At 42.0% G+C, this 57,089-nt stretch overlaps 2 protein-coding genes and 1 pseudogene across 4 annotated transcripts; all 3 read right to left on the bottom strand.

The window, feature by feature from the left end:
* Positions 1 to 2,070: 2,070 nt before the first annotated feature.
* On the bottom strand, positions 2,071 to 7,871 carry LOC120438565 (C-type mannose receptor 2-like). The gene is made up of 4 exons (XM_039608966.1): positions 7,622 to 7,871; positions 6,780 to 7,130; positions 2,914 to 3,005; positions 2,071 to 2,812 (listed from the first exon to the last, which is right to left on the bottom strand). Exons 1-4 carry the CDS (start codon positions 7,866 to 7,868, stop codon positions 2,648 to 2,650), a joined length of 855 nt encoding a protein of 284 aa, XP_039464900.1. The 5' UTR covers positions 7,869 to 7,871; the 3' UTR covers positions 2,071 to 2,647.
* A 1,772-nt stretch (positions 7,872 to 9,643) lies between these two features.
* Positions 9,644 to 12,142, bottom strand: LOC120438551. Of its 3 annotated transcripts, none has more exons than XM_039608945.1 (4): positions 11,770 to 12,142; positions 11,422 to 11,571; positions 11,119 to 11,193; positions 9,644 to 10,765 (listed from the first exon to the last, which is right to left on the bottom strand). In XM_039608945.1, the coding sequence occupies exons 3-4, from the start codon at positions 11,182 to 11,184 to the stop codon at positions 9,875 to 9,877; spliced, it is 957 nt and encodes a 318-aa protein (XP_039464879.1). In that variant the 5' UTR covers positions 11,185 to 11,193; positions 11,422 to 11,571; positions 11,770 to 12,142; the 3' UTR covers positions 9,644 to 9,874. The 3 variants fall into 3 exon arrangements, with proteins under 3 accessions (XP_039464879.1, XP_039464880.1, XP_039464878.1); XM_039608946.1 differs by having other exon boundaries at positions 11,422 to 11,545; XM_039608944.1 differs by lacking the exons at positions 11,422 to 11,571; positions 11,770 to 12,142 and having other exon boundaries at positions 11,119 to 11,411.
* A 28,533-nt stretch (positions 12,143 to 40,675) lies between these two features.
* LOC120438535 lies at positions 40,676 to 46,877 on the bottom strand (annotated as a pseudogene).
* Between the last annotated feature and the right edge of the window lie 10,212 nt (positions 46,878 to 57,089).

Here is a 57,089-nt window from a genome sequence, read left to right as displayed (position 1 = left end):
TATCAGAACTGTAACATGATATTGAATAGAAGCTGCAGAGTAGAAAATCATAATGAAGCAGTTCATTTTAATTTGTAGATTCAAGCTGCTCTTTGCATTTTGTCCACTGGATGCCACAAAAGAGAATTGTGTTGGAAAGCTTTGAGTAGGGAACCCTTTTTTAAATACGAGCTTCAATGCTTCATAAAGCTTTATTTGGCCGTCGCTGGTTTCTGTCATGTGATTAAAAACAATGACAAAAAAATAAAACTGGAAGGGCGAACCATAAGTACATGACAGTACAAGTACAGCACACCGCAGACCACGGCCTCTCTGTGTGAGGATCTAAACGTATTCTACGCTAGATTCGACACAGCGAACACCATGAGACCGGACAGTGTGCGCACCGCGGATGACGTCAGTGCGCACACTGTGTCTGAGGAGGATGTGCGGAAGTGCTTCAGGAGGGTGAACGCACGCAAAGCTACTGGTCCGGATGGGATTCCCGGCCGCGTCCTCAAGTCATGCGCGGCTCAGCTAGCTGGAGTGTTTACACACATCTTCAACCTTTCCCTCTCTCTGTCTGTAGTCCCAGCCTGCTTCAAAATGGCCACCATCGTCCCTGTACCCAAATCCTCCACCATCTCCTCATTGAACGACTGGCGACCTGTAGCCCTGACCCCCATCGTGAGCAAATGCTTCGAGAAGCTGGTCAGGGACTTCATCTGCTCTGCACTACCCGACTCACTGGACCCTCTACAGTTCGCATACCGCCACAACAGGTCCACTGATGATGCCATAACCCTGACACTCCATACTGCCCTGTCACACCTGGAGAAGAGAGACACGTATGTGAGAATGCTGTTTGTAGATTACAGCTCAGCATTCAACACCATCGTTCCCTCGAAGCTGGACAGGAAACTGCAGGATCTAGGACTGAGCTGCTCCCTCTGCAGCTGGATCCTTAACTTCCTGTCTGACAGACGCCAAGTGGTCAGACTGGGCAGCACCACCTCATCCCCCATCACACTGAACACTGGTGCTCCACAGGGGTGTGTACTGAGCCCTCTACTGTACTCACTCTACACCTACGACTGCACGGCCACTAACAACTCCAACATCATTGTGAAGTTTGCGGATGACACTACAGTGGTGGGTCTTATCACCAACGGTGATGAGACGGCCTACAGGGAGGAGGTCAGCGCCCTGACCCACTGGTGTCAAGACAACCATCTCACCCTCAACGTTGCAAAGACAAAGGAGTTGATAGTGGACTTCCGGAGGTGCAGGGAAGTACACACCCCCATCACCATCAACGGCGCCGCTGTGGAGAGAGTGAGCAGCTTCCGCTTCCTTGGTGTACATCTGGCTGAGGATCTCACATGGTCAGTACACATAAACAAGACAGTGAAGAAGGTGCAGCAGCGCCTCTTCTTTCTCAGGAGACTGAAAAGATTCGGCATGAGCCCCCGCATCCTCAGGACCTTCTATCGCTGTGCAATTGAGAGCATCCTCACTGGATGCATCACCATCTGGTACGGCAACAGCACCGCTTACAACCGCAAAGCTCTCCAGAGAGTAGTGCGGTGTGCTGAACGGATAATTGGAGGTGAGCTTCCCTCCCTCCAAGACATCTACAGGAAGAGGTGCCTGAGGAAAGCGGGGAGGATCATCAAGGACTCCAGTCACCCCAGCCATAAACTGTTCAGACTACTTCCATCAGGAAGGAGGTTCTGCAGCATCCGGTCCCGTACCAGCAGACTGAGAGACAGCTTTTTCCACCAGGCCATCAGACTGCCGAACACGTCATAGACACCTCACCCTCACTACTGGAACTTCAACATTATGCACTCCATACTGTACATTAATGCAACTGTTTTGCACATGTCTGACTACCAACCTCTGTATATTTTATATATCTTATTTTATTGTTTACTCTATTTCATTTGTAAAATATGTATACACACACACACACACACACACACGTAGAAAAACATATTTAGTATACACATCCAATAATGCATATACTCTTATATATTGTACATATATTTATTACTTTCAGATTTAGCCATTCTTATATTTTTGCTTGTTTTACGTTATTGTATTTTTGCACAACTCTGTTGCTTGAGAAGCTCGCACACAAGAATTTCACTCGCATGTACTGTACCAGTGTACCTGCACATGTGACGTGACAATAAAAGTGATTTGACATGAAGGAACTTATCACAGGAGGATGAGACGGGAAAAATAAAAGAATAAAGCAACATCAACAGTAACTGGAAATAAACCCTCCAGACTGAAACACTGAGGAATAACATGAAGATGAAATAGAAACAATCAGCAAACTAATAATCACATAGAAAATATTTAATAATAAACACAAAGTCCAGAAACTCAAAGAGCCAGGACCGTGACAGTTTCAGCCTGCTGTATTTCTGTGCTTGTTTCCACGGTGACTGGGGTGACCAGCATGTTTGTCCCTCTGATTTCCAAAAGTGAACATGTGTCAGCAGAAACCTGTAGCTCACAAACACGTCTGCATTTATCTCTATGAAAGCCAAAGAAGAGGCCACGCCCACAAACACTGTGACAGAAGAGCCTAAAAACAGATGTTAGCCCACATCTGTGCTCAGACACAGCTGGGAGAATGACGTGTGGATAATAAAGTTTAATTGGCTGTCACATGATTCAAGCAGAAAAGCTTTTGAAACATTTTTCTTTTTCTCTCAGTCTTCTTTCTTCTTCCATCTCCAGCCAAGAGCTTCCCATACGGCTGCACTCTCCACCTCACACTGACTCCACCCACTCCTTTCTTCTTCAGCTGCTCCTTCACCTGTCAGACAGCAGCCACAATGTCTTTTCTTTTCATTCAAAATCAGGAAATTGATATACATATAAACGGTGTGAGTGTAAAGGTGGACTGTGGGAACTTGCCCTTGTCAGCAGCTCTGCTTTCACAGCAGAGTCATTCAGATCCACAGGAGGGTCCTCCACATGTACTGTGATCTTCACTACCTGCCTCTTTACTGCAGACACAGAAACAGAAGCTAAATGAAGCCACCATCATATTTATACATTTAAGCACAGAATGACACTCCTAGCTGATTTAAACCATCACTGCTACTGCTGTGATTGCAGGGACCAGTGAATGCTCTGCAGAGCATGTTTAGCCCTCATTCTCCATATCACACAGGTCCAGACAATGTCCCACATTTTCATGTGATCTAGTTTAGAGAAATGAACAAGTTTCTCGCACAAAACGAGGCTGACAAAAAGACGAGCTCCTTTTTAGAATGCATTGTTAAAAACTTTATTAAAATCAATTGCAGTGTGTCTGACTGTTGTGTAGACGTGTTTTTAAGCTTCCTCTCATCCTTAACATTGTCTCACACAAACATGGTCTTTGTCCCACACTAACTTTTGGAGGTGTGTTTGGGGTTGTTATCATTTGGAATACTGCCCTGTGGCCCAGTTTCTGAAGGGAGGGGATCATGATCTGCTTCATCTACTTCAGTTTGTCACACTATTGGCATTGGTGGTTACCTCGATTAACTGTAGCTCCCAGTGCCACCAGCACTCCCACCACCATGCTTGACTGTAGGTAAGACACACTTATCTTTGTACTCCTCACCTGGTTGCTGCCACACATTCTTGACACCATCAGAGCCAAATAAGTTTATTTTGATCTCATCAGACCACAGCTAATCCATGTCCTTAGTCTGCTTGTCTGCAGCAAACTGTTTGTGGGCTTTGTTTTGCATTATCTTCACACGAAGCTTCCTTCTGGGATAACAGCCAAGTGATGCAGTGTGTGGCGTATGGTCTGAGCACCAAGAGGCTGACCCCCCACGCATTCATACATCTATTTTCAAAAGACAAACTCTGGATATGACACTGAGCAACTGCACTCAACTTCTTTGGTCGACCGTGGCAAGGTTTGTTCTGAGTGGAACCTGCCCTGTTAAACTGTTGTATGGTGTTGACCACTGTGCTGCAGCTCAGTTTCAAAGTGTTTGCAAAATTCTTTCAGCCTAGGCCATCTTTATGTAGAGGAACAATTCTTTTTTTCAGACCCTCAGAGAATTTTTTGCCATAATGCGCCATGTTAGACTTCCAGTGACCCGTACCAGGCTTGTGAAATGGGATGGTCTTGCCTTCATGGCGCTGCCCAGGTTGCCTAGCAACCATGACACTAACAGCTGGAAACGTTTCATACAGCATTATTTGACAGAAATGAAGGAGAAAATCTTTTGTTCATTTGTTTGTTTGTTTCTACATGAGCTTTGATTTGATAAATATCTGAGGCTGAGACCACAGGACTGTAAAACATGATTGTTGGGCTTCATTTCTGTACTGAACAGTCATTTAAGATTAGCTGATTGTTATTTACTAGCTAATGTTGTTCATGAGACTAAAGTCATCTTACATTGGTAATGTAAATATAATTGGCCAATATTAAAGTTACTACTTCAATCATTATTAGTTATTACAGCAGTGAATGAACTCTGTGTCAAATACTGAGCTTCAGTAAAGTTTCAAGCTGCATTTATTTATATTTCCTGTCACCTTAAATCTTCACTCAAAGACAGGTTCCTTTGACACTGTATATATAAATGTATTATGTATAAGAGACAAATATTGTTCTTTTAATATGTTGGCATCACTACATTTGTCTCAGTGCTTACTTTAAATATTCATGAAATCATATTGAACGGCGTATATTTTAAAGTAAAGGCTTTAAAACCAAGTTAGTACAAACATCACTAATGTCACACAACTCTGCCGACATGTGGCCAACAGTAATGTTTTAATGTTCTTCATTAATTAACATTTGCACATAAATAAGTGACATAATATTCAGTACTTACTTTTAAAAGTTTACTCTTCGGACGCCCCTCTTCTGCCGTTTTTTTTTCAGGCAAAATTATCTACACCCACCACCGTGCTATGCATTCTGGGAAACGTTGGGCTACAAAGTCTACACCGCCACATCCTTAAAATTCAGGGAAATGAAGGACGCATTTGAGGGACGCATTTCGAGCAGCCTTTGAATTGGGACAGCCTTCGTCGCGTCGCTGTGACGTAATCGGCCTTAAAATGCGGCCTTTAAGGCTGCAGACCCTGAATTGGGATACAGCCTATGAGAGCAATAACACCAAATTCAACACACCTGCTCCCCATTTGCACCTTGGCCCTGTAGCATTAACAGGTCACATGACACCAGGAAAGGAAAATGGCTAATTGGGCACAATTTGGACATTTTCACCTTGGGTTATACTGACTACGGGTGGGTTTTAATTATCGATTTTCTGATAACAATCGATTCTAGTTTTAATAACGCGATATCGATTCATTAAAATCCTGAATTGATTTTTAAATATTAAATTATTTTGCCCAAAATGCTAGAATCTCAGGTTAAACCTCACAAAATTTCGACAACCACCACATTGCTAAAAACGTAAATGAGAGCAGGTACACGGATTCTGCATGAAGACGTAAACACAAAGTGAGGACCCGACGCATCAGAATCAGTGAGTGTCGGCTTTCTTACCCGACAGGACATACACGGACAGCTGCTTCACTTAAAGTTGTGAAGATGTAATTGAGTGGCATCGCCACAAGAGGGGATGCTCCTCATACCTGTATCCATACCCTCAGGGGAAATAGTTGAGTTCAGCCGAGGTCAACTGTGGAACACCTCAGGGGACAGAAGCAACAATATTGGGGGAACAAACTGCAACAAATGCACTGAGGGAAACAGGAATGGAACAAGATGGTGGACACCAAAGCACTGAACAGAACAACAACATTGGAGAGGAGGAATACGAGAGGGTATAGAAATCAGGGGTCAGTAAAGTGCCTTTCAGAGTCGACGAAGGGGAAGTTGGACTGCCACTTTTAGAAAGGGCACAGTATACACCTAACATGACCCCACCGACTAATGAATCAGTTTTAAGGAGGTCTCCTGGAGAACGACGGCCTGCTACACATTTCACATATGACACCCTTGGCCAGCCCTCTCTGTGTGCATCCATCAGTCAGTTGTGCTGAAGTGCACGAGTCACCAAACACAGCATTCTGCACCATGCCACCATAGTCCTTGTTACCTTACTTTCCCCCAGTGCCATATCACATTCCATCATCTCACTGTGCACACCCCGGCACCTTCCCTGTATATTATAACTCCCCAATCTATACATGTTAGTAGGCAAGGAATGTGGGGATGTTCACAATAGTAAATTTTTTTGTAAAACATTTGTTGATGTAAAAGGCCTTATTTCATTGTGGTATTGCACTTTTCACTTAAAGTTGTGAAGATGTAATTTCGTGGCAGAGCCACAAGGGGGAGGGAGCTATGGGTGTGATAAGCCGTGGCAATGCTCCTGTAGCTCAGACAAGGAAAGGCCTGCAGACCGAACGCAGCTCATGTCTCCTGTCTCTGCTTTTCTGTTTAAAACAGGATCCATAGAAGGCCTGTAACATGTGCTTTAAGTGCATTTCATCTACTATTTGTTATCTTAAATATACATCACCATGGAAAAGTCTTTTTTGTTTGTTTGTTAAGCCACCTAATTCTGACCTGCAAATCACTCAAGCATAAAATACCTTGATCTTGAACTCTCTGAGGGTTTACCTTATATATACTATATTTCCATTTTGGGCGATTTATTAAGTCAAGTCTGCAGCTGTTTCCCATTTCTCTCCATAAAACGCAGAAATCACAGGTGGCTCAAGACTTTTGCACAGCACCGTGTGTAAAATTGCTTGTGATCCATAAAGGAAAGACAGTGAAAGCTCACCAGCTGTAGGGAGGCTGTAGCAGACAAATGGTAATCTTGTTTCACAGGACAAAGTCTTCCATTCTCCTGAACGAGTCAGAGCTGCACAGATCTTACTCATACCCCTAAACGGGTTCATCCCACTGGCCCAGTTTGAGAATGAGTACTTTGTGCCATCAGACCAGTAAATGTGTGGCTCTCTGTGCAGGCCAATCCACACCCTTTTACTCTGAGCCTTTTCATGGACTTGTTGGTTCTCTCCTAGGTTCTTGACAGTGGCCAGGTCCAAGAAGTTCTCCCTGCAGTACCTCCGAGCATCGGACCAGCTCATTTTTTTATCCACCAAATCAAACTCAGGGTTCATCTGTGATCCTGAAAGTTAAAACGTAGAAACGTGTTGTCTTGTTGCAAGAAAATCCATTAAGTTGATTGTATTCATCTGGATGTTTTCAGTGAGAGAAACGGTTCATCATCATCCAAAAGTCTTCTTCAGTCTCAGCTGACTGCAGGTTTCCTTAACCTTTTAAAAAGTACTTTTATGCAATGACTGAAACTAGCCCACCGAATGAAATGGTCTTTGATTGCTGGTCAATGGTCATGACAGTTTGCATATTAATGATCATAAACTGACCTCACAGCCCGTTGTTTATGCATTGTATAAGTTTTTCCATTGTGCAAAGATGTTTATAAGGTTTGGGAAACCCGCAGTCAGCTGATGATGATGAAACATTTCTCCCACTGAAAAAGCTACGTTTAGTTGAACATAATCCACTTTTTGGAATGGATGTTTTTCTTTGTAATGGTGCACTGAAATCAAAGTTTAAAGTTTAAAAGTTTAAAATCAAATGTAGGTTTTTTTCTACCTCTGTTGCAAATAAACTGGAGCTTCTCTCTGCACTGATAATCCCACCATTTTCCTTCTAAAGAGGACACACAGAACTGAACCCCAGAGTAAAAATCTGGTTCATATTCAGAAGTGTCCCAGTTCCTGTAGTCAGCTCCACTCCCTGTGAGCCCATCTGACCACCTCCACCTGATCTGACTGTACAGACCGATCCAGAGCTCAGAGCTGTGAGCGGCAGATGAAACTGTGCTGTTCAGCTGCTTCATTTCTTCAGTGATCTCGATGGAGGCCAGGTCTGTGTGAGTCTGTGTGCAGAAGCTCTGAGCTTCAGTCCAAGTCTTTGCATCATCAACATAGTGGTACTGACGGGGACAGCATGTGGAGACAAACCAGCCTGAAAGGAAAAAAGTTTGACTGGGTCAGTTTGTAGAGACACTCTGAGTCTATCTGAGACTCTGAGCCTATCAGGGGCTGAGACTGATCTGAGTAATAAGTGCTGTTGTAGACGATAAAGAGCTGGACTTACCTGAGAAGCAGCAGACACACAGCAGGATCCTCTCCATGATGCTGCTGCTCTGGATTCTGTGTGTCAGCAGATTCACTCACTGATCTCTGTTTGCTGCTTAGACTCATTAACACACATTTAAAGCTGCTTCATCACTTCACTGGAAATGCTGATGTATGCAAAACCTCACTGTGTGCTCTCCCTGCACAGCTGTGAGCTCACATCTTATCTTCCACAATAAAGTCTGCTCACAGCACTGCTCACTGTCTCCATCCAGCACACAGTGAGAGCATGAGGGAGTGAGCAGGTGTGGTCCTGGTACTCCTGTCATGTTGTTGATCAGAGTCCAGTGCAGCACTTTGTTTCACTTTATTTGGACTCGGCTTCAGTTTTTCATCTGGCTCTGAACATCGTGTCATAACTTACATTTGCCTTCAAAAGTGTGGCAGCCGTCTATAACCTGCTCAAAACACACAGCTGCTGTGTGTCCTATCACACACACACATTTACACACAGTGTGTGTCAGCACCAGCTGATGTTCTAAAAATCACATACTCATCCTAAACTCTGTGTGAATGTCCATCAGCACCACTACCATCTGACCGTGGCTCAGAGCCTTCAACACAGGACGTGACATCATCAACAGTGATGACGGGCTCCACAGTAAATATGAGTGAACATGAACAGCTGGGAGCTCAGCTCACTATAAACAGATCAGCTCATGCAGCAGTGACGTGTGCTGAAGGTCAAATCAGTGAATCCTCAGAGGAACAGCAGCTTTCACACATGGACAAAGAGTTTGTGCAACAAGCCAAATATTTGATTTTGTGCTGCTTCATGAATCAAAATCACAGTAAGAATATTTAAACTAGTGACCTGATGCTGTCACATCACAGCCACACAGCACTCTGACTCTCCACTGGGGAACTCTGTGCTACAAACAACATGAAATGGTTGATAAACAGCAGCTCAGCTGGATGGTGGTTTCTCTCTTCTAAGCTTCACATGGAGGAAAATGAATGTGAAGCTTCATCTGTCAGTCTAACCAAATCTCATCATTTCCATTGCTGACCTCAGAGCTTTATCAGCTCTCTGTCCTTGAAGCAACACTTTCATTTGCTTCGTGCATCCTTTTTTGAACTGGTTTTTATAGGAAATTACCCGACACTGCTAATTCTACAACTACTGCTACCAATAATACTCATGTTAATAAAAAGTAAAATATCAGTAAAACATACATTAACAGCTCCAGTAATACAGAGCTCTGTCATGCTCATGAGTATCGGTGATTGGCTGCTCTTCCTTTCAGGGTGGTGGCTGCCTCGGGGCGGTGTTTCTGGGGCTGGTACCTGTGAATCATTCTTTAGCTGTCCTGTTACCCTGACACAGAGAATAATGAGAAGTAAACTCGTGATGTCCACACAGTGAAGTTTCTGCTAAATGAAGTCATGTAGTGATCCTGCTGAGCTGCTCTCTTCTCTCACTTCTTCAGATTCTCTTGACACGCACCGAGCTTTTACACATGATACAAAGATATTTCATATGCTGAACAGACTTTATTGAAACAGAGACAATCATCAGAATGCAGTGAGACAGAGCTAATCAAACAGATTGATTGTAGGATCAATGATCATTGTTGGAGTCAAAGATCTGAGATCACAGTGGGTGAACATCATTTCAGAAAGGAAAGAAAAACAATCAAACTGGTTAAACAGGAACACCATAGACTCTTTGGTTTCTGCCCAGTGAGCATTCCCAGCTCTGTTACTAAAACGAACTGAAGGTCAGGTACAGCGTATTACCTTTGTTCCCACTGTTGAGGTTTCTTTGTCTAATGAAGACCCTGGGATATCTGTACTGCTCCACAGCTGCTGTGTTGACGATCATAGAGACCGCCCGAATGGGAAGACCGGAGTCTTTCTTGTACCACAGGTACACGTAACTTCCTCCTGCCCCCTTGCTTAGATCAGTAGTTACCCTTGTAAAGCCCATATACGGAAACAACATCTCGTCTATATCATCAGTGGAGATCTTCAGATCTGTGATGGCTCTTTGAGAGTTAGTGGTCTGACGGTACCAGATGAAGACAAAGGATCCTCCTGCACCTCTGTTGGTATCTTCATCCACTCTGATGTAGCCGTTCTGGAAGTAGTCAGCATCTCCATCATAGTCAGCATTGGCAGTGATGTCACAGATGTAGGTTGGTCTCTCCCTCTTCACCCACAGGTAGATCCATTTTCCTCTAGCTTTCCGGTTCAGATCACAGGCCAGTCTCTCATATCCAAATGCAAACATCTGGGCTTCCTCTCTTGCTCCTATAGAGACATGAAGGTTCACAATGGGAACATCGTACTCTGAGTTACCTCTGTAGTACCACAGGTAGATGTAGTCTCCGCTTGTTCCGGCATTGAGGTTCTTGTTAATCTTCTGGTAACCTGCAGTGATCAGACCCCTGCTCATGCCATCATTGAATGTAAGCTGAATCCTGGTGATTGGTGAGCTGCTGCCTTTTTTGTACCAAAGGTAGATGTATTTTCCTTCAGCTCCTTTGTTCAGATCAACATCGATTTTGATGAAACCTTGACTGCTAAGATACGTCTCTTCAGCTTCATCCAGAGACACCTGGAGCTCGGTGATGTACTGGCCCACTGATTGTTCCTGCATCAACGTTAAAAGATTAATGAGTAAACAGAAAGATTTAAAAACTGTTTTAAAAGTTTGAAATCAGGAAGGTGCGTGGTAGCTGAAACTGCTGTAGCATTACTACTTTGTCTACATTTACAGTTTTTTCTGAGATATAATAAAATGACATGATTTTGCTACTAAACGGATCGTTAGTGTTTTTTTTAAATGTATAGCTAATTAAACTTGAATTGTTCTGAATGTTTTTGTACTTTATGCTAAAAAGTAAGTTTGACCCCACGTGATGAAATAAATGTGTGAAAAACTGAAAAGCAGCAGAGAGCACATTTTCACACAGACTGGACACAAAAGAGAATATGAAGCATCACCAGAGTGAAGGGAGGTCCGATCAGCAGCAGCAGATAAACCTTCAGCAGAGTCTTCATAGTCTCCATCTCTTCCTCCTTAAACCACAAACACATTAAGGTACCTGTGAATTGAACTACTGAGAAAGATTTTATGCTCTCTGCCTCCCCAAAAAACTTGCCTGGGAACGCACTGTACAACATGCTGGACCGAGAAATGATTTTTAATTGATTACCTCAAGATGGGTAAAAAAGGGTCATTTTTTGCCAAATTTAAAGGAACATAAAGAGCAAACAGAGATGCTGTGTGAGCAGTTGTATACTTACGTGTGTATAGACAGCGTTTGGCTGGCTGAAAGCTGCTGATCGTTCTTTATACACACAACAGCATCAGTACAATTGTGAAATCACCTCTGACGTGCAGTTTCAGCCCTCCTCCTTTCCTGCTTCTCTGCATTCACATGATGATCAACTGAGCTAAACATGAACTTCAAAAAATAATCTGTTGTATATTAATGAATAAAAACACATTTGAGCACTGTGTGGACTGTCAGTAGCTACATGGGGATTAAATATATCCATGAAAAATGAAGGTGAAGTTTGATTTCTCAGAGATATTAATCTGAAATGTTTCTTTTTTTGTTTTGTTTTTTATCTGAATATCTGTAAAAGTACCTGTTTTCACTGCCAATGCTGACTATGATGGAGATGCTCAGTACTTCTACTTCCAGTGTTTATCTCCTTCAGCAGTGGCGCACTTAAGTTTCCTGTTTTCACAGTGCAGCCTCTGTGGTTTAGGATGTCTTGCATGCCCAACCACACCCCCCGTGTGTTGTTGCTGGACAGGTGGGACTCTATGCTACTTTTATGGTCCGTCTTAGCTTCTTTCAGATCGGGTTGAGCAGACCTGTACAGAACTCAGTCGCCCGACCTGAAGGCAGCATCCCGGGCTTTGAGAAGTGTGCGGATCTGGCTGGTCATCCAGGATTTCTGGTTTGAGAACCACATAATTATCAATAATTCAAAATAAATTTCATTATAATCCTTTGCCTTCAGTCCCACTAACTGATACAAATGCCTGTTCAAGCAAGGACACACAAGGTCGTTCAGGATCTAAATGTTTAAGTTGAACAGAAAGCCCAGGACCAGCACAGAGGGACTCTGCTGCAGACCCATGTACAGCTACACGTGTAAAGCGGGTGCTTATCACTGCCTTTGGTTCCTGCTGAAGGCCAAGCTTAACAGACCAAAGGTTTAAACATCTGTGTGTCTGAAATAGACCAGTTTTGGTGGTGCTGAGGTTGATACAGACTGAAGACTCTCCACATTGGAACTCTGTATTATAGCTCTGAACTCTATGAACCAGGCAATATGCAGACTGGGGGCCGGCATCCGCCTAGCTCAAGATCAATCCATGTCTGAATGTGAAAGAAGGCACTCCATCATACCTTAATAAATCATACCATACACATTTTATGGCAGGATATACAATATAAAGTCTGCTGCTTGGTATAGCTATATCCATCACTATGTCCAGCTGGTTACCATCACCAGTTTGTCCTTCTGTATCTGGAAGTCTCACAGGATCCTAGTGCAATCATTCTGCCTGCTAGCATCTTGCACCCTGCTGTTATGTGCTGGATTGTCTCAGGGGCATCTTTACACATCCTGCACCTGCGGTCTTACCTGGTGTGATAGACCCCAGCCTCCATGGATCTTGTGCTCAGAGCTTGTTCCTGTGCTGCCATGATTAGTGCCTCTGTGCTGTCTTTCACAGCTGCCACATTACTACTAAATCCATGAAGCAAGTTTAAACAAAAGGACTGGTTTTAAGATTTGTGTCTGATCAGTTTCTTAAGACTACATTTAGCCTCCATCTAGTTTGAATCCAGCACCTGCCCACCAGTCCAGGTCAATTTGGATTCTTTTTAGGTTCCTGACAAGTTTGGTATGAAGGAGGAAAGTTTGATATTATTTTAATGATTTGATTTGTATTCATGTTCCCCATCTTTAACTGGTATCAAACTGTTGCTTCCTGCAGTGGGAAGAGCCACGGACGATATTATCGGGAGTTGCAATTCCTCCAGGACTGTGTGTCGGGTCATGATGGTGAGCAGACCAAGGTTGCATTACTGCCCAGTAGTGATGTTCAAAACACCTTGAGGTGCACTGTTTAAATAAAACTGAACTAAATTGAAACACTGTAACATTTAAAGGTTTAGAAAAAATCTGACATCATCTTCACAAGTAGAATGGGAGGCAGAGCCTTCAGTTTTCATTTTACTTTACAAATGGACCTTCATGCATTCAGCTTCTACTGGGATCTTCATGATGGACATGATGGAAGCAGGTGAGGAACTCTGAGATGATGACATTTCTTGACCTGTGTCGTTGTCATCTCAGCAGCTGTTTGGTGGAGTCAGGAAGTGAATGATGAGTTTTAACATAACCTCTCAACATTTGAAGAAACGAGTTGTGTTCAGATTAAACTCATTTCTTCAGAGGACACAGCAACATCAGAGTTTAACTCATCCGGATCTTTAATGTTGTAAAGAAAGAGAAACTCCTGGTGGACTTTCAGGTTCCAGCTGTTTACACACTGACTGCTGTGAAATGTGTACAGTGTTCAGAGTTTTAAAGAAATAAATGGCTTCACAGAGAATTAACTTGACATCTGCTGAGAAACTGTAACTGTTGGATGCTGTGAGGAAAACTGCTGAGCATGTGTGAGAGTGTCATGTTTAACGGCCTTTCAGAGAGTCACTGCCTTCACTTTCAGAGTTTCTTCATGTTCTGCTTCATCAGCACTTCTTCACAGCTTCTGACTTCAAAATGATGGGTCATGAACAAGTGTTGAAATGATTCTTACTAATGAAAGATATTTTTAATAGCAGCAGCAGCTCTTTCACTTCCTTTTACTTCTCTTTTGAGAAACTGCCTCATGAAAACCAAACTGTGTTGTAATCTCTTGTAATCTGTATCTCTTTTAAACCACAGAAAAATATAACATCTTTAATTATTTTACGTATAGTTGGTCTTGTTTCTTTCTTTCTTACTGTGTAAGAATATTCAACACTGCTATCAATGCATTTTTTTTCAAAAAGGTCTCTCTGCATAAAATGGGCCTAAAAACATAAACAGCTGTGGGATACTGTTTGTCCGTGATTTGAACCGGGGAACAAACTGTGGCAGGATGAGTGTTGTGTCAAGTTTGGTGTCACTGACAAAAAGTGTGTTCCCGTGCGTCATGAGCATTCGCTGGGCATGGGCGAAAATTCAGTTTACTCCGCCTCCATTACAGGCGATTAGGCGTGGCAGTAGTGATGTTTTAGTTTTGTGAAAAAGTGAAAATGAGTGTCGTTACATTACCATTCAGTTTTAGGGTGACAATAGAAAATTATATATTTATTGTTCTCACGTGGTATCGGACGGGATTATTTTAACAAACGAATGACATTTTGCCTGATAATTATTTTTATCCTCCTGTAACTTACCTGTACAGAGAGCTAAAACCTCCAAAGTTTCAGGATTAGTTGGTCGTTCTAAGAAGTGTTTGTGAACTAAAAATCAAAAATGGGGGATACTGTTTGTCTGTGATTTGGAGAGCCCAGCGTGTGCTCCTGACGCAGGGCAAACCAATTCTTATGGGGACACCTACCTTGGCACGACAGCTGTTGTGCAGGTGAAGCTGAAGACAATATATGAAGGCAAGATTGCGTAAGGCTGCAGGTCCAGATGGCATCAGCTCCAGGCTCCTGAGGTGCTGCGCAGATGAACTGTGTGGCATCCTAGGATATGTGTTCAACCTGAGCCTGTCACTGGGGAAAGTACCACAGCTGTGGAAGACCTCCTGTGTGGTACCGGTACCAAAGACCTCCCATCCCAAGGATCTCAGCAGCTACAGGCCGGTAGCCCTGACATCGCATCTGATGAAGACCCTCGAGAGGTTGGTTCTAAACCATCTGCGCCCCCTGGTGAGGTCTTCATTGGATCCGCTGCAGTTTGCTTACCAGCCTGGCATTGGGGTGGAGGACGCCATCATCTACCTCCTGCACCGAGCTCTGACTCACCTGGAGAAGCCTGGAAGCACTGTGACGATCATGTTCTTTGATTTTTCCAGTGCTTTCAACACCATCCAGCCACGACTTCTGAGAGACAAGCTGGAGCTATCGGGAGTGGACCACCACATGTCCCAGTGGATACTGGACTACCTCACAGAACGCCCACAGTATGTGAGGTCACAGGGCTGTGTCTCTGACACGCTGGTCTTGCAGTACGGGGGCCCCACAGTGAACTGTGCTGGCACCGTTCCTCTTCACCCTCTACACTGCAGACTTCTCCATCAACTCCCCACGCTGCCACCTACAGAAGTTCTCTGACGACTCTGCCATAGTCGGCCTCATCACAGGTGAGGACGACTCAGAGTACAGACAGTGGACTCTGGACTTTGTGGACTGGTGTCAGCAGAACCACCTGCTGATCAACGCCGGGAAAACCAAGGAGTTGGTGGTGGACTTCCGGAGACGCAGACCCACCACACTGACACCGGTGAACATCCAGGGAGTGGACATTGAGATAGTGGACTCTTATAGGTACCTGGGTGTTCACCTGAATAATAAACTGGACTGGAGCCACAACACTGATGCTCTTTACAGGAAGGGTCAGAGCAGACTCTACCTGCTGAGGCGGCTGAGGTCATTTGGAGTACAGGGGCGCTTTTAAAGACCTTCTATGACTCTGTGGTGGCATCTGTCATTTTTACAGTGTGGTATGTTGGAGCAGCAGTTTATCGGCAGCTGAGAGGAAGAGGTTGGATAAACTCATCAGGAAGGCCAGCTCTGTTCTGGGATGCACCCTGGATCCAGTGCAGGTGGTGGGAGACAGAAGGACTCTGGCCAAAATAACATCTCTGATGGACAGAGTCTCCCACCCCATGCATGGAAATGTTGCTGAACTGCAGAGCTCTTTCAGTGACAGACTGCTGCATCCTCGATGCATGAAGGAGCGTTTCCGCAGGTCCTTCCTCCCTGCAGCTGTCAGACTGTACAATCAGAACTGCTCCCAACAAACATAGATGTTTACATCTGCGCTGTAACAACTTCTACTGTTATAACTTGCACATTACTTTTCTCAGCTTATATATACACTATACATGTCTACTTTTTAATGCACAGGTACAATACACAATCTGCACTTTTCTAATTATTTTAAATATTCTTAACTATTTAAACATCTTTCAGTATCCTGCTCTGTTTGCACACGATCTGTACTCTAACTTTAATAACTGTACTGTCATCTGCTTTGGTAACTATTGTCCATGATGTAAATATGTAAAAATTGTGTTTCTGTTCTGTGTCCTGTTCTGTTTGGGGGTTGCAAAGGATTATTCTATTCTATCTAGTCTTTGGCTTGGAAGCATATTTGGCAATAAAAAAAACTGTCCATTATGCTAACAGTGTCCAAGCATTCTTTTCTTTTTTCTTTTTTAATTCTTACTGCCCTCCCACAATGGCTCTGCGTCCCCTCTAGGGGGCATGCACTCCAGTTTGTGAGCCAGTACCTTAGCTCATGTGATGAGACACATGATCAATAGTGTGCTATCAACCATCTCAAAGGACAACCCCACTTTGCTTTAAATATCTGTGACTCTACACCAGGGGTCCCCAATCTCAGTCCACGAGGGCGGTGTCCCTGCAGGTTTTAGATCTCACCCTGTGTCAACACACCTGAATCACATGATTAGTTCATTACCAGGTCTCTGGAGAACTTCAAGACATATTGGGCGTTTATCAATATGCGCATTTGTGCGTACTTGCGTTCTCGTGTACTCGTGATACGTCATCAGTCGGAGACCAAGTACTGTTCCAATTGGCACGCATCAAGCCGAGAACGCGAAAAAGTCCCGGATGTGTTCTCGATCCGCCCGTTTTATCGAGCATGCATCGGTGTGGACTTGGGACAGCTATATATCCCAGAATGCATTTCGTCCAAAACTCAACAGCGGACTCCCGGCACATCGTTTTCAACCCCCGCTGCGGTCTTCTCACTACTCAGGTTAAAGAAACCCCAGCAGCTGTCTATAGTATTGAGTGTCCACTAGAATAAAAATAAAAGCGTTCTAACATCTCACCTGCTTGTTTTTATTAAGGTATGTACACGTATGTACATGTACACTATTTTTATTAATAGAGGTTTCACTACTGAGGTTAAAAATGATATATAAGTCACTTAGATCACTTCTAAATGTTAATGTTTGGTTTATTTCAGTGTTTTATTTGTTCCTGAGTAAACCGGTTTGGCTGTGATTAAAGTTAAGCTTCATAACATGTTACTCACAGTTAAATTAAGAGGGGACGGCAGTAAAAACTCCGGACCTGTGACATCATCACGTACGCAGGTGTTCCAATTGTACATATCGCGAGTCCGTGCTCGTGTTCTCGGCGAGTATGTACTCACCGAGAACGCGAGTACGTACTCGCGTACTTGGGCATTGATAAACGGCCGTTGAGAAGGTAATTTATCCATTTAAATCAGCTGTGATGGCTCAAGGACACATCTAAAACCTGCAGGGACACCGGCCCTGGTGGACTGGGATTGGGGACCCCTGCTCTACACCATATGGGTTTAGAACTGAAGAAGCTTCTCAGATGAGAGGTGATACGTCTTCATAAAGCTTAAAGAAGTCCATTTGCTTTCTTTCCAAGCTCCTTAGACTATAATTGTGGTTATACTTTGTAATATAGATTTCATTGATCCATCACTACATTTACATATCCAGTTGTATGTACCCTATATGCATTATCACAGCAGAGCTCAGTATTTACTCCACATGTCAGTACTTCCAAATGAGCTGTTAATCAGAGCTTTGTGTGATCTGCCTTTTGGTGAAGCAATGGTCTAGAAAGGGCAAAAAAGAGTGAAACATTAAGGCCAATTACCACAATGAGGTAGCTGATGATCTGGCAAGTGAAGGGCTGAGCTGGTCTTAAGTACACCCACATGATTGCTGCTAATGATGTGCAGGTGAGCAGGGATAGACACACAAAAACTGGAACTCTGGTCAGAGGTTGGACTTAGGCCGGATCATGACACAAACAGTGAATTCTTCCTAACTATAACTCATTAAAAAAATACAACTACAAATGTATAGAAGATACAGATTTCCTTCTTAACTGAACATGACATTTTTGGAATCACTTGAATTATGGGTTACTCTGGTTCCACAGAAGAGGGGAATGAAAACTGAAGGCTCTGCCTCCCATTCAACAAGCAAGCCTGCAGTGTGAGAGCGAAGTGCTCTAATAGGGTGATATGGCACTACAAGGTCACTAAGATAAGATGGGGCCTGATTATTTAAGACCCTGTAGGTGAAGAGCAGGATTTTGAATTCAATTCTGGATTTAACAGGAAGCCAATGAAGGGAAGTCAAAACAGGAGAAATCTGCTCTCTCTTTCTAGTCCCTGTCAGGACTCTTGCTGCAGCATTTTGGATTAACTGAAGACTTTTCAGTGAGTTTTTAGGACATCCTGATAATAATGAATTACAGTAGTCCAGCCTGGAAGTAATAAATTTCTTGACCTGTGTCGTTGTCATCTCAGCAGCTGTTTGGTGGAGTCAAGAAGTGAATGATGAGTTTTAACAAAACCTCTCAACATTTAAAGAAACGAGTTGTGTTCAGATTAAACTCATTTCTTCAAAGGACACAGCAACATCAGAGTTTAACTCATACAGATTTTTAATGTTGTAAAGAAAAAGAAACTCCTGGTGGACCTTCAGGTTCCAGCTGTTTACACACTAACTGCTGTGAAATGTGTACAATGTTCAGACTTTTAAAGAAATAAATGGCTTCACGGAGAATTAACTTAACATCTGCTGAGAAACTGTAACTGTTGGATGCTGTGAGGAAAACTACTGAGCATGTGTGTGAGTGTCATGTTTAACGGCCTTTCAGAGAAACAGCAAACCACCTCTGCCCAGCATCCTGCTCGCGAATCTCCATTTTCTTGACAACAAACTTGACGAGCTCGGATTAAACCCCAACAAGACATCAGGGACTGCTGTGTTCTGGCCTTCACAGAGACATGGCTGGAGCCCAACGTCCCCGACTGCGCCATCACGCCGGATGGATTCACTGTTTACCGGAGAGACCGAACGAAGGACTAAGGCAAGAAAAGAGGAGGAGGGGTGTGCTTTATGGTTAACTCTATGGTTAACACTTCTAAACAACAGAGGCTGACCCAAGTGCCTCAGAGCCAGGCACGCTCACATCACAGCTCTCTAAAGAAGTTTCAAAATAAGAGCTGAAAGCTGTGTTTGCTTGTGTTAGCTTATTATTGTGGAGACTAACATTCAGTGATCATGTGTTCAGACTCATAATGATTACTCTCATAAATCCTGATCTTTGTATTTACTGTGTGTTGGATCAATAACTGAGATTCATCGTATCACACAGCTGTGCTGCTGCTGCTGCTGGTGATGTCAGCACATCTGGAACAATCCGAGGTATCTGCTACCAGACTGAGCAGGACGTGAGACCTGTGGACTGTTTAAAGCTGTCCCTCCACAGGTCACTCAGACCTGATCCACACCTCAGTGATATTCTCTGACTTCCTCAGTAGAGACAGAAACCATTCAGATCTGGGACGATCAGCTGACTGATGATGTCACACAGACTGTGTTTTTCAGGAACAGTGATTCTGATGTGAGCCTGCTAGCTGACAGCAGACCTGATGAAACCACATGTTCACATCTGTGAGGACAGACTGGACTCTTTGACTGCACCTTGGTTCTCCTCAGAGGTCTGTACAGGAGCATGTCCACTCCCACTGAAGATCTCAGTCACTGTGAAACATAGAAAGCTGCTTGTGTGGCCTCTGCCTCACATGTAGATGCAGCTACAGGTTTCTCTGTCAGTCAGACTGAAACAGTGTCCTGATGCTGCATCATTCAGCTCTGTGCCCCAGTCAGCATCACTGTGTCTACCAGTGTCAGTGTTTCTTTTCCTGTAACACTCAGCACAGGCTCAGCTGGTATCCAGTGTTGGACTTTCAGCTGCTGTGATAGATCCTCTAACATAGATCAGCTCTGCTACATGTTGTTAGATAAGTGCAGCTGCCTGTCATGTCCTGATGTTTCTCTGGGTCAGCAGCTTCTCCATCAGAGGTTCACATGGAGCTGATCCAGTATCTCCAGTAACTGTGTTCTGTGCCTCACTGGTTCATCCTTCTGTCTGTGTGGCGTCAGTCAGATGTTAAACTCTGTAATCTTCACTGTGTCACAGAGTTCAGTGAGTCCGTTATTCACAGGATCAATTAGATCATCAGAGATGATCAGCAATCAGTGGTGCCAACTGCACCTCCTGTGGTGAGAGGATGCAATAATGCAATGTAGCATTTTTACACTGAACACTTTGTTAGGGTTCAATGTTGAGAGAAGAATCCATAAAAACCACAGATCCAGGCGTGTGCAATTTAGACGGCATTTTAATGAACACATGTGTGAGTTCAACAACCCAATCAGTGTTGAACTGAACTTACAATCATGAGACAAGGTTTTATATGGGTACAATAACAAAGCCCCCTCTTTTTTACAAAAATAGACAATAGTACAGCTTACGTCAATCCAAACCACAAAATGTTCCCTGACCTTTAACATTGCTCTAAAAACATTGTCTTCGGGTCGGTGCTTCCCCTCTTCGCTGTCGCTCGTCTGGTGCACTTCCTCTAAGTACGTCGGCACACTTCTGCATTTCTGTGTGTATGTGTCTGCAGTGTATGCTACGTACGTGTCATGACCTCTCACTATTTGTCTGTGTGTACGTGCAGAGTTTGCATCTGCTTTCTGAACCTTAGTTGACCTCAACTTAAGCAACCAACCAGGCTAAGGCCATCCTGTGTGTAATGATCTTGACTTATATGTGAAATATATAAACAACTGTTTCAATCTACCACAACTGCTTAAGGCTTAATCCGCAATAAATGCATACTAAACACCCTTGCACTTAAACTTCTGGCTTCAGTTTCACTTCTGCAAAACATGCTCTGCAGACGCGTTTTGTTTCCTGTCTCATTTTGGCACAGAGAGTATTGTCCTGTCTCTGCCCTCTACACAGAGATCATAAAAGCATTAATAACATTTAAATTATAGATTCAACAGAACCATTTAAAATGGTTCTTCTTTGGACCTGTAATAAAGGCTATAACCATATATTTGAACATCTGAATGCATCTAACTGCAACCTCACTATTAATACTGAAATGTTAATGATGATTATAAAAATAGCAGCAACTAATAGCAGGACAATATTTCTATTCCTGACACTCCCACTCTTGACCTCTTGACCACAAGAGGTCACCATACTGTGTTAGGTCACTGCTTGGCCCATTCAGCTGCTCCCTGTCCATCCCAGACATCATGGACATTTAGGATCACTGTTCTTAGCTCTGACCCTCTCTTGGCATCCTGTGACTTAACAAATCAGACAACCTCATGTCATCTAGGTGGTCTTAGTTATAAAATGCCCGCTCCCACTTGAGAACACTCATGCTTGAGGTTAATCACACCAAAGTATCAGCGAGCCTAAAGTTGATCAGGGGCATGAGAGAATAAGAGTGCGAGCAGAGCTCAATCAGCACTCCTCCCTCACCCCAGAACCCACTCATACCCGGTGAAAGACCCTTACACTTGTGAATCTCTAGTGGTCTGTCCCTTTCTGGGTCCCACTCTAGTGGAAATCTGGCCACCTGCAAAGGAAACAGAACCCTTCCTCCCTAGTACGGCTTCCCTGCCTTATGTCCCTCAATTGTCTTCTTTATTCAAACCTAATGTTACTCAAAACATGAACCTAATTTTGTATTTGGTTTTGACTTTTATTCCTATATAATCTTAAACATCACTCATCTCAATCTACAGCTTTCTAACAGTCTTACAGCACTGCTGTCATACGTTTCCTGTTTTTCCTTATCTGATCATCAACATCCTGTGCACAAAACTGTCCCTGCTGCTGCAAGTGCCTCTCATCTAAAGTCACCTCTCACCAGCAAAATCATCATAAAATCATTATAACGGCTTATTCTACTAAAAGGATCAAAGAAAAAACAACCACTTTAATCACTAAGTGTAAGCACCTAGTTAATTGCTTCTAGATAAACTTCATCATAGCTAAAAACTGAACTCTAACAGTATTTTGAACTCCCATTTTCTGGGTAATAACCTGTTTGAATATATCATTTTATTTCATTTTGCTGCTTTTAATGTAATGCCTCCTCTAACTTAAACTTTATCAGACTTAACCAACATATATAAGCTTTCTCCCTTTGCTTCTGTTTTCTGTATTTCTGTATTCTGTAACTGCTTTTTATATAAGAGGACTAAGTTAGAGCTGCATCTGTTATCTCAATATTTTATATGTCACTCAGTTTAGTTACAAGCAAAACTCCTATTCAGTTCCTCTTTCTGTCATTTGTTATTGGGCCAACTCAAATTCAGTTAAAAGCTAAAGGAATTTCAGGCCCTAGGCCTCAAATCAATACTGTCCTGTGTGTTGATGAACTCTGTATGTCTGTAAGCGTGTGCAATCCTTCAAAACTCAGGTCATTCTCACAGTAGATTGGCTAATCATAACGTTAACCAAAAGTTTATGACCCTCAAGAGGCGACTCTCTGAGCCACAACTCCGTTAAAGGCCCCAAAATGCAATGTGTATGAAAAATCATTTCTACATATATAATCTCCAATATTATTCATTTGAGTCAGCGAGACTTTTAACATCCTCATAAAAAGCTCTCCACTACCCTAAAAATAACAACATTCTAACATTATGTCACTGTTACCACTTATCCTAAAAATCAAAAAGAAAAATCCCACATTTTCTACTCATAAAATGTTCACTATTTTCCCCAAAGCATATCCTTTATTCCCACAATTTCCCTTTAAATTTGGTGTACAACTTCTTTTAACCCCAGCAATTTATCTTCTAAACAGAATTCAGTTCATTTTACTCCTTTCTTTAGAATTAACAATCTCCGCCTCAGTTTTACCATCTCTAAATTATCAAACAACCCCAATCGTTATAAAATCCTAGTAAAACCCTTTCACATTAAACAAATTAAATCTTAAACCCCTCTCTTTTTGACACATCTCATGTGGCAAAAACTCAACATCTCCACCCAAGCTTAACAAATTAAAAGGAAAAAGGTTAGTCATTTCATTGCCCAGAACCGCTCAGCAATTCTCCTCTCCGGTGTTTTGCTTCAGCCCTGAAAACCTGTGTTTAAGGAACAAAATCAATTTAATCATCATGTCAAATCTCCTCCAACTCGTTGCTCCATGCAAGGTCTGGATCCTTGGAATTTCCTGAAAACAAAACCTGTAGTTTACATTTCATACTCAACTCTCCCCTTATGATCCCGTCTATGTCATAACAAAAAATAAACTTGAACAGAACAGTTATTAATCATGTGTTACCTCAGTTAATGGTAACTTGAGTTACATCAATGTTTCCCTTTTAGCATTTTATAATGTATTAATATGGTCTAACCCAAATCAACAAAGCAGAAATTCACTCAAAGGAACATCAGCATCCCCAGATTTAAGTCTTCCACTTCTCCTGTTTGTCAACCTTTTATTTATTTCCCCCCTTGGTCCAACCACTCACATTCACTCCCATGCATTCACACATGATATTTTTTTGCTGATCTGCAGCCTTCCGCGCACGTCATCAGATGCTCCACATCAGCAAAATCAGTTCAATCATTTGTTTTATTTCGTTTTCCTTTTTAGGAAAATAGTTCTCTATACTTTTGACTGGATTGAATCGATCAATCCATTTTTAGACAGAGACTTGCCGCCAATCAGTCTCTGATTGTAATCAATTATAATTCTGTAAAGCCCACCTGATTTTCGTACTTGGTAATTTTGTCAGCGCCGTCCGTTCACTCTCTTCCAGGCCTGCTTAGAACAAAAATGAAAAAAGAGAGCTGATTATTAGCTCATCAAAGTACCAAACAAAATCACCTGACAGGTTTTTTCCTGAGTGCACTTACTACTACAAAAAATTTTTGGGGCCCCTCTCAGACCTATCCCTGCCTTAATGAAACACCCTCTCTGGAAATAAAACAACAGCCTCAAAATCTGAAACAATCTTAAATTTCACCCGTTCAACACACCGAAAACCTCGTCAAAAGATCAAAGACCGTTTTCATTCAGCACAAGATAAAAACCAATTTCAACCACATATCATCCTTAAATTATAAATTTCCTGTCCAAATCTGCCCCTCTGAACAGACCTGACCACCGTAATCAAATATCCTGATACTTTACCATTATATATTTCTCCCAATACTCTTCAACAGCCACTGCTCTCTCTTGAACTGAACCGAAAGCCTCCGCCACACACGCACACAGGAAGTGTCTTTGTCACTCACTCACTCCAGCTAATTTGCATAAACCCACAGCTCAACAGCCAACTTAACAAGAGGAATACATGTTTTTAAACCTTATCACATCATTGAATTATTTTCATTTTCTTTCTATACTAATCACTTACTTTGATAAATCAGTGCAAGAGCACTCCTGAGTCACTCTTATAGACACTTTTCTTTTGTTTTTCCATCTATTTTAAATCTTTCCATCAATTGTATTAACCATTCACACCATTTTAACCCTCATGAAATTAGCAGGCTGATTTAATTACGTATGTTTGTGTTCTTAGCCAGGTTTTAAGTCATTATCTGTTCATTAATCTTCATGAGCTTGTCTCTGTAAGGTTAGTGCATTTTCTGTTTGTATGTGTGATTCTTATAAATGTTTCTTTATGATCTTTGTGATCTTGTAAATGTTTCTTTTCCAGTGTTCCAAACTCCTTTTGACAGGGTGTGTTTTCTCTCTTTGGCTCATCACTGGTCATTGTGAATGACATTTCCCCTTCGTCTGTGCCCAGTGGCCTTACCTGTTAAATCCGTCTCCTCCAGTGACTCCAAGGTCACTCCGGGACTTAGGTTCGAGCAATCGTGACTGCGCCTTGCCTTAGGTTGTCCCAGGGTTTCGAGGTGGGATCTTACCCGTCATGGGCTGTCCAGCCTTCCATGCCCGCCTACTACAGGAGCCAACTGGGCAAGAGTGTTATCAGGCCTAGGGGACACACTGGTTCTGGAAATTAAAGGAGTGTAAACTGCTTTCTTTATTAAACTTTCAACAATAATTTCACATGTAACAGTTTGTGTACGTGCATTTTCAATTCATTAATGTAATTGTTAGTTCCTGTATTTATTTCTCTCAGTCTGTCTCTTTTCTAAAACCTGTAATTAATATAATTTTATTACTTTATTACTTTTTCTTAAAACATGCATTCGCTTCATCTTCTTAGAGTTTAACTCATCTGTCTATTTCTCTGGGTGCTCCCCTGACATCATCAGTCACACACACACCTTCCTCTCACACACACTTTTAAATAGAGCTCTTCCAAACATCAGGACAACTAACACTTCTCCACGGACAGGACCATTCTTTAGGTCAGTTTTATAGCATCAGTCACCCAATAATCTCTTAACTGGGCTTCCCAAGTACATATACTTATGTATTTTCAATCGGAAAAATACACTCAACCTGTCATAACATCTCTCATGGATTTCTTGAATTAAAAGCACTTTCAAACTTTAAAACATCCTACTTTTCCTCACACAAGAAATATATTTCATACCCCTTTCTTTCATACACACTTTTAAAGGTTCTAACCTCTTTAGTCATTCAGTAATCGTCTCTCACACACTGCCTTTTCTCTCTCAAACTGCCATTTTCCACTCACTCAGACAAATCATGCAGAGTCACTCAAATCAAATACTGACAGCATTCACACAGTTAAAATCACACAAAATACGCTTTCATACGAGTATTTTGGACATGCCTTCCATGATCAGAAAGAGCAAGTCAAAAGAAAAGAAAAAGAAAACTGAAACCTCTCATCATCCTCGCAGCTTCTCCCCACACACACATAACTGAAAAAATAAAACACACCAACATTTATGGCTCACGAAATATACATCTATCAAAATTCAGTCATTTACTATGCATCCACACTAATATATTCACACTGTATTTACACTCTCATAATAAGCTCTTATATACAGGCATTTAGCAAAAAGCTCTCAGTCCTCTCAAAATTGAAACCATCCTCTCTGCGGCGTCACTGCTGCTCATTTGCATTTACACACACAATCAGTGCACTTCCGGCTGTGCATGACTGACACAGAGACTGATCCTACTCATAGATCTCATATTTTATATTACAGGCGTCTTAAATTACAACTGCACAGATTTTTTTTAGGCCTTGTCGCTCCTACAAATTTCGAAAATTTACCATAACCGACTCGAACGGGCAAACCTCAGGTTTTTGCAATCAATTCACCAGACCAGACTCGAACTGCTCTGTCCAGATTTCTAGCCCTAACTTAATTTACGGTAGCCAAAAAGCGCAAGAATAGGGGACTTGAACCCTAGCTTATCTCAGGATGCCCTGTACCCCACGGTCAAGCCAAACCGAGCTAACCCTACTCGCGGTAGGTCAACAATGCGGCGTCCGCATCGAGGAGGGATCATAGCGTCCGGGCTATGCGCTTCTTAACAGGCGCGCTGTCGTCCTAGACAAATTTAGAATAATTTGAAACAACAATCTACACCCAACACAGGATTAAGATTGAGGACAACCCTCAACAGTTTTAGAGATTCCCCAGTCCTCTTCGGATGTTGCCCGAAACTATCCCTAGTCATCGCTAGGTGAAGGATAGATTTCTCTATCCAGCAGGGAGCGTCACCTCCGAGAAAGTTCTTAAGGGTTGCATAACCAATGGGACTTGAACCCACACAATGACCAAATTCCCTATCATTCTAAAGTTCACTTACGCAGTCCAACTGCTTTAATTCTCTTTTCATTCCTTTATTCTCATTACTCAGTACTGTCACTTATACTTCATTATCATTACTTCAACCGGTAAACTTCATCAAAATTTCGCCAAAATTAAAAACAGACATTTACCAGTAATTCCAGTGAGTAGACTTTAATTTGACATGCCCAATGTGACACCTTTTGGAAATATATTTCAACAGGCAGTGTCTTACCTTTAAATGCCCCGGGAATGCCTGCTCACTTTCACCACTGATTACCGTCTGCCCGTCCAATTGCCACGGACCCCGGATCTCACCAAAACCCCAACATTCCTCTCTCTCACGGGCGAGCCCCCAAATGTTAGGGTTCAATGTTGAGAGAAGAATCCATAAAACCACAGATCCAGGCGTGTGCAATTTAGACGGCATTTTAATGAACACATGTGTGAGTTCAACAACCCAATCAGTGTTGAACTGAACTTACAATCATGAGACAAGGTTTTATATGGGTACAATAACAAAGCCCCCCTCTTTTACAAAAATAGACAATAGTACAGCTTACGTCAATCCAAACCACAAAATGTTCCCTGACCTTTAACATTGCTCTAAAAAACATTGTCTTCGGGTCGGTGCTTCCCCTCTTCGCTGTCGCTCGTCTGGTGCACTTCCTCTAAGTACGTCGGCACACTTCTGCATTTCTGTGTGTATGTGTCTGCAGTGTATGCTACGTACGTGTCATGACCTCTCACTATTTGTCTGTGTGTACGTGCAGAGTTTGCATCTGCTTTCTGAACCTTAGTTGACCTCAACTTAAGCAACCAACCAGGCTAAGGCCATCCTGTGTGTAATGATCTTGACTTATATGTGAAATATATAAACAACTGTTTCAATCTACCACAACTGCTTAAGGCTTAATCCGCAATAAATGCATACTAAACACCCTTGCACTTAAACTTCTGGCTTCAGTTTCACTTCTGCAAAACATGCTCTGCAGACGCGTTTTGTTTCCTGTCTCATTTTGGCACAGAGAGTATTGTCCTGTCTCTGCCCTCTACACAGAGATCATAAAAGCATTAATAACATTTAAATTATAGATTCAACAGAACCATTTAAAATGGTTCTTCTTTGGACCTGTAATAAAGGCTATAACCATATATTTGAACATCTGAATGCATCTAACTGCAACCTCACTATTAATACTGAAATGTTAATGATGATTATAAAAATAGCAGCAACTAATAGCAGGACAATATTTCTATTCCTGACAACTTCCAGTCATGGAAACTGTCTGTTGGATCTGTGTGACGTTGCTTTCTTGTGTTGCTTTCTTGGTTAGAGTTCCTCACAAATGTCCAGATTATTCTTCTACTGAGGCGTCGACCATGTTTTCAGTTCTTTGGAAGAAAACATCGCCCTTTGCCATCCTTACTTTTCTTTGACTTCTTCAAATGCAGCTGAACTCCAGCTGGTATTTTATTGGACTTTGCAGCTGTTTCTGGTCATCAGTTCATTCCTGCAAACCTCTGAACCTGAACAACAATGATGCTGCATTGCTGGCTGATCCCAAAAGGTTGATTCTGTTCATCTGGACGTTTTCACGTTTGCTCACTGATCAGGTGACTTCTTCAGTCTCAGCTGACTGCAGCTTTACAACCTTACAAACAGCACATTTGCACAATGACTGAAACCAGCAGCACCTGATATATATGATACTAATATAATACATATACATATATAATCCATACTAATGATGAAGGAACTGAGCTCACAATCCATTGTTCATTCAGTGAACTACTCAGTTTATTTTGGGCCTCAGAAATGCTCACTCTGTTTGTACATCGCTGATTGTCAGCAATAGACTCATTCTGCTGTGTGGACAGGAACACATGTGACATCACTTCCTGTTTGTTTGTGACTGAAGAGGAAGAAGTTTACAAGGAATCATTTAGAAGAGTTTCAAACATCAACTGATTGAATCCATGAATGTGAAACGTGTTTGTGAGTGAAAGAGACAGACATGTACAGACTGAACTATCTGTTCAACAGTCAGAGTGTTTCTCTAACAGGAGACACTCTTTACACTCAGCACAGGGACACTGAGGAACCAGGAATGACTGTAAACCCAGGATAAAGAGTTTGAGTGAATGTGGTGTTGAAGGTGTGGAGGTGGATCAGAGTGTCAGAGGAGACTCTGTAGAAGGACAGAGTGCCAGCAGGACAGTCCACATACACTGCTGCTCTGTTAGAGACAGAGGAGGAGGAGGAGGAGGAGGAGGAGGAGATGGATGTTTTAATCTTATTGTGCCAGACATGATGAGGACCATAATCAGAGCAGTTCAGACTCCAGGACTGATCATTGTATCCAAACACACAGTCTCTGCCTCCTTTCCTTCTGATGCTTCTGTAACTCACTGATATATAAACATTTCCTCTCCACTCGACCTCCCAGTAACAGCGACCAGTCAGACCATTTCTACACAGCAGCTGTTTCCAGTAATCAAATCTGTCTGGATGATCAGGATATGACTGAATCTCCTCCACACGTGTCACCTTCCTGTTGTTGTCAGACAGTTGGAGCTTTGTGTTCACTGTGTTTGTGTCGATTGTGAGTTGACAGGAATCTGATGGAGAGAACAAACACAATCCAGCTGCAGTTATTGATCCATCATCTGTTCATTGATTGACACTTTGATGACTCCTGACATGATGAAGATGGTTGAATGTGTGCTGCTTTGTTTTCATGAATCCCATTAAAAACACACTTACACTTCCTCAGACCTGGTCTCAACCATCGGACTCCAGCAGGCTCCACCCTGAAAGGAGGAGGGGGGTCAGACCAGCACAGTCAGCATGCACACATGGACATTACATGACTCTCATACACACACTGTTACACACTGAGCTCAAAGCTCGGCTCCACTGTTTTATTCAAAGAAATCTACATTTATTTATCAGCACATTTAAAAACAGGTTGAGCCAAAGTGCTGCACAGAGTAGAGATAAAATAGGAAACATACACAGTAATTACTATAAAGACTCGTCAGAATTGAAAGCTACAGAGTACAAATGTGTTTCCAACCGGGTTTTAAAAATGTCGAGTGTTGGTGACGACCTGATGTGAAGGGCGACTGTTCCAGAGTTTGGCTGCAGCGATCGATAAAGCTCACCTCTGTTTTTATGTCTAGTTCTGGTCAGAAGCTGCTTATCTGCAGACCTGAGGGCTCTGCTTGGATTATTTTTGTTAAAGAGAGATAAGATGGAGCCAATCCATTCAGAGATTTAAAGACAAACAACAAGATCTGGAAGTGGATTCTACGACGTACTGGTAACCAGTGGAAAAGCTGGAAAAAGCTGGTGATGGGTCGTCTAGCACAGACCCATTGCTGGAACCAGACAATTCTACTACAACAGCAAAAAGCACCAAGCAGAGCTCTTTGAGCTCATGCACGAGATCAAACTATGATCTCGAGATCATAGTTTGAGAGAGAACTGTGACAGCGCCGTTCCTTCACTTGACCTCAGTCGCTCTCGTCTGCTCCCTCGTAACACTGCTCTTTATGAGGTTACATGAATATGCATAAGTTCATTAAAATATGACATCTTACACAGGTATGAACAAAGAGTACCAGTCTGTGCATAGTGTAGGTATATGTGTGTGTGTGTGTGTGTGTGTGTGTGTGTGTGTGTGTGTGTGTGTGTGTGTGTGTGTGTGTGTGTGTGTGTGTGTGTTCCAGATGTGACCCTGTGACCCCAAAGCTGGTGCTAAGAGTCCAGCGGTCCCCCGAACAAAGGGCTCTTATACTTAAGCAGACACAGAGTAGGTGTCCTCCTACACCAGGGCTCAGCAACCTTTAACACCCAAAGAGCCATTTGGACGCGATTTCCACGCAAAAGAAAACACTGGGAGCTGCAAATACTTTTTGACATCTAAAATGAAGATAACACTGTATATATTGTTTTTTACCTTTGTGTGAACAACTAAGGTGTGTTGCTTATGAAATCCATGAAGTGCTACAGAGAAAATTACATTTTATTTATGTAATTAACACATTTTGAACTCTTAAAGAAATATAACAAAAGCAAAGACACCCAGCTGAACTAAAATGATCCAGCAAACAAAAACTGTTGTCAGCCGCCACCCTTATATCACCTTTGGGCTTTTGGACCCTTGACCTGACTTATAAAAAATAATTGGAAAAAAGCTCTATGCTGCTGAAAGATGAAAAATAGATATTTGCAAAATTCTGCCTAAACATGCATTTTACCTGGTTAATGTGTGTGGCGGGGCGTGGTCTGCAGTGCTGCTGCAGGGGAGGCGGACGCACCTGAGCGACACCCGCAATCACGCCTCACCGCCTTAACATCTGTGCTCTCTCTGCTGTTGTGTTGGTGTATGTTGGGCTGTGAGCTGCAAAGCTACAGCCGGCTGTATGCGTACAGCAACCGTGTGTGAAAAATGTCAATAAAGAGATGCTGAAAAGCGTGTTCATGCAAACATCGTCGGGTCTGCCGTGATATGTTTACAATGGGACTTCTGCTCCTAACCTCTGCGCACAGCGTCTGCAGATGGGGGCTGTACGAAGTCACTTTGATCTTTATGCAGGACTGTAAGCTGTCGTCCGTGAGGCGTGAGCGTTTTTGTTTTTAACATAGTTCACGGTGGAGAACAGCTGCTGACATAATGTGGATCCGAAGATCCATAATTGGCCTACCTGGGATTGAAAGTCTCGATAAATGCATGGTGTTTCGGCGGGTACACCGGCTTCCACGAGTGTGACGCTTATTATGAGCGATCAAAAAATAATAGAATATAATTTTATATTTATATTTCAATATCACAATAATCTTCCAATTTCGAAATGCAAGTTAAAAAAGAACTAACATGAGTAAAACACACTTCAGCTAATTACTTAAAAAACTAATTTATTTTCCCAAACCACGCAGAGCCGCACTAAAAGGACTAAAGAGCCGCATGCGGAGCCGCAGGTTGCCGACCCCTGTCCTATACCATAAATGAGTAAGAGAAGGTACGACCTCTCTCATGACACCAAGCTGTGCGTGCATGCCAGAGCACTCTGGAAGGCACACAGAGTCTTTACAGACTACTAAGGATCAAACCTCTATCCTTATGCAATCGATTATAAAACTCTAACCATATATGAGTAAATATTTCCAAGCATAAATAACAATCAACAATATAAACCTTACAGCTGGTTTTAAAAGCAGAATGTATTTGTTTCTCAAATGAGAAAGAGCTATCGAGAAACACTCCTAAATCTTTAGTTCTGAACTTTTCCAGTGGGCCAAGAGCAACATAATGCTAACTTGACGTGACTTAGCATTATGCACTAATGTTAACACTTACTTTTTAACAATGTGAGTAGCTAAGGCTAACACTATTTCCCTTAACTTTTTAAGGATGTGAACTGCTAATGCTAACACTCTTTTCCCAAGCAAAACCTAATGCTCATATTGTTTTCCTTTGCTTTATAGCAATGTGAGCAGCTACAGCTAAATAGACTGCTGCCATTAGTGGCTAATTCTAATTAGGGGTGAATTATTATTGCCTGCTACTGCTAATATCGTTTTCCCTTCCCTTTTAACAATGTGAGCAGCTAGTGCTAGGTAGGCTGATGCTAGCAGCTAATGCTGGTGAATAGGAATTGGCAGCTAATGCTAATACCATATTTTCTTGCTATATATAACAATGTGACCAGCAAATGTTAAGTAGGTTGCCGTTATCAGCTAATACTAATTTGAGGTGAATTGGCATTATCCACTTATGCTAACAATGTATTTTCTTACTTTTTAACAATACAAGACCTAATGTGAACACTTTTTTAATTCAATCTTAACTTTTCCCCTGCAATGTGAAGAGTTAATGCTAAATAGGCTACCATTAGTGGCTAATTCTAATTTTAGATGAAAAAGCATTAGAAGCTAATGCTAATACCATATTTTCTTGCTTTATATCAATATCAGTAGCTAATGCTAAGTACATAGCCATTATTAGCTAATGCTAATTTAGGTGAATTAGCATTATCCACTAATGCTAACAATGTTTTTGCCAACTCTTTTCCCTTGCATTATAACAATATGAGCAGTTAATGCTAAGAAGGCTACCATTATTAGGTCATGCTAATTTGATGTGTGTTAGCATTATCCGCTACTGATAGCAATAGTTTATCTTACTTTTTATTACTTTTTAACAATATCAGCAGCTAATGCTAACACTACTTTCATTTCAGTTAAGCCTATTTAGCATGAATTAACTTCATTTAGCATTAAGAAGTTTATGCTAAATAGGCTACCATTAGTGACTAATGCTAATTTTAGGTAAATAAGCATTGGCAACTAATGCTAATACCATATTCTCTTGATTTCTAACAATGGGAGCAGCTAATGCTAAGTAGGGTGCCATCATTAGCTCATGCTAATTTATCCACTAATGCTAACAATGTTTTTTCTTACATTTTAACAATATAAGTAGCTAATGCTTATACTATTTTTCCTTTCATTTTATCGTTAATAACTATTACGCCGTTAGTGGCTAATTCTAATTTTAGATTAAAAAAAAAGCATTAACAGCTAATGCTCATACTGTTTGCTTTGTAAGAATGACAGCAGCTAATGATAAGAAGTCTACCGTTATTAACTAATGCTAATTTGATTTGCATTAGCATTATCCGATAATGGTAACTCGTTTCCCCTGCATTATAACGATGTCAGGACTTAATGCTAAGTAGGCTGCCATTAGGGGCTAACTCTAATTAGGGGTGAATAATTATTAGCAGCTAATGCTAATACAGTTTTCTCTTTCCTTATAACAACTTGAGCAGCTAATGCTAATTTGATGTAAATTAGCATTATATTAGTAAGGGGTTAATGCTAAGTAGGCTGCCATTAGCAGCTAAAGGTAATTTGGGGTGAATAAGCACTAGTAGCTAATGCTAATACCCTTTTCTCTTGTGTTATAATGATGTGACGTTAATGCTAAACAGCATTAGCTTAGCAGCATTAGCTTATCAGAGTTTTCATCATGGTCACACAAATCCTTAGCAGAGCAAAGTGGCCTACTTAGCAATAGCTGCTCAAGTTGTAGAAAGCAAGGGAAAACAGTATTAGCATTAGCTGCTAAATGTGCACTTGAGAACAAATTTATTGTGAATTCAGCTGTGAATGTAGAGTTTCCAGTATTTAAGCTTCCATTTCCAAATGTTAGCTGCTCCTGTCTGTCTCTTTGTCACACACACAGACTGAAATGATTCACAGCCTTGTTTCATCCTTCTGACTGCCACTGTGACTGTGGAGATACAGCATGGGAAACATACACATGGCTGACACATTAATAGGTACACAGTGGCCACTATCTCAGGTACACCTGTGACCTAATAAAGTGTATCTAAAGTTACAAAATGTTGTCTCTTTCCAAATATTTATGGACCTAACTGTAGGTCCACTTTTAATGAAACTCTCAACATGACTTATCAGTTATCATTAATGCTCCTGCAAACAGACTCCTTGGAGACCCCGTACATAAATATCCATGTACTATCCAGCTAGACTAGTGTGTCTATCCCTGAAAATATTCCTGCATGTCGTGCTGGGCAATATGGAAAAAATATTTATCACGATATGAATTATTTTATATCACAATAACGATATATATCACGATATACAACCTGACCCGTGGTCATCTAGAAAGTACACAGTCTGTAAACAGCGAGTGCCGAGGGTGCAGTCTTTGTTTTGAGTTACCATAAAGTATGTCGCAAATCCGGGTGCACGGACAGCAGCACCAGCTCGCAAACCACGAGACAGAATTTCTTCACGAAAAATATCTTTTTTTTTTTAAACTTTATTTTTTCTTGCATAAAGTTAAGAGCATGTATAGTTAGAAGACAACACTAATATATTTGCCACAGGCTATTTAACCCTTTAAGACTTACCATAGAACCAAGACCGCCAGAGCTTATCTTTCTGTTTTTACATGCTGTAGTGCCATTTGTGGGAGTATTTCAAGTTTACATATATATTTACAACCGTTATAGCCCAAATTTTAATAATATGTAGGCATTAAGTAAATAGTAACTTCATAAATTGCAAAAACTTCTTTTGTTTTTTACATATATTTCTAGTTAAAAAAATTTAAGAGGTGTATTCCTCAAAACTGTAAATACAAAAGTTTCCAACCACGAGAAATTTATTTTGAGTGTCTTCATAGTTTTATTTTTGAGATACACTAATTTTTATATACTACAGGAAAAATGTACATAAATATTATAATGCATCAAAATAAACTATTTCCAACAGCGTAATTTGAGTTCTAAGCATCCCAGAAATGATAAAGTAAAACATGACTTTTAAAAACACCAACATAGGCTTTTTGCAAAAATGACATCACTTCCGGTTTTGGGCAGGTAATGGCGGACAGTTAGTTCACGCTGACATATATGCCAATGTAGGAAGTCTTATGAACGTCGGCAAAGCGTGTTTCTGGAATATTATCTTTTTGTTGCTGCAAGTTTGGAATATTATGTTTTTGTTGCTGCAAGTGCTTCTTATGCAATTTTTGCAAGTTACATGTGCAGTTATATGTGGAAGGAAACCATGACCTAGGACAAGCTAATGGCATAAGATGTAAGTACAAGTCCTCCGGTTTCACATGCAAATAAAATTATTGCGCTACCTTACGTGGCTACAGTTCTACAGGGATTTAAAAATAGTTAGGTAAAACAGAGTGTGCCTGCTCCGACTGGTTGTAAAGGGTTAATTATATAGTTTATGTAATAATTTATCAAATTTGGGTTAGTACGATATAAATGACAGAAGACAAATGGCACGATAGACACTTTTCTATCGTCCACGATATATATATCGTCATATCGCCCAGCACTACCTGCATGTGTAATTGTTCATGTCTCATCTGCAGGAAACAAACAGGAAGTGAGTGAAGGACACAGGACATGTTTCCAGCTCTTCCTCCTCTATCAGACATTCTCTTCATACCTGAGAGTGTCCAGTTTCCAGCCTGGATCCTTCAGTCCAGCCGACAGCAGCTTCATTCCTGAGTCTCCTGGATGATTGTAACTCAGGTCCAGCTCTCTCAGATGGGAGGGTTGGAGCTCAGAGCTGAGGCCAGAGAAGTACAGCCTTCCTCTGTGATCAGACAGCCTGACAGCCTGCAGACACACAAAACAACAATCCATCTGTCAACAATCGTTTTCTCTTTGTCACAATAACATATATCCATTTACATCCATTCAATGTAACTTTATTTATAAGTGACAATTCCCAACAGACACCAACAGTCATCTCAAGCTGTTTAACAGTGTAAGGTAACAGGCTCCAATATTAGAGAGAAAGCCCCAACCATCAGACAATCCAGTGTGAGCAGCACTTGGTGATGGTGGGAAGGAAGAACTCCCTTTGACACAAAGATCCTCCCAGTGAAAACAGGCTCCAGGAGGAGCATCTACCATGACTGAGGGGAGAGATAAGAGATGAGCTCAGAGAGAAGAACAAAACACAAACTAAGGAGAGAGAAGACAAAAGTTAAAAACATGCATAGCATCATGGGAAGTCCACCACAGCCAGGCTTTCTTTGTGTTCGCTGCTTTGACAAAACCTCAAACCGAACCTTAAGCTCCTTATTCTTCACGCTGGGATCATTTGGCCTTCAGTGGTGTCCTGGCTGACACACTGGAGTGACCAGAGTGCTAAAGAGTGAATCAGACACACCAGTGTCACCCCTGATATCTCTACTACACTTTCAGCTTCTCCACCTGAGCTGTGGCTAAGGTGCTACCAGCATGCAGGCTCGGTGTGTCTCACTCAACAGTTACACTCGTCACCCAGACTAACACCACTCTACAAGTTCACCACTAAGAGGCGCTAAAAGACCACATACAGTGAGATCATCACTAAATGTCTGCTGTGTCTGAAGGTGACTTGGTTTTTTACTAACTGGCTACATGAGCATGATTAGCTGCAGTTCCATCTTTGTAAAAGAGACTCAGCATTAGAGCCAAACAGAAACATTTCTACTTTTTAGTATGTTTTTTAGTAGAAATGTTTCTGTAAAAAATGATTTGATATTTCAATGAAAATACTTTGTATCAATTGTTTATAAGTCAAGAATAATAGTTAAATAAAAAGAAGCGACAAATCAATAAACACTCAATAAAACCTTGTACAGCTAAAACTCATGTAGACAATGCCAGGGGAGGAAGTAAAACTAAACCTTTGACACCAGAGATGATAACTACCAAAATAAAACAGGAAGTTAATAACAACCATGAGGGGAACACCTGAGTGAACCTAGTAAAGGGATGTAGTGGAGCACTGACGGAAGTAAATAAACTCAAAAATACAAACAGTAACTAAAACTAATGAGAGCTGATGGCAATTGTGTCTGTGAGCAAGAGGAGGGAGAAAAAGGAATAGTAAGAGTTGTCACCAAGCAGAAACAGGAGCTGGAAGCATGTAAATATAATAATAACCACTGCAGCCAAAAAGAGTGCCTGACGAGCCCAGTTGTAAGTAAGCTATTAAGACTCGACTTTACACTGTGTTCGTGTTTTCCAATAAGTTCCGTTGGAGCAGCCTTTCAACGCCTCTCTCTGTCTCTCGCAAGCAAAGTTGACCCAGACAACAAAGTAAAGTTAGTTTTTGGCTACGAGCCCGACATATTAGCCAGAGGTCCCTTTACTACGGTTCGGAGCCGCAGACGTCTTTTATATATGCGCAGAATAGTTTTCTATACGAGATCGAGCTCTCGTCCACCCTACTGTTACTCATTTTATATTAAGATTTAAACATCTAGTTGGAATTGGTATGGTGAGTAACCTTCATAATAGTAATAAATCACATAGCAATAGTACATTCATGTAGCTGTAAAAAGCATGATAATATATTAAGTAATCCAAAGTATTCTGTTACTTTACTCAGTGAGAGTAACGTAACAGAATGCATTACAAAATACATTTTGGGGCATGTATTCTCTAATCTGTAGTGGAAACATTTTAAAAGTGACCTTCCCAACACTGTGAAGATGTGAATCCAGTGGGTGGATGGCGGCATCACCATGAAGGATCAGTGTGAGAATACATTATCATCCACGATGAAAGCAAGTCGCAGCTTGTGGCTGCAGTTAGCTGGTTTGATATTTAGCTTGGAGTTAACTCAGTAGAAGATAGAATGCTAAACTGTCTAAAACCAGGGTGTCAAACACATGGCCCGTCTGCCAAATTCGGCCCCTGAGATAATTTGATATGTCAGTTATTATAGTATTTTCAGGCTTGCTGATATTCCATGCCAACAGGGATGGGACTTTATTCTGATGGACACATTATGTCGCCAATCACATTAAGAGACAGACTGGGATCATGCCACTATTTAAAGAAAGGGATGGGGCAAACGTTCAGAAGAAAGCAAGCATAGTGGTACAGGCCAGGTACACACAGACACAGGTTTAAATGCAAGCGTGTCAGGACAAAGTGAAAACACAAAATGAGCAGCATCTGGCTGAATTTCAGTGATACTGGAGACGCCAAAGCTGAGTGCAGAATTTATGAATTAGAAGCTGGATAAAGTGATACCCATGTCCGTTTCTCTTCTTAGTGGTAGTAGATGCATAAAATTAAGACTAATGAAAACACTGAATTAAAATTGCTTCCTTAAAAGCACCAAGTTTACAATTAAATTTCTAATTTTGATCTTCAGCACCCAACACCATGACTATGTACATATTGTCGGGTATGAGAATATTTGTGTTGTGTGCTGTGGATTCAACTCTACAAACTCATCACTATTTTCATCATCAAATTTCTACTTAGACAGCAACAAAACAGAAAGCAGTTCCCAGAAACTACTTCTTGTTTTAGAATCTTTCAACATAAGAGTATGTTGCACATCAGAACACCTCCACATCTCCTCTTATTAAAGGATTACCTTATTATTAATTTGCTATTTCTGCCAGTTGATTAAAAATGTTTGATCTCACCTGAGAGTTTCCAGTTTACAGTGTGGATTCTTCAGTCCTTCAGACAGAAACTTCACGCCTGAATCCTGCAGGTCATTGTTACTCAGGTCTAGCTTGATCAGATTAGAGGACTGAGAGCTGAGACCTGAGGACAGAGCTTCACAACTTCTCTCTGACAGGTTACAGAGACTCAGTCTGAAAAATAACAGCAAAACAATTAAAAAAATACTTTTGATCAAGTGTAATGAGATTATATAACATTTAGGAATATTCCATTCTCTTTTGTCAGGAAAGTAATGAACAACATGTGGAGACAATCAGAGAGACAAGAGAGAAGTGAAGAGAGAACAGAGCAGTAAAAGAACACTGGATAGTTCAAATTTGACACATTTTTGGTATCAACAAAATGTGTCAAATTTCTTTATTTTGTAATCGTTTCAGAAGAGTTCATGATTAAAACTTACATCAATAAACACCCAGAAAATTTTCAGAAATGCTGACATGTATTCAGTGTTGAACAAAGTGAGTACTGATTATCACTTAATAGCTTTATAGACTTTTCAGACACCAGCACTCATGACTGTATTTTGGGGTTATTTTGTTAGTTTTTTTAGTTGATCGTAGGGGTGGGCGATATAAGCGATATACGATAGAAACGATATAGATTTGGCCAACGATAGAGATTTTGACTATATCGTGATATCGCGATAGCGCATGTTGATGATGTCATCAAGCTGCGCCTGTTTTGGTAGAAAGTATCACAGCGGCTACAACCATTATCATCAGTAAATTATGTTCTCCTGACTGAAGTTTGGCCCGTGTATAGCATCCTGCTATGCAATTGCATTTGTCCCTAACCACCAAAATGCCTCACGTTAACTTTTATCGAGTGGAAAAAAAGTTGACGTTCATCCTCCAGCTTCACTGTGCTAATGTTATGATAACATAGCTGTGTCGCTAGCAATCACGTAGCACAACATTATATACCAGGTAGTCCAACTTCAGTAACCGTGCAAACGCCACTGCTGTTTAGTTTTCTGTCTTCACTTATGTTGGAAGTGGTAGCAGAGCTGTAAGTTTTAATTAGTTTCAAAAATCTCTGTCAGAACATGGTATGAAATGTTTAGGTGCAAACTAGCGAGCTAAATTCCTGTTAACTTCTATCTCCGTTAAATTTAATAAATTCTGTTTTCATGGATGCATGGATGTTAAACTTAATTGTTACACCCGATAAAGCAGCAACGCTGATGATTTAATTGAATGATGATAATTGAAGATGAAAGAATTTAGACTGTTTTTAACTCTCAGTGTTCGTTTGACTTTGGGACCTGAAGGGGACGGAGTTTTGAACCCAGATTACTCCTCACTACGGCAGTCGTAATGCTCTGACAATCCATCAAGCAGTCCATCAGCAGGCTTACCAAAGTTGTACTAAAACATTTTTTAACAGATTTCTGCACGCCAAAATCGGTTCAAGGTCAGTGAGCACAACCAGAATTCATACATAAGGCACACTCTCGATTTTTGAGAAAATTAAAGGATTTTAAGTGTGCCTTATAGTGTGGAAAATACTTTATACAGAAGAACAGAATATATCGTGATATATATCGTTATCGCACATGCTTCAAATTATATCGCGATATGAATTTTAGGCCATATCGCCCAGCCCTAGTTGATCGCACCTGCTTTTTACCAACAAGCATATAAGTTAAAATGTACTCACAGAGCTTTGTTGGAGGCTTTGACCACTGGCAGCATTCTTAGAAGAGCCTCCTCAGAAGCAGAGTATTTCTTCAAGTCAAACTCATCCAGATTTTCTTCTGATGACAGTAAGATGAAGGTCAGAGCTGACCACTGAGCAGGAGACAGTTCTTCTGTGGAGAGACTTCCTGATCTCAGGGACTGTTGGATTTGATCCACTAGAGAACGATCATTCAGTTCATTCAGACAGTGGAACAGATTGATGCTTTTCTCTGCAGACAGATTCTCACTGAGCTTCTTCTTGATGTACTGAACTGTTTCCTGATTGGTCTGAGAGCTACTTCCTGTCTGCGTCAGCAGACCTCGTAGGAGACTGTGATTGGTCTGCAGTGAAAGACCCAGGAGGAAGCGGAGGAACAAGTCCAGGTGTCCATTTGGACTCTGTAAGGCCTTGTTCACAGCACTCTGGTAGAAGTGTTTCTCTACAGATTTTACTTCTTTTTCTGGTTCTTGTTTTCGAAACAATATAGACCATATGGACGTTGTTTGTTTCTCTTCAAGCAGATTGAGTCCAGAGTTGATGAAGGCCAGATGGACATGAAGAGCAGCCAGAAACTCCTGAACACTCAGATGGATGAAGCAGAACACCTTGTCCTGGTATAGTCCTCTCCTCTTTAAAGATCTGTGTGAACACTCCTGAGTACACTGAGGCTGCTCTGATATCGATGCCACACTCTGTCAGGTCTGATTCATAGAAGATCAGGTTTCCTTTCTGCAGCTGATCAAAAGCCAGTTTTCCCAGAGACTCCATCATCTTCCTGCTCTCTGGACTCCAGTGTGGATCTGTCTCAGCTCCTCCATCATACTTGACCTTCACTTTGGCCTGAACCACCAGGAAGTGGATGTACATCTCAGTCAGGGTCTTGGGCAGCTGTCCTCCCCCTCTGGTTTCCACCACATCCTCCAGAACTGTAGCAGTGATCCAGCAGAAGACTGGGATGTGGCACATGATGTGGAGGCTTCGTGATGTCTTGATGTGGGAGATGATCCTGCTGGCTTGCTCCTCATCTCTGAACCTCTTCCTGAAGTACTCCTCCTTCTGTGGGTCAGTGAACCCTCTGACCTCTGTCACCATGCCAACACACTGTGGAGGGATCTGATTGGCTGCTGCAGGTCGTGTGGTTATCCAGAGGCGAGCAGAGGGAAGCAGTTTCCCCCTGATGAGGTTTATCAGCAGCACATCCACTGAGGTGGACTTTCTAGGGTCAGTTAGGATTGTAGTTTTGTGGAAGTCCAGAGGAAGTCGACACTCATCCAGACCATCAAAGATGAACACAACCTGGAAGTCTTCAAAGCTGCAGATTCCTGCTTCTTTGGTTTCAGTAAAGAAGTGATGAACAAGTTCCACCAAGCTGAACTTTTCCTCTTTCAGCACATTCAGCTCTCTGAAAGTGAATGGAAATATGAACTGGATGTCCTGGTTGGCTTTGTCTTCAGTCCAGTCCAGGGTGTATTTCTGTGTTAAGACTGTTTTCCCTATGCCAGCCACTCCCTTTGTCAGCACTGTTCTGATTGGTTCATCTCTTCCAGGTGAGGCTTTAAAGATGTCTTCTTGTCTGATGGTTGTTTCTGGTCTGTCTTGTTTCCTGGATGCTGTTTCAATCTGTCTGACCTCATGTTCATCATTGACCTCTGCAGTCCCTCCCTCTGTGATGTAGAGCTCTGTGTAGATCTGATTCAGAAGGGTTGGGTTTCCTGCTTTAGCGATGCCCTCAAACACACACTGGAACTTCTTCTTCAGGGAGGATTTAAGGTTACGATGACAAACAGCAGCTGGAAGTTCTGAACAATACAGGAGTGCAGAATTATTAGGCAAATGAGTATTTTGTCCACATCATCCTCTTCATGCATGTTGTCTTACTCCAAGCTGTATAGGCTCGAAAGCCTACTACCAATTAAGCATATTAGGTGATGTGCATCTCTGTAATGAGAAGGGTGTGGTCTAATGACATCAACACCCTATATCAGGTGTGCATAATTATTAGGCAACTTCCTTTCCTTTGGCAAAATGGGTCAAAAGAAGGACTTGACAGGCTCAGAAAAGTCAAAAATAGTGAGATATCTTGCAGAGGGACGCAGCAGTCTTAAAATTGCAAAGCTTCTGAAGCGTGATCATCGAACAATCAAGCGTTTCATTCAAAATAGTCAACAGGGTCGCAAGAAGCGTGTGGAAAAACCAAGGCGCAAAATAACTGCCCATGAACTGAGAAAAGTCAAGCGTGCAGCTGCCAAGATGCCACTTGCCACCAGTTTGGCCATATTTCAGAGCTGCAACATCACTGGAGTGCCCAAAAGCACAAGGTGTGCAATACTCAGAGACATGGCCAAGGTAAGAAAGGCTGAAAGACGACCACCACTGAACAAGACACACAAGCTGAAACCTCAAGACTGGGCCAAGAAATATCTCAAGACTGATTTTTCTAAGGTTTTATGGACTGATGAAATGAGAGTGAGTCTTGATGGGCCAGATGGATGGGCCCGTGGCTGGATTGGTAAAGGGCAGAGAGCTCCAGTCCGACTCAGACGCCAGCAAGGTGGAGGTGGAGTACTGGTTTGGGCTGGTATCATCAACGATGAGCTTGTGGGGCCTTTTCGGGTTGAGGATGGAGTCAAGCTCAACTCCCAGTCCTACTGCCAGTTTCTGGAAGACACCTTCTTCAAGCAGTGGTACAGGAAGAAGTCTGCATCCTTCAAGAAAAACATGATTTTCATGCAGGACAATGCTCCATCACACACGTCCAAGTACTCCACAGCGTGGCTGGCAAGAAAGGGTCTAAAAGAAGAAAAACTAATGACATGGCCTCCTTGTTCACCTGATCTGAACCCCATTGAGAACCTGTGGTCCATCATCAAATGTGAGATTTACAAGGAGGGGGAAAACAGTACACCTCTCTGAACAGTGTCTGGGAGGCTGTGGTTGCTGCTGCACGCAATGTTGATGGTGAACAGATCAAAACACTGACAGAATCCATGGATGGCAGGCTTTTGAGTGTCCTTGCAAAGAAAGGTGGCTATATTGGTCGCTGATTTGTTTTTGTTTTGTTTTTGAATGTCAGAAATGTATATTTGTGAATGTGGAGATGTTATATTGGTTTCACTGGTAGAATAAATAATTGAAATGGGTATATATTTGTTTTTGTTAAGTTGCCTAATAATTATGCACAGTAATAGTCACCTGCACACACAGATATCCCCCTAAAATAGCTAAAACTAAAAACTACTTCCAAAAACATTCAGCTTTGATATTAATGAGTTTTTTGGGTTCATTGAGAACATGGTTGTTGTTCAATAATAAGATTATTCCTCAAAAATACAACTTGCCTAATAATTCTGCACTCCCTGTAATAATAAAAGTACAACTTCAACAATCCTATTTTACAAAATGCTGATGACATTTTCTGACCCACTGAGAAATGACTGAACACACTGGTGTCATAAGTGTCTCATTTATCTAACAGGTTAAAACCTTAAGTAAGAAATCCTCTTACGTCTCTGCAGACGGTCAGCCAGCTGCTCCTGCTTCATTCTCCTCAGGAAGTCCACTGTGATCTTCACAAATGCCTCTCTGCTGCTCCTCTGCTCATCATCCTCCCTCTGAAACTCCAAGCATTGGGGCTTATTTGGATTCAGAGCCTTCTGGATCTTCTTCAGCTCGGTCTTCACAAAAGTGATGATGTTGTCCTCCAGCAGCTGGGACAGGATACTTTATGAATGAGCCACCACTCTGAACTTCAGTCTACACAACATCCACTTCTTTATGATCAAGGAGCATATAATCCACGATCTCCTCACCAATTGTAAGTCTGACTTTATCTGATTAACTGAGACTTTGTCCACAACTCCATGATCCCAAAACATTGATTCTGTTCATATGAATGCAGCGATTTCAGTGGGAGAAACATTTCACTGGTGTTCAGAGCTGAACTACCAACAGGTTGATGATCGAAGCCAGAAACCTGGAGATGTTTCAGGTGACTGAGTTGAATGTACAGACAACTGGTCTTAAAGGTTCACTCTGTTTACACATATGGATCAGTATTTAAGGTTTGACTCTCATCATCTACTGGAGCACAAACTGGGTGTCATCAGGACGCTACAACACAGAACAAACACCATCCCCACAGACACAGCAGCCAGGGAAGCAGAAGAACATAACATCAAGAAGGTCCTGAGTAAATGTGAACGCTGGTTTGAGGGCGGAGTCAAGGAGGCCATTTATATGAAAAGGGAAAGACCATCTCTGAATGGAGGAGGGGCCTAAGGGTGCATCTCTCACCATCTTACAATGCTGTGATTGCAGCGTACCAATATGTGATATGCGTACCAATGATCAATGAACTGACCTCACAGTCCATTGTTCTTTCAGTGCTGCTGGTTTCAGTCATTATACAAATGTCCTGTTTTTAAGGTTGGAAGCCTGCAGTCAGCTGAGACTGAAGACGTCACCTGATGATGATCAAACGTTTCTCCCACTGAAAACGTCCAGATGAACAGAATCAACCTTTTTGGGATTTACTTACCTGGATGATTGAGCATCAAGACACAACTCTGTGACTTTTCTCAGTTGAATAAATCCTCTCCTCCAGGTTTGTTTACATCTACCAGCCCTGTGGCTCTGCCCAGGGACAATAATCTATGTGAGAGGTGGAAAGTCATACAGGTGTCTGCTCCTGCCTTCAGTTATTTTTATCTACTGTGTGTCAACTGGCTGAACCTACTCCAGCTGTCTACTGTCCCCTAAACTCAACAATGACTTAGTGATCTATCCATTCTCTGACCAAACACATCCTGCTGCAGGATGTTAATATAGCAGTACACTGATGATCCCACTCACTGTGAACAACACATTTGGACCTGATTTGCTGCTCTGGTTTACACGTGAACTTTGACTGCTGTCACCAACTTGAGAGGCTCTACAGAAAAACTGGACTTGTCCAAAATCATAAACTACATTACAAGGACAGCATTGCTCAGTCAACTCTAATTACTATGGCCATGTTATCTCTTCTAATTAAGGCACAGACACTCAAACTTGCTGCTTTCAGTGAGAAGTCAAATGTCTGAATATGAGTTGGAAGCTGCTGAGAGTCCTCCTCCTTCCCATGGGGTTTACTTTCTCTACTACTTTCACTATAAACACGCCCCTTTCATGCACCTGCAGAGGGCCACCAGCAGATGGAGCTGTCTTAAACAAATCCACTTGGATAGTTAGCTGTAGATGATTTTCTCAGTGTGATTGTAGGATTTTGAGTTACTCTTTAGATTTATTTAAACTCTTATATTGTGCAAAAGTGTTGAGCGACCCATAATTTCTCTGTACTTTTCATAAGAGCAGCCAGACTTTCAGCTAGTGTTTCTTTTTGCTCTGCAGGCTTTATGAAGGTGTGTCAAAGTTGTTCTTTGGCTGCTTTTTAAATCATTTTCAGTCCTCGTACAGGAACCTTCTTCAAGCTAAATCCAAGTGTGTTAGACCAGAGTTAACTGATATATGTGTGGGTGTGTAACTCTTAGAAGCTGATTGGCTGCTTTTATGGGGGCTGGGTCTTTGGAAAGTGAGCAAACCACAGTTTTAGTAACACACCCTGAACTGCACACTTTAACAAACAACATGAGATTTTAACAGTAATGTAAAAATCCTGCGATTCATTGTTATTAAGCACAAACACATCTATGGCCCCGTTTCCATTAGTAGCTGCTCAGATGGACTCACCACAGGTCGCCACGACTGGACTGGATCCACTGGTTTCCATTACAGTTGAGGACCACCTAATGTGGTCGTCTCAGTACAGCCCAGTGTCAACTCACATCATTAGTAAGTGCTAATGCTGCTAATTTCCATCATATCTGTCATTGACAAAGTTATCATAGAAACCGTTATTCAGCTTCATTCCCACTGATCTCGACTACAAACTGTTTCACTTTGGTTTTTGTTTAAAGCCTCGATGTTTAAAACGTTTCCCTGTGATCACATTTGCACCGTCTGATTTCAAAGTTTGTTTCTTTTGGTCATTTAGTCCACAGAGTCCTTGGTGTTCTGAAAGGGACCTATAAACAAATGTATTATTATTAATATTAATAATAAAGTAGTTGTTGTACATGTACAGACCATAAATATGGAGTCCAGCTGTGTTTGATGCTGCTGGGCAGACTGACCACTGGGAACCTCTGAGCTCTGCTGGTCCACTCTGTGGAGGAACCATGGACACATGGACACACACACACACACACACACACACACACACACACACACACACACACACACACACACACACACACACACACAAACTGAAGCCACTTTCATTATTAAAATGTGAATTTAGCCTCTAAAATCTGTATTCAATCAGTGTTGCTGCTTCCTGTGTTTGACCTCACGTATGTGCTTCTGAAAGAACCGTTAACATTTCCGTAAACACTTTTAAACCTGTGAAAAATCCTTTTAGAACAGTTTAAGCTGTTATATGTTGAACTCTTGGCTGACATCATATTAAATGCTGTGGATTCAGAATCTGATGTCACTCAAGTTTACATGTGTGAAGGCAGACGAGTCAGTACTTTTGGTAATACAGTGTAAAGTTGCACTGATTGATTTCCATGAACAGCACTGTGGTTCAGTGTTTTCCTGATGGAGTAACAGCAGCCAGTATGATCCAGGCTTTAGCTGCTGGGTCTCTGTGTGACCTCTCAGACTGTTTAACAGATCAGACACAAAGAGAATCAGAGCAGCTCTTTAAAGACAAACATGAACCCACTCAGGTCACACTTTCCCTACAGATATGAGCATCACTGTCCTCAAACAGCAAATGACCAAGTCTAACATTTGGATCTTTTCTCTTTCATTGTTTTCTTTTTAATGAATCTTTGTAACAATCTCAGGACGTTTCAGGTCAGATTTATCCAGGAAACACAAACATGTAAAGGCGTCATCACAGCTCTCTGACCTCGTTGGTCCAGGTTCAGCACTGAAGAATGGAGGTTCAGGTTTGGACCGGTCACTCCTCACAGACGGACAGCTGGACGCTGCAGACTCTGCTCTGTCCTCCTCTTCCTCCATCATCATCTTCTTCTGGACTTCAGTCAGTCTGAGAGGTAAACCACAAACACTCAGTGAGTTCACATTAACAGGAGTAACTGAGTTACAGTCGCTGACCTCTGACCTGTCATGTAACCTAGAAACCAGGTCACATGATCCACATCAGGGACACAGAAACCTGATCTCACCTGCTGACTCTGACATTTGAGACCTTCCAATAACAAAACACAAAAAGCATAAATGGACAGAACATCAGGAACAGCTCTGAGTCTGATGCAGTCAGCTCACTGTAAACTCCGACCTCAGGATGAATTAAAGCTCTTTTATGGTCACTCAGACACTTTAGGATCACATGATGTTTACACATGATATCTGTGACTGTCCTAGTGAACTTCATGTTGATGCAGATCTGAGCTCCACATCAGCTCTGCTGAATTATGTAAAGTTTCTCTGACATCAGGAATCAGACGCTTCCATGAACACACCTCCATGTTTCTGTTTCTCTGACACACTGAATTCAAACAGGAAACAAGGATGAACTTGGAGCTCCTGCAGGCTCTGACTTTATTCCTGGAGATGCATGAATCACATGGTTAATCCACATTTGGACTGTTTTATCTCCTCAGTTTGAATTGAAGATGTTTAATCATGAGTGAAACTAACAAATCAGCTGACAGCTGTAATCAGCACCAATCAGCTGTCAGAGAGACTCATTCACATGCAGCTCAAACTCTTCTTTGCTGAATTGGAGAACTTTGTTTCTCTGACTGTGTGAAACTCTGATCCACAGCAGAAGATTTCACCTGATGTTCACATGAAGTGGATCCACAGGGAAAACTTCTCAGTGTAGAAACACTTTGGAGACCTGATCATCATTCCCATGCTGTCCTGACTCAGATCATTTTCTTGTTGCATAGTTTTAGACATTTGTGGACACAGGATGGTTTTTGAAAGAGAAAATGATCAGCAACTGAAACGGAGTCTTGTCTCCAAAGTTCCACACACATCACTGTGTAAGCAGTTTCTGCTTCACCCTGCTGTAACAGGCCGGCACAAATAACTCCTCCACTCTGTGTTGTTGTATTTTTAAGAAGACAAAGAGTCTGGTTGATCGTTGCAGATTTATTTCCTGAATGGAAACATAATGGTGTCGGGTCAGCACACTGCTCTGCACAGCTGAACACCCCATTACTACAGAGCTTTACACAATATTCATAAACAACAGGACATAAACTGGTGTCAGGCACGTGCCCACTAAGCACTTATGACCCTCTGTGTCCTTCTGCTGATCAAACAAGTTGTATGTATCTCTACTTAACTATATTATGTGCTGAACAACACAACTCACCTCTCGTACAGCTTCAGCAGACTGGCAGTGATTACTGCAGCCAGCCTCACCTAATCGGCCAAGTGGAATAATACCATACAGACACTGGCAACCAGTGCACTCATAGCTCAAATCAAACACCTGTATTAAATATACAACAACATGGAAATAGTAAAAAATGCTGTTTTACTCGGACACACAGCTGGAGCTACTCCGGCTCACTCAGGGGTCTGAAAGGATTCCTCTGCCTCCTCAGATGTGATCCCAACTCTGCTAACAAGAGTCCAAACTAAAGTAAAGTAAAGTAAAGTAAAGTAAACTCCTAACCGACATCCTGAAACAAGAGCCAAAGCTTTAACTCCTGGATCTAACCCTTATTTTCTCACTGCTGCTGCTCTGAGAACCAGAATCACTCTTTCTTTCTTTTGTCCTTCAGGAACATCAGGACCAGCTCATCATCGCTTCATCTCAGTTTTTTTTTTTACAGTCCAATTTCTGAGACTTTTCTGTAAAAACGTGTTTCTGTGTTTCGAGGGTTACAGGGTCAGTTCGGATCCATAAAATTCAGCATTTCGTGTTGTTTTAATGCAACGTGTTGAGTGTGTAATTTTAACTTTTGATCCGAAGCTACCGAACAAACATCTAGGACAGAGCCTCAAACAGAGAGACTAACGGAAAACTTTTTTTCTCCTTTAAAATAAAAGCTACAGCAGAGTGAGCAGATAAAGAAAGTGTCACGGACCCTGCTCTGGAGGACTCGGGGGTCCGTGAGCAGGATGGACCGTTACTATTATTATCATTATTATTTGGTGATGTGTGTGTGTGTTTCTGCACAATGCTGTGTTAGTCTGTGTTCCACTAGGCAGGGTGTGGGTGTGTACGTGTGTGTGTCTGCGGGTGTGCTGGAGGATGGAGCAAAGCCACATGCAGGCCTGATGGGTGTGGCCCTGCAGGAGGACTGGCCACACCTGAAGTTCCTGCCTCACACCTGTTGGTGATCAGGGCTCGTCGGGGGAGCTACTTAGGAGAGTGTTGGAGCTCCCACGCGTGGGATCATTGAGTTGTCTTCCCAAGTTAGTGTGTGTCAGCTTACAACGGTGCAGTTTGTGTATGCCTGCCGGGGTTGGAGCAGGGAGCACGAGCACAGACGTCGGAGGGGAGCACACACACACACGGGAGTCATGGGAGCAACGGGGATTTATTGTGTTTACAGCCTTCACTGTAAATAAAGTGCACTGTTTGCATCGCAGGGTCTGCGTTTTGGGTCCTCATTCCCACATATCCCCACGGTCTGCCAGACCATGACAGAAACGTCCTTATAAACCAAATATTGACAGCATATTTCTGTTTGTGGCAGAAGCATCTGTTTCATGTACAGCAGCCTCACTCAGGGCGCAGTCTGTCTTGGTCCAACTGTGAGTCCTCGTTAGTCCTCATTAGTCCAGCTGTGAGTCCGTTACTGTGAACTATGGAGCGGCAGATTTGTGCTGTTTGTACTGAGAGTAAGAAAGTTAAGAGTAACTCGTTTCTACCACCTGTTTTTGTTCAAAGCTCACTGAACCTTGTGCTAAGTGTTGGGGAGTAATACATGTACTGCCATTACGTATTTAAAATACAAAATATGAGTAACTGTATTCCGTTACAGTTACCGTTTAAAAAGTTGGTATTTAGAATACTATTAAGACTCGACTGTACACCGTGTTCGTGTTTTCCTCCGAAACAATAAGTTCCGTTGCAGCAGCCTTTCAACGCCTCTCTCTGTCTCAAACTTACCCAGACAACAAAGTAAAGCTAGTTTTCGGCTACGAGCCCGACACGGAACCCGACGTATTAGCCAGAGGTCCCTTTACTACGTTTCGCAGCCGCGGACCTTCAGTAATAGTAATAAATCACATTCATGTAGTTCTAAAAAGCATGATAATATATCAAGTAATCCAAAGTATTTCGAATACATTACTCTCATTGAGTAACGTAACGGAATACGTTACAAAATACATTTTGGGGCATGTATTCAGTAATCTGTAGTGGAATACATTTTAAAAGTAACCTTTCCAACACTGCTTGTGCTACATTAATAAAATAATTTAATATCAGTAGATGGGAACACAAACATTTTAATTCTGATTGTACTCAGCTTGAATCAAATCACTGTTAGTCTGCCTCAGTTTTTTGCAGCATGTTTCACAATATGAAAAAAACATAATTTCACATGTACAGACTCGATATCTGATTTAAAAACATGTGTGAGATTTACAGTTTATGCAACACTACTAAGCAGTCTTTACCTTTAAATGTAAGCTCTCTTATTCCTCTCCTTCATTTCTTTCTCCATCTCTGAGGGAGGTTAGCTGTCTTTCTTTTTTCTGTTAGTTTGTCAGCTGATGTTTTTGAGCTGATAAAATAAAAATGCTGCATTTGAAATTACCTGGCAAAATAAATCACTGTTCCACTTTTAACCCACGACTTTGACATACGTCATCTGTTTTTATGCAACACCTCCTGGTGATAAATAGATTCTGTCTTTCATGTGTTTCTATTGAGGCTTAGATGTTTGATGGCTCGTAGTGATGTGAAATAAGAATGCCTCAAAAATGTGTTAAACAGAAAGTAACTGTTATGGTCCTGGTCTCTGACCCAGTGTTTATGTGTTTTCTGGGTTCATTAATATTCTTTGATTTAGTGTTAGTCATGGTTTTGTTTCCTTGCCTCTCCTGTCCTGTGTAAAGTGGTGGTCTTTGATACGGGCTACATGGGCCGCTGCTCAGGGCAGCATCGTGGTGGGGGCAGAGTCAATATTGGCATTGGCAAAAAAAGTTGCTCGCACCCATGCTGCCCCAACATCATGCCAGCCCATTTTTGTTATTACATGGGCACCGGTTGGTTTTCTATTGCCCATTTCTGAGGAGTAAAGGTGCCCTCTGTTTGCAAAGTACGCCCTGCTGCTTTCAGCACAGGGATTCTGGAGTGGCACCTAATAACCTAATAATATGATATCATGATACAGACTATAGATGGCAGTCATTTGCACCAATGTGTTTTCTAAATTCTATACGAGAAAAGTGAGGGAGGGCCCTTGGTGCGCCTGCTGCTGCTGAAGTCTCACACATAACCTGTCAACCTGTCTTTGGGCCTGCTTCCAAATAGAGCACATTCCATTTATAATGTTGTCAGTCTAAGCCCATTATGTATTCATGATTTTTCATGGGTTGTGTGAAATTCCAGGTGTGGGAAACTCCAGGCCTCGAGGGCCGGTGCACTGCAGGTTTTAGATGTGTCCTTGATCCAACACAGCTGATTTAAAGAGTTTTGAATTCTCCAGAGGCCTGGTAATGAACTAATCATTTGATTCAGGCGTGTTGACCTAGGGTGAGATCTAAAACCTGCAGGACAGTGGTGTCGAGGCATGGAGATGTTGTACCCCTGTTGTACCCCTGATGTGGTGATTCTCGGGTTGGGGGATGGGTGTTGATACTGGAGTGCAAATTAACACCAATGGAAGATGGACAAGAAAAGGGCAAAGGTCATCAGGTGCTCAGTTTAGAAAAAAGAGAAAAGAAGAAATGTAAGCAGATGTGTGATTGGATAAAGGCAGCTATTATGTATCCTGAAACAGGATAACATTCTGTGCTGGGGCGTGGCCTGCGGTGCCTTGCAGGGAAGGCCACGCCCCACCACACATTCATTAGTAAGAAAACTTCTGTTTACATTTGTTAGCCCCTTGGCTGTGATAGTAAACAGTAGACTTACAGCAGACACTGATGTTGCTTACTGAACTTATTGTTTTGGACTGTGTTCAGCACAATATTAATTAGCCATTAATTGGAAGAAGAAGAAGAAGAGCTGCATTGTTGACTCTCTCCTATTCAACTTAAAAGGTTAAACTAATAATGATATCAACTCATTACATGTAAAGTAAGATATTTCAAGCCTTTATTTTTTTATAATTTTGATGATTATGTCTTACAGCTTCTAAAAACCCCAGTTTCAAAATCTCTAATGTAGCTAATGTATATATGGGGGATTTGCCCAGGGCACCAAAAAGGCTAGGAATTAATAATGTTCTGTCTCTCTGTTTCCCCTCTTTAGCCTCGTTACAAACACTATCATGGTGATCGTGGCTCAAGAGTTGGAAGTTTGCCTTGTAATCGGAAGGTTGCTGATTCAAGCTCTGGCTTGGACAATCTCGGTCGTTGTGTCCTTGTGCAAGACACTTCACCCGTTGCCTACTGGTGGTGGTCAGAGGGCCCGGTGGCACCAGTGTCCGGCAGCCTCGCCTCTGTCAGTGCGCCCCAGGGTGGCTGTGGCTACAATGTAGCTTGCCATCACCAGTGTGTGAATGGGTGAATGACTCGATGTGTGAAGCGCTTTGGGGTCCTTAGGGGCGAGTAAAGCGCTATACAAATACAGGCCATTTACCATTACCATTTACTACAACTAACAAGTGGATTTTCCTGTTTTAGCTCAGCCAGCAAACAAAGCAGAACCACTTCCTGCTGAAGAGACATAGTGAAAGTTTTTAAATAAACTCATTGCTGCAGCAAAGAGCAGCACAACAGTGAGACAGATTTTTAGCTTCAGTGTTCTTTTTCTCCACTAAGTCATTGCTTCTGTCACTAATTAGCTAACATGAACTAATCTATGTCTGTTAGCAACCAACCAACTCAAAGAGTTCATGTTACTAACAGCTCACCTCTCTGCTGCACAAACAGGCTGGACTTTAAAGTTAACGATGGCACCTTTAGACGCGTCACTGTGTAAGGACACAAAGCTGGGTGGAGGTCCAGCAGGTCTCCCATTGATCCTGTCAGAGAAGTAAAATCTGTTTTTCCATTTGAAGCCACAGAACCTGATGAAAACTTAGACTGTGCGTTCATACCGAACGCGATAGAGGCGGCCAGAGCGTCAGGTTCACATGTAAAGTCAATGTAAAGAGCGCGATGATACGCGATTGCGCATCTGGTGAAAATGCGGAAGCAGATTTGAGTCGCGAAAGCGCCAAAACCCGTGAAACGCGCGTCAGTGTACCGCGTCGGGCGCGTTTGACTCGCAGAAAAAACCACGAGCGTGAGTTTTTGTGTTGCATTTTGTGCAAATGCCTCTACCGCTCGAGTTGGAAAAATTTGAACTCCAGCGTCAAGTCGCACCGCGTCAACCAATCAGGAGCCTGGTGATGTGGCTGTAACTAGGTCAGATCCAGCCAAAGCCCTTCATTCCTCATTCAGTATGGAGGAAAAGCTCATCAGTGCCGTGGCTAATCATCCAGAGCTAAATGATGCTAGTTGCTACTTCTACCGAGACAGGAATAAAACGGACCTAGCTTGGAGGCACATTAGTGAGGAGATTGGGCAACCTGGTAAGTTCATTCATTCTGCTTTTTAATTTCCAGACTGACCCGATGGAACCGTGCAAAAGCTAGCAAGCCCGCCTACTGTCCCGCTATTTTCCCACTGATGTACAAATACCTGTCCGCTAACAAGATAATGTGTTTATTCAGAGGACATCTGCAGCACAACACATCTGGCACCAAGGTTATTATCGTTAACGAAAACTAACGAAATAACGAATAAAAAACAGTTTCGTTAACGGAAATAAAAATAAAAACGAGACTTTGCAATAAAAGGAAAACTAACTAAAACTGAAATGACCGTTCACAAAACTAACTAAAATTAACTGAATTTATAGAGAAAATGTGTTTAGTTTTCGTTTATGTGTATGTGTCATACGTTAGTCTAGGGTGAGAATGAAGTGTATTTTCCAGGTTATGTTCTTGCTGTGCCTTATTATGCCAGCAGGTGGCAAGTACCTCAGTCGGGTCGTCTGTGTTGCCGCTCCGTCCACGCGTAGCATCATATCAACAAAAGTCGGGAGAAAGCGTCAGAGTCCAATTTGGGATTACTTTGAATATGACTGTGTTTTGGATAAAGCAAGTGTCTTGTAGTGGAACGAGACAAATTATGAGGGACATTTCTAAAAGGAAAGAAATCCCACAAACCTTAAAGTGCACTTGAAAAGCTCACACAAGAAGGCTAACCTAGCTTACCTGGAGAAGGTAAGGGAGCACACTCAACCCTCATCCCCAGAAACAGAAGCTAACACCAGGCAAGGCAGCGTGATGCATCCCGAGACAACAGGACTGGGATATCTACATAACTGTGTGAGTCAATTGCCTTAACACTCGGTGCTGCAAGAGTTAATAGTCTCATTGGGGCCAAGATATACATTTTATAGTTGCCTGGTATCAATGGTTGTTCATCTGCCTTTATTTATTTATTTAAAGAACCCATAGGTGGGAATGTGAGTTGTCTGTCTCTGCGTGTTAGCCCTGCGACAGACAGGCGACCTGTCCAGGGTGCAGGGTATGGTAGCTGGAATAGCAACATACCCAAGGATAAGCAGAAGAGCATGACTGATATGGTGAAACTGGGATTTTGTTACACTTAATTATTGCAAACACAACTAAAACTATAACTGAAACTAATCAAAACTAAACTGAAACTAAGGATTTTCAAAAAATAAAAACTAAACTAAACTATCAAACAATTGGTAAAAACTAATTAAAACTAATATAAAATTGAAAATCTGAAGTCAAAACGAAATAAAAATAAAAACTAATGAAAATTGCAAAACTATTAAAACCCTGTCTGGCACAACTTCCTCCCACATTTCCGGTCCACGCGCGTGGAAAGATGCAATTTTGAGGCGCGGTGGATTTTCCCTGGACACGTGTTGAGGTGCGAATGTGCACGCGTCACATTGGGGGCGTTTTCGCTCGCCTCTATCGCGTTCAGTGTGAACGCACCCTTAGAGTACTCATAAAAATCATATCAATCATGTCAATCACTCAGAATAATCATCATCCCAAGAGAAATAGGTTTGCAGGCTAAGCAGAAAGAAACTCTAAACAAGTGTTTTATAGTGTAACAACAGAGCGCCACCCAGAGGTCATTTACACTGTGCAGTATTATTGATGGTCCCGCTGTGAGCAGCAGGAGTTTAAATGTTGGACATGGTTAATAGAATAAAGGAATAAAGGTTCAGGGACTTCCTTTGAGATGCAGTTTAGAGACCAGGAAACATCAAACAGTTCATTTAAATGAGATAAACCGACATCAAAGAGTTCATGTTACTAACAGCTCACCTCTCTGCAGCAGACACAGGCTGGGATTTAAAATTAATGATGGCACCTTTAGACATGTCACTCTTACAGGACACAGAGCTGGGCGGAGGTCCAGGTGGGTTCCTGTGAATATTGATGGAGCAGTGATGTGAGTGCTGAGCTGTGACATGGAGAAGAGTCATGGACAGTTAGAGATGGTCATCTCACCTCTGAGCTTTGGTCTGGCTCTCATGTTTCCCACACAGAGTGCTTTTAGAGGGAGGACTCCTCCTCTCTGTCCTCACACTGATCCATGCTGCTCAATTCACATCAGCTCACACACACTTTCTACCTTCACCTGCAGAGGAAACACAAATCATTCATGTGCACATCAACTGAAATCCTCCTTTCCATCATGTGTGCTGTCCAAATATCAGCTGCTTCTTTCCTGCTTCATCTCAGTGTCAGCTGAATGCAGTCAGACAGCAGTGTGAGGCAGAGGAAGCTGCCATCAGCTGCTCTACTATCAGTCCACTAGTTTTCAAACTTTTCAGAATGAGTACCACCTCATAAAATGTATAGCTCTTGAAGTAGCACCCTTATGACCGATGTCAGGTTTTCTATTGTTAATTCTCATTTATGCTTAGAAATATCTACTCATATATGCTTAGAGTTTTATAATTAGTTGTAGAGTGATTTAGGTTTGATCCTTAATAGTTTGCAAACTTTGTGTGCAGTCCAGAGCACTCTGGGAGCATGGGAGAGGTCGTACCTTGTCTTATTGTTTTATGGTAGGATAAACGTATCTATATCTGTTTTTCGTCTAAGTGCCTTTTGTTTAGATGAACTGCTGGATGGGGTGACACTCTGACCCCACATATACACACACACACACACACACACACACACACACACATGC

Source organism: Oreochromis aureus, linkage group 3 (genome assembly GCF_013358895.1).
Source record: "Oreochromis aureus strain Israel breed Guangdong linkage group 3, ZZ_aureus, whole genome shotgun sequence".
NCBI lineage: Eukaryota > Metazoa > Chordata > Actinopteri > Cichliformes > Cichlidae > Oreochromis > Oreochromis aureus.
This window is presented reverse-complemented; position numbering and strand designations above follow the sequence as displayed.

Excerpts from the sequence above, each read along its gene's own strand:
- LOC120438551 (XM_039608944.1), bottom strand. The coding sequence starts at position 11,298 with ATGTTGTACAGTGCGTTCCCAGGCAAGTTTTTTGGGGAGGCAGAGAGC. Across the intron at positions 10,766-11,118 it reads TCGGACCTCCCTTCACTCTG|GAACAATCAGTGGGCCAGTA; the intron begins GTGATGCTTCAT and ends ACGTTGATGCAG.
- LOC120438565 (XM_039608966.1), bottom strand. The coding sequence starts at position 7,868 with ATGAAGCAGCTGAACAGCACAGTTTCATCTGCCGCTCACAGCTCTGAG. Across the intron at positions 3,006-6,779 it reads CTACAGCCTCCCTACAGCTG|TAAAGAGGCAGGTAGTGAAG; the intron begins GTGAGCTTTCAC and ends CTGTGTCTGCAG. Across the intron at positions 2,813-2,913 it reads AAGCAGAGCTGCTGACAAGG|GTGAAGGAGCAGCTGAAGAA; the intron begins GCAAGTTCCCAC and ends GCTGTCTGACAG.